The sequence below is a fragment of the Hydra vulgaris genome, chromosome 03 (assembly GCF_038396675.1).
Source record: "Hydra vulgaris chromosome 03, alternate assembly HydraT2T_AEP".
NCBI lineage: Eukaryota > Metazoa > Cnidaria > Hydrozoa > Anthoathecata > Hydridae > Hydra > Hydra vulgaris.
In genome coordinates this window covers 22,515,281-22,587,369 of record NC_088922.1, presented here as the reverse complement: position 1 = coordinate 22,587,369, position 72,089 = coordinate 22,515,281, and the positions used below count along the sequence as shown (strand labels likewise).

The 72,089-nt window shown below is 27.6% G+C and overlaps 2 protein-coding genes across 2 annotated transcripts; one reads left to right on the top strand and one right to left on the bottom strand.

The window, feature by feature from the left end:
- The first annotated feature begins 30,550 nt into the window (after positions 1-30,550).
- Positions 30,551-53,739, top strand: LOC100211162 (histone deacetylase complex subunit SAP18). Its single transcript, XM_065792660.1, has 4 exons — positions 30,551-30,777; positions 49,095-49,144; positions 49,246-49,302; positions 53,229-53,739. The coding sequence occupies exons 1-4, from the start codon at positions 30,601-30,603 to the stop codon at positions 53,494-53,496; spliced, it is 552 nt and encodes a 183-aa protein (XP_065648732.1). The 5' UTR covers positions 30,551-30,600; the 3' UTR covers positions 53,497-53,739.
- A 7,901-nt stretch (positions 53,740-61,640) lies between these two features.
- LOC136078564 (uncharacterized) lies at positions 61,641-62,750 on the bottom strand. The gene has a single exon (XM_065794341.1). The coding sequence runs from the start codon at positions 62,748-62,750 to the stop codon at positions 61,641-61,643; it is 1,110 nt and encodes a 369-aa protein (XP_065650413.1).
- Between the last annotated feature and the right edge of the window lie 9,339 nt (positions 62,751-72,089).

Genomic DNA, 72,089 nt, shown 5'->3' with positions numbered 1-72,089 from the left:
TTAACAATTTTTTTAGCACTATACATAACAAACTACTTAGCAAAGCCATACCCCCAAAACGCGTATTTAGTGACTTTCTTAACATTCCAAATGCTAAATCGTTTTTTATTAATCCTGTTACTGAAAATGAAATATCTGGTCTCATTACAAACAAGCTCAAAACTGAAAAAAGTCTTGGTCCTAATAGCGTACCTACATTCCTCCTTAAACTAGTCCCACACATTATTTCAAAGCCTCTCTGTACTGTTATAAATAACTCATTTAAAAGTGGTATTTTCCCAGATATTTTTAAAGTTGCCAAAGTTATTCCAATATTTAAAAAAGGCTCTTTACTAGATTTCACAAATTATCGACCCATCTCTTTGCTTTCTAATATAGGTAAACTATTTGAGAAGGCAATGCATATTAGGCTTTATGCTTTTCTTGAAAAATTTAAATGTTTTTACACCCATCAGTATGGATTTCGTGCCAATCACTCCACAACTCATGCTCTCATTGAAATGACTGAACTGATTAGAAAAGCAATCGATGACAAATATTTTGCATGCGGTGTATTTGTCGATTTACAGAAAGCGTTCGATACAGTAGATCATTCAATTTTGTTAAAAAAATTAGAATATTATGGGATCAGAGGCGTACCCCTTAAATGGTTTATTTCGTACTTAAACAATAGAACACAATTTGTTGCTATTAATGACTCAAAATCTACCCTTGTAAAATGTTCTAATGGTGTTCCACAGGGTTCAGTATTGGGACCACTGCTTTTCCTTCTTTATATTAATGATCTTCATACGTCCATTAAGTTTGCTACTGTTTACCACTTTGCTGATGACACTAACCTAATGCTAATTAATAAATCCTTAAAAAAAATTAACAAACACATTAACCATGATCTTGCCAATCTAGTTCAGTGGCTTCGCTCCAACAAACTTTTTCTAAACTCTAACAAAACTGAACTTATTATCTTTAAATCAAATAAAACAAAAATCTATAAACATATGAACTTTAGATTAAGTGGCAAAAAAATTGAACCTGTTAACTCAATTAAATATCTTGGTATAAAAATTAATTCAAATCTTTCCTTTTTATCCCACTGTGAAGACTTAGCAATGAAACTAAGTAGATCTAATGGTATGTTGGCCAAAGTTCGCCATTATGTTAATCTTGAAACACTTTTGAACATATACCATGCTATTTTCGGCTCACATCTTATATATGCATGCCAAATTTGGGGGCAGTCCCATCAACAAGCTCTTATTAGGTTATCCCACCTCCAAAACAAGGCTTTAAAAATTATTTATTTTCAGAATATTAAATTTAATTCTAATGTGCTCTATCTAACTTCTAAAGTATTAAAACTATGTGACTATATTCAATTTTCAAACTGCCAATTTGTCTGGAACCACCAACACAATAACCTACCTTTAACTTTCATCAATTTCTTTTCCAAAAGTGCCAACTCTCGTTATCACCTTCGTTCCAATAGTAATTTAAACCTGTCTGTCTCTAAACATTGCTCTCATAAATACGGACATAAATCTATAAAGTATCAAAGCATTAAAACTTGGAACAACCTTCCTTATGAACTAAAAGCTCTCAATTCATTCTCAACCTTTAAAACTAGATTATTCTACTTTTTATTAAAAAAATATAGTTAGTGTTTATAATTTCTATTATCAATTTTTGTTGTCTTTAGTATTTTTTTTTTTTTTCTTTTTTTTTTTTTTTTTTTTTTTTAATTTTTATTATATATTTTGTTGTCATTACTATTGCTTATTGTAATTTCTATAAATATTTACATTACTATTATTAACTACTTTTAACTATTACTACTAATATTAATATTGTTATCATTATTATTATTATTTTTGTTATTATTGTTATTATTATTAAATATATTACTATTATTATTATTGTTATTGTTGTTATTATTATTATTATTACTAAGATTAATTGTATATAAATAAACTATTTTTTAAGGTATTTACTTGAGATTAGTATTTCAATACTATTTGTAAATAGCCGTGAAAATTTATTTTCAGAATATATATGATTGATTGATTGATTGATTGAGAACAAATAAATGCTTATCCTAAAGATCTGAACAATAATTTATATACTGAACTACAACAGTTTCATTCATATATTCGACACAAGTTTCCAGCTGCATCAAAATCGGAAAACAACACGTTCAAACATGGAGAATTTCCCAAGTAATAGTTAGAGACAATATTAAGTGTGTGCCTTTCCAAATGTTGAAATCGCCTTCCGCATATTTTTAACATTAATGGTTACTAACTGTTCAACTGAACGTTCTTTTTCTCAGTTGAAACGTACAAAAAATCCAAATAGATCAACAATGAAACAAGAAAGGCTCGATTCCTTATCTCTGCTTATGATTGAGGCAGATATGTTGCGCAAAATTAACTTTGACGATATGCTCAAAGACTTAGGTACTTAACGCCGTTAATGTAAGTTCTTAAACTTTTTTGTCTTGTTTATTCTCGGTGATAACAAACATACTTTTTTTCCGGTCTGCAACATTTGTTTAGATATCGTTTAAAACTGAACATATCTTTAGCGATGTAGTAAATAAATGTTGTAAAGAAACGCAATGTTTTGTTGAATATATATATATTTTTTGTTAAACTTTACTTAATTATTAGAAGTAATATATTTTTTGTATCATGAATAAAAATTCATTTTTGATAACAATAATAAATCTTAATATAATATAATAATCCTAATATAATATAATATTATTAATGTTATTAAATAATGCTATATATTATATATACATATGTATATACTATAAATCATCACATATACATAATAATACTATATATATATATATATATATATATATATATATATATATATATATATATATATATATATATATATATATATATATACATATATATATATATATACATATATATATATATACATATATATATATATATACATATATATATATATATATATATATATATATATATATATATATATATATATATATATATATATATATATATATATATATATATATATATATATGTAGTTATAATTATATATGCACATAATCGTTATGTAGTGCATAACCATTGAATGTACAGTTAAGTACACAATCATTGAGACATAATTTTTGCAGTATGCATACCATATTTTGCATTATAACGTTGTTATATATATAATTATATATATATAAGTATATATATATATATATATATATATATATATATATATATATATATATATATATATTATATATATATATATATTTATATATATATATATATTATATATATATATATATATATATATATATATATATATATATATATATATATATATATATATATATATAATAACATTATTATACATAATATGGTATGCATACTGCTAAAATTATGGCACAATGATTGTGTACTTGACTGTACGTACAATGGTTATGTACTACATAATGATAATGTTGTAAACACATTACAAACATATTTTTTATAATATTTAAGTTCTTTTATAATAAAATAATAATAACATTAGATGTTGTCATTAAGAATAATTGTATTATTTATATAACTGTTTTTAATACTAATTTGAAAAACTTTGATATTATTAAATCAAAATTATATCTAGTGGTATAATACTATTTCTAGATATATTTTAAGTGTTAAAAACTTGAAAATATTGAAGTGTGTCTAAATAAAACACATTTGCATTAACTGTGATTTTATAAGCTGGAATTTTGTGTTTGTTTTCCAAACAATGTTTCCAGCATTTTTCTAAGTACTCTGACTGTTGTTGCATTGAGGAGGAACAAAAATGGGAAAATATTTTTTTTGAATTATTGGGGTAGTTTATATCAAAGAATACTACTCCATCTTCAACTTCTTTCCACCATACATTAATGCCTTCTACTAAATAGTCAGCTGATTTTTCTAAAAGTTTTTGATATTCATTGCTATTCTTTTCAATCCAAGTAAATGATATTTTTGTGTCATTAAATAGACTATGTAATGGTTGGTAGAATTTGTGAAGTATTGAAACGCCATCACATAACTTTCCTTCATTTAAATATTTTTTTGCTTGGTTGCGGATTATTGCATTAAAAATAACATCTGAATGATGATTAGAAGATGTTTTTGTAGACAGTTTCAAATTTTGAAACATTGCTTCTTCTTTTTCCACGTTAGATGTACGACCTGCAAACAATCCATACTGTAGTGGAGCATGGGATGTGATTGAGTGATAGTATGCACCAAAGAATTTTCGCTTGCTATTTTTTAAATTTGCTTCTAAATGTTCTTTTATAATTGTTGCATGTACAAATGTGGTATTTATTAAACAAAGAATACTGTGTGTTGATCTAGATTCTTCTGGCATATAAACGATGTTTTGTATTTCGCACAGAGTTAGTAAAAATTTAAAAACAAAGTGACCAACCTTGTAATGTTCTAGGAACCAGTTAGTAACTATTAATAAACTTTTTCGATAGTTGGCAGCATTTTTTGCTTCAATACCATTAAAAGAGCTTTTAATTATATTTTCTACAATTTTTTTATCTTTTTTTTCTACTAAATATGGCAATTCATCAAATATATTTTTAATATGGTTTGAAATATCATGCACTGGTTCATTATTTAAAATTTCATAGTGTAAAAGATTTAGTTGCGTTAAAGAAAAACCTGGTTTTTTAAAAAGAAGGGCAGGCAATCCTTGCACTCCATGCATTTCATTTGCCAATAGCTCCTTTAATTTTTTGACAGATGTATTCAATGGAAATTGAATATTTCTTTCATAAAGCTCTTGTTCAATCTGATCTTTTTTTAAAAATGAATATAATTTGGTTTTTCCTTGGTTTACTGCCAGCTGTGAGGTGTTACTTGCATTTATATGGTCTATACGATTTTGTAAGGAAGTGTATGGGAAGCTTAGTGATATAGATATATTATTAGAAAGATCTGCATGCATGTTGCATGCCCAACAAAAATAATTACCACCCTTCTGATGACCAGCTTCCAGTTGTGCTGCTGGATTGTCACCTTTGAATATTCGTGCAACATCTAAAATAGGTGTTCCCTTGAATTCTAAGGGATTGCTCAATTGCAAAATGTCATTAATCCTGTCATCGCTATACAAAAGTTGCTGGTCATTGGAAGGACATTTTCCAAGTATGTATAAATAAGGCTTTTCGACCTCTGATTAAACATTTATATCCTCTCCATACTTTTGTTTATATTCAAAGCTACTTAAAAATATGGCTGTATCATACATTACGCTAACAGTAACAAGAAAGTGAGTGTGATTAGATATATTGGAGCAATCATGCCAAAACATTAAATTCCTTGTTCTTTCATAAGTTTTAAGTATATTTATCAGCTCTTTTGTAGTTAAGGTGTCATATTCATCTTTATATTCCTTAATATTATCAAGAGCATCAACAACTTGCCTTTGAGAAAGTGCTCCTAGTTCATTATCGTTTTGAACTTTCATAAAAATCTCATGGTCTTTGAACATATTTAGTCTTATATCTTTCAAGGAAATTTTTCTGCCTTCAATATGAACCTCTTTTTTTGTAATTGTTTGATTTTCAGATGATATAAATACTTTTTCATATCTTTGGGGTACAATCTTTTCCCCTGAATTATATGTTCCATCGTCTATTTTTTTTTTTGAGTTGCTGCTTTATTTTTTTATTAGTTGGCTCACATGGCAAAGATATATCTCTGATGTATGGCATGTTTAACCTATAAATGAGTTTAAACATGAATGATTAATAAAATTTGAAAAGTTTAACTTATTAATGATAAGTGAAGGAAGATAATAAATACCTCCGTTTTTTTCTTCTATACTGTATATTATTAATATTAGTGCCATCAAAGTATGTATTATCTGACATTTTTCTTTTTAGATTTAGTCTTTTTAGATCACAGTTCATAGATTCTAAAAGTCTTTTCAGTACTTGGCCTCCGTTTGCAGGTGTAATACCTAAAAATTATTTTGTTTAAAATTCTTGTTTTTTATTGGTACTTATTACTGTTAAAATGGTAAAACTAATTTATTAGCATAATACATTTATTATTAGTTTATTATTTTTGTAAATATACTATATCGCAGACATTTAAAACTATTACCTTTTTTGTTTGTCACAGAAAATTTACGTGCTAGTTCAGAAAAGTTTATTTTAAAACCATTAGGGTAGGATGAAATTTCATCCAAACACTCAACTTGTTTCCAAGAATATTTCTCAATAGAACCGACAGGGTTTTTTGCTTTTTTCTCTCCCTAAATTAGTGGTAGAAAAAAAAACTTTGTATAAACCTCACTATATGCACCTTTCAATCCTTAATCCTTCTCTGTAGTATGCTAGAAGGTATATAACATAACTACATAAGGAATGGCTAGTACTTCTCTGTACTTAGAACACATTTGTCATATGGATTGTTAAACGAGCCCTGTGAGTGTTTCCACATCTCGTAGGTTCCTTCTAGATGTGAATAGAGTTTTAAAGTATGTGTGTATGAATATATATATATATAATATATATATATATATATATATATATATATATATATATATATATATATATATATATATATATATATATATATATATATATATTGAAATATACAACTTGAAATTATAATACCAAGGCTATCTGTTGCATTTAATTAGTGTATATTGTCCAAATTATAAAAAATGCATACATCATTTATAATTAATGATCATTTGAGCTGGTAAGAACTATAATGGTGTAAGTTAAATTTTCCTCTATTTGATATTTATTAGGTTTTATTAGATTCTTTATTTGGTTTATGTAGAAAAATCCCTACATACTACTTCACCCAGGAGTCACTGGATGAACTAATGACTTATGCCAGTCCTAAATTTAACATAATGACGCATTGTAATTATAAATATTGACTTAACTCAAATCTGTTTTGAAGATAAACTATTCTTATTTTAACCAACTCATTTGTTTGTACTTGACTTACATTTTTTATAGCTGATAGTTCTAATATTCTTCTTTTTTTCGCATTTTTTTGTGTTTCAAAACTATGGGTTAGGCGGAGCTTATCTCTATTGCTTAATGATACAGGAACACCAAATGCCCTAAAAAAGTTAATTTTAATATACTTTGTGTTATATACATATATTATATATGTAAAACAAAATGTGAGAGAGAGAGTACATTCTCTCTCTCTCTCTCTTTCTCTCTCTCTCTCTCTCTCTCTCTCTCTCTCTCTCTCTCTGGCGCAGCAAGCGCACACACACTTGTGTAGTGTATATACAGTATGTACAAACAGTAATTAGTATGTATAGATCTAAATACTCAGGTGTTTATGAATACTTATCTGCTGAGCTTTCGTATATAAATACCTATCTGTTGAGGTTTCTTTCCATTGATTTTCAATATCATTTTTTATTTTATTTGCATCATATCTGAGTTTCTTTTTTTTATTTTGTGGATTAGGTATATTGATTTTCATAGCCTTTGTGAATGTGGTGGAAAATGTTTTATTAAAATCCTGATCTAGTTCGTTTAGTGCTTTATGAGTTGCAATTGAAAGTTTTTTCTGCCTATACATTCCTCTTTTTTCAGCTTTATATTTGAACCTTTTACATTTGACAGGAAATTTTTCTAACACTAATTTTAATCTTTTGTTAGCTATGCATCCTTGACAGTTAAAAAGGCTATGAAGCATTTTTGAGCTTCCTAAATTATTAAATCTTTCTTTGGAAAAGGTAAGCAAAATATCTTTTAAAGACAATTTTGACCTGGTCTTCCCTAAGTTTTTTAAATGTTTAACAATAACCGGGCCTTTTTTTTTTATTTGTTCATAACTAAAGTGAAATGTAGGATTTTTTTCAATATAAATTTTGTATTGATGATTTAGCACTCTTGATCTAAAAACTTTATAATTTTCGTTTACTAAATGTTTGATTCTATGTTTTTCAGTTAAAGCTATATATACTGCAACTTTAGAGAAACCGCAAGTTAAAGGATCAGCAATAGACAGCTCTGACATAACAAACAATTGAGTTAATTTTATTATAAATCTGTTGTTTACTTGTATTCTAAATTAGGTTAAGTAAATTTATATTCTGCCCGCTATTTAACATGTTTACATTAATCTATGGTAATTTAAAGACCGGAATTTTAGTAAAATAGTTTTATGGCATTATAAAATAGGGGTGGTTCATATCACAGTAATGTTTAAATTTTGAGCTTAGACTTTTAAATAAACATTAAGAGGTTTAACTTCAAAAGTCTAACTGGTCGTATGTCAATTTGTGGGTTCTTCACACTCAAATTAATAAAAACTTTCATATAAAATGAAAATTTTATATGAAAGTTTTTAAACTTGAAGTAACTAATTTTTTTCGACCATTTTTTTGCAGACATATGGCTGGTTAGAAATTAAACATATAACTTAAAACTTGTTTGAAAAAGTTGTTTTCTAAATTTAATGTTTTATCTTCATTGAGAGCAGCACCATTTTATACCAAAATATGGTTCATCAACTATAAAGCAAAATTTTATATCTAAACTTTAGTAATTTAAAAAAAAGTTAACTTTGTTTGATTTTAGACAAATTAAAGCGCTCGGGGGAAAAAAAAAAATTAAAAATAATAAATTATTTGGGCTAAAAAAATGCAGTCAAACATAACCTTTTTATAAAAACGCAAAATTCGTGTATTTTCCAGAACATGCATTAACGGCGTTGAGTAGATGTAAATCTAGAAAAAAAACTTTAAAATGTAAATGACATTATCTTTTTGATTTTTTCATCTAATAAAAAATACAGTTTGTCTATTACTATTTCAAAATTTATTAACTATTAATTTTAATACAGAAATACTTTATTGTAGGTTTTATATGAGTGATAGTAGTACAAACTACAAACATATTTGTTAACAACTGTTTTCTTTGCATAATATTGAACATACCAGCGGTCGCAGTCAGCGAAAAATCAGGGGCCCCGGGCAGAAGGGGGAACCGATGTGGGTTTGTGCCTTGGGCACTAAAAAGGCTTAATCCGGCCCTGATTACGTAATTTATGAACGAGCCCTTATATACATACAAAAAATATCGGCTAAAAAACTTTTAAGAAAATTCTTTTTAACTAAAACCACAAGCAGAACAGTACATGCTTTATAAGGTAAAAAACGGATTACTAATCCTTTTTCTTCGACAGCTTGTTTCGCCGGTGTTATGATACACCAAACATTTTTGCATGAATTTCAAAGCTGAAATTCTTATTTTTTAACTAATCACAAATAATCGCCTTGTTTAATTACAAAAGAATCAAAGATTTTAAATTACTTTGGTAAGAAGGTTTCTCATACTAATTAGGGCTTTCACTATCAAGCAATCATTGCGGCTAGGTATGTCAAATTTACTTAGCTCTATTTGTTAACATGTTAATGTAACAATTTAATTGTCAACAAAGCAAATAAGCAACATTTACATACAATAAACAAAGTAATCAACAATAACTTTTTTACAAAAAAAAAATTTGTATACCGTAAAATCGCCTAAGTTCGGTCACCATGTAATTTCGGTCATTTAAGAAAAAATATTAAAAAAGCATGTATGATTTCTACATTGTAATAATAAACATTAAAATTGGTAAAAAAAAATTGTGGATGGGGGCCCTACAAAAAAATCTGCCTGGGGCCTTAAAATATGTCTGCACGGCGCTGTCAGGAGGTATAAAGTTCGATGAATGCTTGGAAAACTTATTGATTGTTAATTTAAAAAAATCCCAGTTTAAAATAAACATCGTTAAAAACATAGACCAGATAATCGGTTGAAATTTAACTTATCTCAATTCGGTTGAAAATGAAAATCTATAAAATAGGTCAAAAAATAAATTGGTCAAAAACAAAAACGCCATAAATCGGTTGAAAATAAAAAAGACTATAATCGGTTAAAAACAATTTAGGCATCAGTAGGTTATCTGAAAATTAATTCCACTTTTTAGTAGATGTTTTTTTTGTAGCACAACGTAGGTCGAGATTTTTGTAGGTCTAAATATCTGACACGCAAAAAGCTAGTCTCCTCTACTCGGTACCTTTGGTTGCAAATTTTATCAGATGTTTCTATAAAAGGGGTAAAAGTGCCATTTAGGGTGGAATGCAAAAAGCGAACTTGAGTCAAGTTAGTCATTGACTTTAGCTTGATTTGCACATTAGTAATATCATCTTTAAATTGAATTTTTCTTTAATTTTTTTTTTGTTTTTAATTTTTTTAGGTGCCCCAAGAAATATATATATATATATATATATATATATATATATATATATATATATATATATATATATATATATATATATATATATATATATATATATATATATGTATATATATATATATATACATATATATATACATCTATATATATATTTATATATATACATGTATGTATAAATATATATATATATATATATATATATATATATATATATATATATATATATATATATATATATATATATATTTATACATACATGTATATATATAAATATATATATAGATGTATATATATATGTATATACATATATATATATATATATATATATATATATATATATATATATATATATATATATATATATATATATATATATATATAAACATTACCATTTAGCGAATTCTTGGTACTGTTACTCGCAATACCGGGAATTAGCTAAATGCTAATGTTTATAATATAATTTAATATTGCAGCCCTGAGTTTCATGTGTTTCACCACAATCATCAGGCAAGAAGTAAAAGTTTAATTTTGCTACGATTTGTTTCGTGGACGATACGGTTTACATTTGTATTTTGGATCGTTACGGGACGGAAATTGATTAGTAGTGTGGTTAATAATATTAATAATTTTCAGAATATTGTTATAATAATAGGTCTGATAATGATAATATTTATATTATCATTATCAGACCTATATTTTCTTTAATCATATATACGATATTTTCTTTAATCATATATACACTTACGTATATATATATATATATATATATATATATATATATATATATATATATATATATTATTGCACGAAGAAATATTGCAGACTGTTTGAAGTTTGGACGATACTGAATGGATGGTGGAAAGCGTGCATCAAATCAAAATAAGAGTCTGGTGACCAAAGGCGATAAAGATACAAATGATTTTAATATAGATGACGAAGACAATGTTTTTATCAAAATCGATTTTAAAAAAATATATTATTTTTGTATAAGGTTTTGTTTTAAAATGGTTTAAATTGTTTTTTGGTTTTATTTGCTTTCATTTATAATTTAGTTATCTGCGTTAAAAAATGACAAAGTAGCAGTTCATTTGTAAAACTATAATATCAGATAATAGTATAATATCAAATCAACTATTATTAATTATAATAAGCGAAACTTGTGACAACTGAAAAACAGACGCGGAGTACAGTAACATAAGATATTGTATTATGAGAAGTGACATAGTTACATTTTTTGCGCTTGGAGCAAATAAAACTAGTGCGCCCCCTCTTTTCTCAATGTTAGCTGAAAAAAGTAAAAAAAATTGTGTTTAAATCGTAGAGTTTGTATACAACATGGAAAAGAAAAGCCTTAGATATTACTAATATTCAATTCAAAAATACCGAAATGGTTAGTTAGCCTTCCTGATGGTAATCATCCAGTCAGAAAATGAAGTAAAGGGTTAGGTTAGCAATTCTGATTCAAAATATCATTCAACGTTGCACGTCTTTCCTCGAGAAAAACCATGCGTTCAATAATCTGATTGGTGATTTCGTATATGTTTACACTTTTCTAATCTGGAAAAAACAATTGTTGTTTATTTCTCCATTTGTATATAAGCTCTTTGTTTTTAATCTAATTAATAACAATTTATTTAAAACCAAGTTGGTTCAAAAATTTATAATTTCTAGCACACAGTTTAAAATTGTTTTTTTTCTTTGCAAATCGGTCAATCTAAATCAAGTTAGCAAGCTGTCACTTTCTCAATCAGTATAGTTAGATAAACATGTTTTTATTAATTTCAGTTTTGAAAAACCTCATTCTGCTGCTGCTGTCGTCATCGGTAAAATTAAAAAAATGAGACATGCTGCAAAAACTATCGAGCAATTTAGTCTACTCAACGGTTTACGTTATTATAGAGAACTACTTGTTTGGTTACAATCATATATTATTAAATATGAAGAAGAGTTAATACAGTATATATATATAAAGTCATATCAACTAAAAAATAAGAGCATGGCGAAACATACAATGCATCGTGGGAAATAGTTCAAACTAATAGTTTAATCGCGTGAAGCCGAATAGGCTTTAACAAAAACTACTTAAGGCTGCGGCGTGAATTAAAAGTAGTTCAGTAATTTGGCAAATGAAGCAAATGTTTATGCGTCAAAATGTCTATTGTATCACTTCCGATTATTTTATTCAATTATTTTGTTATAATTATAAGTTAGTTTGACTCGTTTTTATTAACATTGCCCAACGCAACAGAACTGAAAAAAACGTAAATTTTGTGTAACTGTTCAGAAAGTTGCCTGATTTCATTGGTTACACTGTCGTTGATTACCAAACTCAGATTATGAGAATAGCAGTGCATAAATCTGGCAGCGGGGTTTCGTTATTTAATTTTTGCTTGTACCCTGATTAGCTACCACTTATATTTGTAGTCCCGTCGTAACCTTGACCACGTACTTTTGAAAAATCGATGAAACTTTCTATAACTTTTAAGACGGTTGTTTCTAATCCTTGTGGTCTTTGATCAGTAACCTGAAAAAATCCACAAAAAGTTTCCTTTATTTGGAACTCTATTGTTTTTTCATTTTCACCTTTTTTTAATATCAAAACATAACGGAATACGGTACTTACCTGATGAATTTTTGATAGATCTTGCTATGTTGTTTTTGTATCTGTTTTTATTGTTTTGAATGCGGCCATTTCTAATTCTCTTTTAATATGGACATTAATTTCACCAGCAATCAAATTAATTAGTTCGTTTTTTATGTCAGGACTCAAGTAATTGGTACTGCCTTTGGGTTTCATTAATTGGATCGGATAAAATAATGTTGTAGTTAGAAAGTAATTTTATTATTTGCACCACTTAGTTTTTTTGACATCTTTAAGCTAACATATAATAAAAACATATATTCTGTTAATTTTTGATAATTAATTCCTTATCTATTACTTATTAAAATAATTATTACTTATTAAAATAGAGTTAAAAAGCAAATTCTACTTTAAGCTATCAATTTAGTATTTATATATTAATTTATATTTATATATTAATTTATCAATTAGATACTATCAATTTATTATTGTATCAATTTAGAAATTGTTACAAACCGGTAAGGCTTATAAACATTGTTGAATAATTTTTCCTAACTTTTTTTATTTTGTTTGCAACGCTTTGATTGCTGACAACGTTTTTGAAATATCTCATTAGATAAAAAGTGGAGTGTGAATTTTTCGATTAAGAAAATTACGCGGTATTTCATTGAACACTATGTTTTCCTGCATAGTGGGTTTTTTCCTGCTGGTTGTCTTGCACGGTACTTATGCAGCTTAAATCCATAATTCAGAAATCTGATTGGGGCTGCGGCAGACTTTCTGACTGCGATCGTTGGAGAAACGACAAGATTCTTATAGATTTCCCCAAGGTAATCAAAAGAAAGTACAAAAAAATTTTGCGCCCTAATGTTGCTCCACAGTAGCTACGCCTATCGCCCTAATGTTGCTACGCCTCTGACTATGAGAGCTATTATAAGTTTATTAAGAATTATTGTTTCTTTATAATACTTTGCTCACAACAACATTATATTTCACTATAGCTGTAAGGTTCATAAACTTGTATATAAGTAACGGTAAGTCAACGTTAATATAACGTTGATTTTTGGGTTGTTTTCAACGTTGATCTAACGTTTGATTTCAACGTAGACTTGAGTTTTCATTTTAACAAAAAATCAACCATTTTTTAACCTGAAATTTCAACGTTGTTTTTATACAATGAAAAGAAAAATGAAAATATGAACTTTTGAATTTTATACTATATCAGGCAAGAATTACTTTAATTAAAGTAAAGATAACAGATGAGAAATAGAAATACGAAAGTGATACCGTAGAGGCGTTGAGAGGGGGGGGCGGCGGCTTGTCCCATGCTGAAGGTGTCCAAGAGGCGCCTGATGCCTAAGTAAAATAAAAATAACTTATTTTAGTCGTAAAATTAAAGTACATATATTACTCGTGTTTTTTTTATCATTATTTTTTATACGTCGAAAATTTTTAAAAACGAAACTTAAGATCTTTTATAGCGTCGCTTGAGATTTGCGCATTCATTAGACTAAAGTAAAATAAATGTAAATGTTGATAGTTAATAAGACAAACAAGAAAAAATAGTGAATAGAATTTAGAAAATAATAGCAATAATTTTTCTACTATTCATTATTATCGATATATTCATTTTTTTTTAAGTTTAGGATTTATTTATGGAACTCTATTGAAGTATTGATTTATGGCCTTTTGATTATTGATTGAGATTATTACTTGATGTCATTTTTCAAAGAATAGTTTAAGTAATGACATAATTTTCAATTAAATACCGCTTAAGCATCATAATTTAAAGTTAACCAATCACATTCTCCTTTTTTGAAAAAATTATCCAATGACATTGTTTTAAAACGTCATAAGCAAAGAAAGCTTTGCAAAAAATATAAAAACTTATTTGAAAAAACAAAAAAACATTCTAAAAAAATTTATTATGCAAAGTTGCTACAAAAAACCAACGGCGACACTAAAAAAACGTGGAATATAATTAAACAAGTAATTGGTAAAAATAAATGTGTAACAAATAATCTCCCCCAAAAGCTTTTAATTGACGGGGAAATGACTTACGATAAAAAAAAAATAGCTGAAAAACGTAACTCATTTTTTCTTGAAGTAGGGCCAAACTTGGCGAGTAAAATTCCACCAAGTACCATAGAGTTTGAATCTTATATCAAACCGTGTAATACTATTATGGAAGAATCTAATTTAAATCTAAGCGAGTTAAGAAATGCTTTTAATAGTCTTAAAAGTAATAAAAGTGCCGGCATTCACAAAGTTAGTGTAAATGTTGTTAAATCAGTTTACGATATCATTGAACCGTCATTATTTCATATTTTTAACCTTTCATTAAAACTAGATGTTGTGCCAAAAAAACTTAAAGTTGCCGTAATCACTCCAATTTTTAAATCTGGTGACGAAACTAATATTTCCAACTACATACCAATTTCCGTCTTACCTTGCTTCTCAAAATTATTGGAAAGAATTATGTATAACAGACATTATAACTATTTGATGTCAAACAGTTTGCTGTACAGTAAACAATTTGGGTTTAAAAAAGATAATTCAACTAACCAAGCGGTAATTGAACTGATTAATCATGTAACAAATGCATTCAATAATGACTATTTTACCTTAGGAGTTTTTATTGATCTGTCAAAAGCCTTTGACACTGTTAACCATAAGATACTTATAAAAAAACTGGAACTCTATGGAGTAAGAAATAAAAACTTACTTTGGTTTGAAGATTATCTAGCAAACAGGTCACAATGTATTATTTATAAAAAAACTGAAAAAGAAAAACACATAACTTGTGGTGTGCTCCAAGGTTCAATCTTAGGACCATTATTATTTTTATTGTATATAAATGATTTGTACTTAGCATCAAATCTTTTAAATGTTATATTGTTTGCAGACGACTGCAATCTTTTTTATTCCGACAAAAACATAAAAGTTCTCTTTAATATATTTAATAAAGAACTATTAAAAATAAACGAGTGGTTTACAAGTAATAGGCTTTCGTTAAATGTAGAAAAAACTAAATTTATCTTATTCTCCAAACCTAGTAAAGGTGATGATGTTCCTCTAAAATTACCTAATCTTATAATCAATAAAACATTTATTAAAAGGGAACCAATCGTTAATTTTTTAGGAGTAATACTAGATGAAAATTTGTCATGAAAACCACATATAAAATACATAGAAAATAAAATCTCAATAAATATTTCCATATTATATAAAACTAAACCATATCTTAACACTGCTTCCTTAAAAAAAATATACTTTTCATTTATTCATAGTTTTATCTCGTACTGTAATATTGTATGGGGTAGTACTAATTATAGTAAATTAAAAAAACTTTATAGTAAGCAAAAACACGCATGCAGGATTGTATTTGGTGCACACAGAACTTTTCATTGCGAACCTCTTTTAAGGAAGCTTGGTGCCCTAAGTATCTATAAACTTAATATACACCAGGTTCTTCAATTCATGTTTAAAATAAAACGTGGGCTTTCTCCTATTGTGTTTCAGTCTTACTTTAGTGAAATCTCGCACAAGTATCCTACTAATTTTTCAATTAACAACTTCATTGTACCAAAAACTAATTTAAAACTAGGTTCTTACCAAATTCAATATCGTGGACCGTTTCTGTGGAAACATTTTTTAAAATTTATTACAAAAAAAAATAATATTCAAAACATCTCTTTGGAACAATTCAGGAAAGAATCTAAGAGTCTCTTATTGCAAAATGACCTTGATTTAAAATATCTCTTTTAAAATAAATAATATAAATTATCTAAAAAATAGTTATTGACACTACTTCTCTTTTGTTGCTGTTTTATTTATATTTAACTTTTGTTAATTTTTGATATATTGCATTATATTTCAACACTTATATTTATATTGTAACTAACGTGTAAAATGCTTATTATGTACTTTGCTACTTTTCTTTTTTTATATATAAGCTGACGATTTTTTTTCAATGTAAATGGGGCTCGATCGATATATTAAAAAAAAAATAAATAAATAAAATAAAATAAAAGCTAAAAGTTTAGTAAAATTTATAAACAAAATTTCAAGTTAGTTTACCGCACTGTTGTAAAAAATGACCAAAAACTACTTTGAGCTGACCCGAGAAAACCGCTTTGACAGAGTGAAACTACAATGTTTCCTGACTCCAAAAATGTAAAATTTGAAATCTAACTATTTCGTCCAAGAAAATAATTTTGATTTTTAGTTTTTAGTACTTTGCACAATAGGGCAAAATGACAGCTTTTCAAATTTTGCATTTTTACAGCATTCAAAAACTCTCCAAAATTAGCATTTATTACTCTAAAACATAACAGTCTATATAGCAAGTATAATTTGTATTTATTTTAACTCAGAAGATAAAATTTTACCTACAATTTTATGGTTGAACTATATTATAAACATTTTGTTGCATCAAAATTGTAAATAAGCTAAAAATTCCTGGAATAGGCAATGAACATGTTTATTTTAAGTTTGCATCAAAATTGTAAACAAGCCGAAAATTCCGGGAATAGGCAGTGAACATGTTTGTTTTAAGTTTTGCATCAAAATTGTAAACAAGCTAAAAATTCAGGGAATTGGCAGTGAACATGTTTATTTTAAGTGCTTCAGTTGTGTGAGAAAAATTTCAAAATGCCAAATTTTTCAAAAACTCATGAAGATTGTCGGAAATCTGTCTGTGTCTTGTGTCTGAAGAAGTGCTCTCGAGAGTTGACACAGTTCCTTGTTGAAAAGATCCTCAAGCATTACCATACAGGTCTTGATTTGACTGATACCAGAGTGCCAAGAGGCATTTGTGACTCATGTCGAACAATTCTTCGGAGAAAAGATGAAGGAAAAGATGTTAACCTGCCACCTTTGTTTCCTTTCTTATCTATAAAAGTTAGACCACCAACAAGAGATCAAGGTTGCAACTGTCTTATTTGTCAAGTTGGACATTTGAAGTTGAATGAGAAGAGCCCAGTGGACTATTCTAAACCTGTGGAAGATTGTACCCCTCAAAGATGTGGTGATTGTTTGAGTCTGTTGGAAGAGGTCTGCCACATCAGTGCACTCCATTCAATTTTAGAGAGAATCTCAAGCAGCTAGCTACAGCTGATCCACTCGCTGCAGAGCAAATAGCTACTCAAGTCATCTCTACTAAACCTTCCACACCTGGTGGTACTGTCAAAATATTGCATCCTAAAGGCTGCCCACCACTTAGAGTTAAAACAGGTGATACTTTTATATATACATATAAAGATGGCAGGTTCAGAGGGAATACCTTTAATTTTAAAGCTTAAAATTACAAAAAGTGTTAATATAATTTCATTTTTAGGAAACTCAAGTGCAAGAGCTCTTTTTCCTGAACCCAGCATCAAAACTGAAGATCTTGTACAAGTTCAGCTAAACACAGGACTGTCCAACCTTGGCATGAAGAAATTGGCATCAACCATCAACAGAGTCAGTGACACCAAGGTTGTGGAGACTAGTTTTCTTGCTAAGTTTGAAGCCATTGGCAAACAGTTGTCTGAATTTTTTACTCAAACCAGCATCCAAGTTTTATCAGAGAGTAACTCCACTGACTTTGTGGTTGGGCATTGCAAGGATCTTGCCGAGCTTTTAAATGAAGTCCTGCTTTCTCGAAGAGTTTTCCAGAATCATATTGTCAAGTTGGGAATTGATGGAGGTGGAGGATTTCTGAAAGTTTCTCTTGGCATCATGGAGTTGGATTCTCACTGTGATTCAAGGTCACCACCACGGAAAAAACTTTTAACTCAGAGGACTGCCAAAGACAGTAGTGTAAAGCGTCAAATGCTTGTGGCTTTATCAGAAGGACTACCAGAAAACTTTGAAAAATTGAGGCAGATCTTGTCTTTAATCAAGTTAGACAAAGTCAACTTTGTTGTCTCGTGCGACATTAAACTTGCCAACATCCTTTGTGGCCTTCAGAGCCATGCAAGTACTCACCCTTGCTCTTGGTGCAACACAGAATCAAAGCATCTTTCTCAATCAGGATCTTTGAGGACACTAGGCTCACTTGTTGCCTGTTATCAAGAGTCTGACAAGTCTGGTGGTGATATCAAAAAGGCAAGATCTTTTGGCAATGTAGTGCATGAGCCTTTGCTATCTGGTTCTGAAAACAAACTCATCTTGGAGCTCATACCACCAATGGAACTCCATCTTCTCCTTGGTGTGGTCAATCACATGTACAAAGCCATGACAGAAGTTTGGCCCAATGTTGTCAAGTGGCCCTCAGCTCTCCACACTCAACAAGAACCATACCATGGTGGGCAGTTTGCAGGGAATGCCTGTCACAAGCTTCTTAGCAATCTTGACCTCCTTCAAAGAATTGCAGAGACTGAGTCTGCTTTTCAAGTCTTTGGAATCATTGATGCCCTTCGAAAGTTTAAGCCTGTGGTGACAGCATGTTTTGGTATGGTTCTGGAGGATGACTTTTCTGAAAAAATTGATCGCTTCAGAGACTCATATTTGGCAATCATGAACATCAGTGTGACTCCAAAAGTTCATGCTGTTTTCTTTCATGTGAAGCAATTCATTGAGATCAAAAGGGCTCCCTTGGGGATCTTTAGTGAGCAGGCAACAGAATCAATGCATCATAATTTCAGCTCACATTGGCAGAGATACAAAAGAGACCGCAATCATCCTGAGTATGCAAAGAGGCTTCTCTCATGTGTTGTGGACTACAACAGCAAGCATTTGTGAAGAATCAAATATTGAGAAGAATTTATTTTATGTACCATTTGCTCTTTATGTGTTTAGAATCAAGAGGTTGTTTTTGTGTTTTGGCTTAGAATAACTAAAAGAATTATTTAAGAAAGTGTTTATTATTTCCATCTTGTTAATGAAAAACTATATCAGTTGTGTCAGAATAAACTATTATTCAAGTGAATTTTAGACAGTTATGTTTTGGAGTAATAAATGCTAATTTTGAAGAGTTTTTGAATGCTGTAAAAATGCAAAATTTGAAAAGCTGTCATTTCGCCCTATTGTGCAAAGTACTAAAAACTAAAAATCAAAATTATTTTCTCGGACGAAATAGTTAGATTTCAAATTTTACATTTTTGGAGTCAGGAAACATTGTAGTTTCACCCTGTCAAAGCGGTTTTCTCGGGTCAGCTCAAAGTAGTTTTTGGTCATTTTTTACAACAGTGACCGTTGTTTTTTAATGTTGTGTTTTTCGAGCAAGTAATAATAACTTTCTATATTAGAATTTAACTAATAAATATCTTATTTGTATAAGAGTTGATAAGAATTGGTAGTACTTTGCTAGTCTATTACCTACTTGCTCATTTAATTTGCAACGTTTTGGCAAAAGTGAATCTAGATTTACAATCTGGAGTGAGACATACTTTTATTTTGTTCTCACTCCAGCTGTATGGCTCTTTGCTTCACAAGCTCTCGGATAGATGGTTAGCCCGCATTTTAGCTCTAGAACTTTAGTAATAAGACCAAAAGAAATAATTGCTGCTCTAGAACGAGCCGTTAATCACTTGACCTAACTCTAGACATGTTGAATCAAGCGAAATCGCTGGTCAAATATTTTAAGTCGTTTTAATTAGTAGTTTTTCTCTACCTTTTGGTATAAAACGTTGCTGAATATCGATGATGTTCGTCTCTGTCTCCAGTCGGAGTCAATCACCATTGAAAAAAAGTCATCTTCATTCAACAACTTCTATATGTCATTCGCTAGTCGTGGAATAATATTTTGGCTCAAGCAAAGCTAGAGGCTGGAATTCCTTGCAAAACTTACAAGAAGAGTAAAAAGATTTTTCAAAGTTGTGAAATAGGTTGCTTCTCAGTATTTTTTTATCTGGCTTCTATCTGAAGACCCTTCTTCACAAGATAACAAAGCTCGCCAACTTGCAAAATTCTATTTAAACGATATGAAAGAAGACAAACTTGCTGAAAAATTTTGCAACTTTGACCGGGTAAAAACATCCTTGTTCAGTAATGGCAACTCTTTCAATTTTTTTTTAACTAAATATATTCTAATGTCAAGTAAACACAGATTGGTTCAGAATTGGTCAATATTTAGTCGAAGTTGGTCGAAAAATGGATAAAACGTTTAGTGACCTATTATTGACTAAAAATCGATGCTTGATTTGAAATGTATATTTTAAACTTTTTTATATATACGTTTACTAAACGTCGATCTAAAGTTTAGAATATCGACTTACATTAGTCAATATTGTAAACCTTTAATCAACTTTAATTAAACGTAAACATTTATAGATTTAAAATCTACGCTTTAAATCTTTTAATTTATACATTTATTTAACGTCGATCAAACGTTTACAATATTGACTCATATAAGTTGTTATTCTAAACGTTTGATCGACATTTAATAAATGTTTAATATATTACAATATAGCAATATAGAAGACTCACATAACAGCTTAAGTCACGCGATTTTGTTAGGCATAATTAAAACGAAATAAAAAACTCTTTGAAAAATTATTTTATATTGGCTAAATAATTTAATTAGACTTAAATGCGTTTTCAAGATTCACTTCCTTACAACAACTGAAAGCAAAACGACTGATAAATAAATAATAAACGAGTGTCGGGTGCGCCATTTTAATTCATGGAAGTTAAAAAGCTCTTATCGCGACAATCTACCTTCCTAAATGCCAACAAATCAATGAATGTTTTAGAAATTATTGATGACGACATTGACTCAGTTAAAAATATAAGTTGCTGGTCTCTCATTATGAAAGTCCTGCTGCATGAACTTTTTTCGTAAGTTTTAAAAACAGTTTAAATTCATTTTGTAAACGCTATTATGATTGTGTAACAGTAGGTATTCATCTTTGCAATAATCAAGACGTTAAATAACTAAACATTTATTTTTTTATTTTAGATGCATATTAGCTGAATTTAGTTACATTTGCTAAAGAAATTTGGTGGAACAGAGCTGGTAAAAACCGCTCCATATATTATGTTGCAACGTTACTAATTTTTTAATGTCAAAAACAACCATGGATGGTACAGGGATTTCGTAAACTTCTTTTCAGAAAATCCTCTATATGTAAAGTTGTTCTGCGTACTTCCAATTTTGATATATAAATTTATATTTAAAATAATAACTATTTTACCCAAGTTTTTTTGCGGTTACAAATCAGGTTACGATCAGGATACGAATGTAGAAGAGGATGCTGCACAAACAGGTGCATGATAAACAAGCGGTTGACGGTATTCTAGGAAGATTTTTGATAATGCATAAACCAGAGAAAACAGTGATCCAAAATATTTGTATATGAGTTTATTAATTTTATTAGTAATCTTTGACTTAATCTTAATGTAAACTTTTATTTTCTGCTGAGATTAAATTTAAAAAATATTTGATAGAAATTGTTACTATAAAAATTCCATTGCAAAAAGTTTGATTATTTAATTTTTTTTTAATTATCGAAACGTAAACAAGTATAGTGCACAAACATTTTTTCTCTAAATCCCCACTATATGAAAACGTTTTATATAAGTTTATAACTTTATATGTAATTTATAAAATAAAAGTATAGTATAAGTAGTATAGTATAAAAGTTTATAAACATATTAAAATAGTTATAAAAAATATAAAAAAAAGACCAGGTCTTTTATAACTATATTTTATTTATAAATTTCATTACTTTTATAACTATATCTTATTTATAAATTTCATTACTTTTATAACTATATCTTATTTATAAATTTCAAGACTCATATAGCTCTTATTACTTATATAAAGTTAAAAAGTTATAAAGTAATTTTAATTTATACTAGTTTCAAAACTTAAATAAATTGAAATTACATTAACTAAATCAAAGAAACTATTAGACAAGATCTAAAAGTTTAATATAAATTTACTTAGACTAAACCAAAACGCTTTATATACCTTAATTAGACTCGATTCAAACGTAAATTAGACAAAATCTAAACGCTTTTTATACGTATAATAATCCTGTAATAGACGTCTAAAATACGTTTGAATATAAACGTTTTTTGGACGTTTGTTTTAAACTTTAACCTGGATTTCATTCTAAACGAATAATCGACCATATCTAAACGTTTTGTCGAAACGTTGTTTTGACGTTTAATAGAGTTTGTGTGTTTACTGGGTGGCCTACAACCATTTTCAGCGTCAATTTTACTTTTAGGCATCTTCCATGCAATGCCAGTATCCGTTGCAAAAGGTGAATAATCTTTTAGTAAACTAAGATTATAAAAACCACTTCAGATCCACCACGGCGACTTTTGTTCTGAAAATAGCTTGAAAATTTTATTTAAATTAGGAATTATGTCGGATAAAGTTAGCTGTTCAAAAAATCGACGAAATCAAGTTAAAGTAACTATGTAGCTAGTGAGAACTTTGCTTGAGTGCATAAACACCAATCATCAAGAATTAATTTGAAAATACACAGACAGACATAGTAAATTTTTTTCTTGTAAAACAAGTAAACGTTTAATTGAAAAAATAAACTTTTTTCATTTTTAGATTAAAAGGTCATTTTTTCTGCAATAAACTATAAAATAACAATTTTTTTTTTTAAATAATTGTTATTTTTGAAATTTTTATAAAATTTTGCTTCTTTTGAGACCCAACATGACATACTTTTGAAAAACTTTTTTTTACATAATATTAGGGACCCATTAAAATTTTAAAGGTCTTGAGGAACCTCAAGATAATTTCCTTGAGCATTGATATTTTTCCAAAGTATTTCTGAAATGAATAGACAACTTTTGCACACCCAGGCTAAACGAATTGTAAAAAAAACTAAAATTCACTCCACCCTATTGAATACTCCCTTGAGAAAAAATTCCAATTATTAATTAGTACACACATTTTTAAGTGTTGAATTATCAGCGTTTAAGTGTCACTTAAAGATAAACAAATTTTTGTAAAAACATTAGCTGCAATTTTGCTATGTAAAAATAACGTATTACTAATTTATTGTGAATAATAATTAACTCTACTGTGATGAGTTTTACTTTAGAGAGTATGTACTTTGTATTTTATTGTGAATAATAATTAACTCTACTGTGATGAGTTTTACTTTAGAGAGTATGTACTTTGTATTTTATTGTGAATAATAATTAACTCTACTGTGATGAGTTTTACTTTAGAGAGTATGTACTTTGTATTTTATTGTGAATAATAATTAACTCTACTGTGATAAGTTTTACTTTAGAGAGTATGTACTTTGTATTTTATTGTGAATAATAATTAACTCTACTGTGATGAGTTTTACTTTAGAGAGTATGTACTTTGTATTTTATTGTGAATAATAATTAACTCTACTGTGATGAGTTTTACTTTAGAGAGTATGTACTTTGTATTTTATTGAAAATTTAATTCAAATAATAGGCATAAGTGATATTGTGTAGATCTAAAAAAAACAATGTACAAAATACAATTTCTTTTTTGTTTTTTTATTTTCAAAACTTGTAACTAATTTTATCCACATACATCCAGGCTAATTTTTTTATATAGTATAACCACAATAATAAGGTCTCTAAATCTAAAAAATTTGGCGGCCCGCGTCTGCCCGTTTCATTTTTGTTTAATGTTTTTAAGAAGCGATGAGACTCTAGCTTATTATGTAGGTACCAGTCACTCTTATAAACAAACAAGAAAGTGATCACTGAAAGCAGCACATGAAGTATATCCATCTTACTATAATTTATGTAAATTTAAAAGGTTGTGTAACCCTCCAGAAAAATTTATTTATGTCTCAGAAACACGAGCCGAAATTAAACTTTAAGCCATATTAAATAAAACAAGTAAACGTTTAATTGAAAAAATAAACTTTTTTCATTTTTAGATTAAAAGGTCATTTTTTCTGCAATAAACTATAAAATAACAATTTTTTTTTTTAATAATTGTTATTTTTGAAATTTTTAGTCAATTTTCCAAAAATGCATCCTCTAATTTGTCGTTTACATTAATAAGCATATGGGGATGTGACGGAAATTCTGGCCACAGTACTAGACCATCCAATTTGAGTATTCGAATACTTGATATTCGAATATATTTGCGTGTTTTTTTACTATTTGATATTCGAATATTTTCTCCAATATTCGAATAATTTCAAAAATGTAAAGACAGAGTAAGCTTTTAAAAAAGTACTGTTAATTTCTCTTTTTGCAAACGAAAAAAATATTTCTCTTTTTGCAAACGGAAAAAAATTCTTAGAATTTTTATATAACCTTGAAGTGGAAAACTTAAATTGCATTTTTGTATGGTTTTTATTTTGTGTGACATTATTTTTGTTTGCTTTTAGAAAACAGTCGTTTATTTAGATTGCTTAAAAATATAAATACATATTTGTTCCATAAAAAAAAAAAATCCTAATAGTAATCTTAATAATAATAATTTTTAATATTTTGTGAATAAATAAATATAATATACAATTAAATAAATATAATATACAATTTGTGGTTGCATAATTTGAAGTGGTAAGTTAAAATTTTTTTAGATTTTCTTAGATAATTCATCTCTGGATTTTTTAGCCATGTCAAAAAAATCCAAGGTATGGGAGTTTTTTAAGAAAGACGAAAAAAATATTGGTGAAGCCAAATGTGGTAGGTGCAACACGACCATAGGATGGAGAAGTTCAACTACTGCTATGATTAATCATTTGAAGCTACGACACAACATATTGATATCTAAATCGGTATCAAATGACAATGATGGAGAAAATAATATTCCTAAGAAAAAACAAAATACTGAAATAAGTAGTATTTGGCCATTTGTAAAAAAAGAATCTTTAAATGAAATATTGTCAAAAGTCGCAGCTTTTGATGGAATGGCTATCACAGCAATGAGTAAATCCCAAGCTATAGCTGGTTACGTGCAACAAAAAGGTTATAAAATGCCGAAAAGTCCGACAACTATTTCAAAATGCATCAATAGCTTTTATAAAGAAAAATGTGTTGAGCTGCGGGAAAAATTTGAAAAATTAAAAACAGCAAATCGTAAATTTGCTATTACAGTGGATAAACGGACAAATTGAACTATTTTACGTTATGTAAACGTAACAGCTCATGTGATTGGAATAGACTCAAATACAATTGAATGCTATGTTCTGGGTTTAACAGAAATAATTAAGCAGGCAAATGCAGAAACAATTAAACATTTGGTTGAAGCTAAGTTAGCAGACTTTGGGATTTTCTTAAAAAATGATGTTATTGCATTTACTAACGATGCAGCAGCCGTAATGAAAAAATATGGCAATATATTAGGTGCTTTAAATCAACTTTGCCATAATCACGCGCTTCATTTAGCCGTGATGGATTGTTTTTATATACCAAAAAATTCTATTCGCAATGAAGTGTTTGACGATACCGAAGATTTCGTTGATGAAGATGTAGAAGAAGATTCCACAGAAGATCAGTGCTCTGATTACAATTTGGTGTTTATTGAGGAAGATGAATATGATATGACGTTAGATTTTGATCAAATTATTAACAGGTTAAAAGGTGTTATAAGAATGTTTAAAAAATCGGCTACAAAGCATTCTATTTTGCAACAAAATATAGCTCAAAAAATGGGGAAAAAACTCAAGTTTTTTTTTTTATTTACACTTTTGCCGATAAAAAAAAATTTACAGTCGTAACTTATAAAAAAATAATTACATGACCGGGGCTAGAAGAAGACAAATTTAGTCTTATCATTAAGCCCCAAAAAATGCGTCATTACTAGACAAAATATAGTTTGACAATAAAATATAGTTTCAATGTATATATCTCTGATATATATTATAAAAGAAAATTTAAATATATCGCATATCGTTTAAAATTTATAGTTTTTCAAAAAATAAGATATAACAATTTCTTTGTAAATGTTAAAATTAGACATAAAAACACGATGGAATTCTTTGAGTGTAATGATTCGACGATTTTTAATTCTATCAGAATGTGTTAACAAATCCTTAGTCGAATTGAATATTGATCCAATTCCAAAAAATGATAATTTTGCGCTACAAAACTTTGTTGATGTTCTGGCACCAGTTGAAACTGCTATTACTGAATTAGGTAAAAATGATGCAAATCTCATAACTGCTGAAGGAGTTTACAAATTTTTGTTTGAAAAGTTGCAACCAATGCAAACTAATATAGCAAAAAAACTGATACATGCGATCAAAATAAGGGTGGATGAAGGAAGAGATCCAGTTTTAATGACATTGATCATTTATCTGCAGAGTGGAAATATACCAAGTTCTAACGCTCATTTTAAATATTCATCAAAAAATGCAGCAATATTATTCGCTGTTAAAGTTATGGAACAAATATATCCACAAATGTTTGAAGAAGAGCAAATTAATAATGATTCTACCTCATCTGATGCAGATGATTTAATAGAATTAACATCACCAGTTGCAGTCGGATTGCAAAAAGAACTCCAAAATGCAATAAGTTCTATTACAGAACCAAAAAACTGTCATGTTAGCAATCGCAGCGAAATTGATAAATATATTGAATTGAAGAAAAAATTTCGTCAATTGGATTCTTTTAAAAAACGGTCGACAACGCTGGACGTTTTATATAACGCTTTAATAACAATACGCCCTACCTCAACAGCTTCTGAAAGAGTATTCTCAACAGCAGGTGCAATTAAAACGAAAAGAAGAACAAGTCTAAATTTCGAAACATTCAATTCTCTTTTATTTTTAAAATATATGTTTTTAGAAAAAAAATAATACATATATAAAATAATAAAATCGTTCAAAATAAAATATAAAACACTTTTTTAATTAGATTGTTATTATTTTTTATTTTTTTAATGTCTTTTGACTTTTTGATACTTTATTCGAGTATTCGATTACTCGAATATTTTCAGATTTTTCTATTTGATATTCAAATAGTTGAAAAGCTCGAATAGTTGGATGGTCTACACAGTACCTATAAGCAAAGATTTGAGAACTCCGATACTAATGATGAGCTTCTGTTTGTGTTTGCGTTTGCCCCATTGAAATTGAGTGATGACTGTAATATTTTTATTTGGCAAAATCTTCGGTCATGGTCAATACTTTATCGCCGACCAAATAAGTTTATATTTTCAAAAGAAACACAAGAATTTATTGTAATAAAAACGAACAAAGTTTTGAAAAAAATATCTGAGCTTCTTTCAACATTGTGTACTTTTGGTGAATTTAAATTTATTGTGAAACACAATCTGTTACTTACGATGACAGATGGAAAAGCATGCAATGCTTTAACCGATACGCGCTCTACACAAAAATGTTATATATGTGGTCCGACTCCAAAAATGATGAATGGTGAATTAATAGGTATGGTTGATAAAGAATAAAATTTCAACTTTGGTTTGTCTACCTTGCATGCTTGGATACGTACTTTTGAATGCTTGCTACACATTAGCTACCATTTTGACATAAAAAAGTGGAAAGTTAGAAGCAGTGAGGATAAGTGTCGTATCAGACAACGTTCTGAAGAGATTAGACAACAGTTTAAAAAACAAATGGAACTTATTGTGGACACACCGAATCCTTGTTATGGCAATACAAATGAGGGCAACATAGCCCGCAAGTTTCTTCTAAATCCAGATAATAGCGGAGAGGTTACAGGATTAGACGTAAAATCAATTTAAAAAATTTAGTGTTTTATTAAGAACGCTATCTTGTCAAACTTGACACTTTGATTTTGTCAAATTTGAAAGACTTAGTTTCTGAAATTAGAGTTTTGTATTTATATTTATATTCGTGGTATTATATGCCTGTTGCAGTGCACAAAATTTTAATGCATAGTACGGAAGTTATAAGGTTGTGTAATTCCAACTAACCAGCTCTTGAAAGAATCATAATAAATAAATCGAAATAAAGATAAAGGAGACGAAATAAGCATTTGCTGAATATGCTCTTAGTAACATCTGACCTTGTTATCAATTCGCTTAGAGAACCGCCTGCAAAAAGAAAAAAAAATTGCCAGTAGAGGTTTTGAATTTGATTGTTCTGACTCCAAGAATTGAAAATTGTAATTTGTCCAAAGAATCATTTAATGCTTCAAATGATGAGTCTCAAGTGATGTGTGTTCGGAGGATACAAATGACGAGTTTTCTGAGAACTAAAAATAGAATTTATTATATGATATTATATATCCTTGCTTCTTAAATATGTTTTTTTATTTTGTACTTCATTTTTACATTATAAGAGTGATTGCTGCAATGAGGGAGGATGGGGATGGGGGTGTAGCTGAAAGGTTTGCCCCTATCCTAAGTTATTAAACCTAAGGTATTTATTTAATAAAACAATAAAATATTATTTATTTGAACCTTTTATAACTAGAACAATTAAAATAATGAAGAAAATATTTTTGTCCAGCTAGATTGTGGAGACTATTCACTGTGCGGCGTGACGGCTCTCGGAGCCCCTGACGACACCAATAACTATTTAAATTAAAATAAAAATACCAGATGATAAATTAAATGATAAATTTTATGTCATAGGCTACCACACAATTATTGAGAACTTTTATTATACTAAATGAGTCAATTATATACATAGGGGAACATGGGGTAAGATGACGAATGGGGCAAGATGACAGCCTACAGTTATCTCTTAAGCAAAACTAAATATAACAGTTGACTTTAGCTGAAAGGGAAGTAGATTAGTTTTACTAGATTTATCAATGGTTTCTTTTTAAATATTATTTTTGTAACGAAAGTTAAGTATTAAAAAGTTTTTCCGACATTGAGAAAAAAACTTTTTATCCTCGTTTTACTTGATTTATTACATCGCTACATCACCAGCTAAAGGTAAGCGAGAAATTTTTATTTAATTTGATGAAACTGGAAGCCATACAAGAAGTATTAGGCTATGATAATTTGATTATGTACTGATTCTGATTCACTTTAAAGATTGTATTAGCTTGGGGCAAGATGACCGGGGCAAGATGGCTTGTCCGTAATCTATATTAAACGGAAGTTTACTTGTACTGTTTGCTATTCTTGTATTGTTCAGTAATTATTTTATTACGAAATACAATATTTGTTTGACAATAGTTTTATTTTGTTGCGTTAGAGTTTGCTACAAACTGATTACTAGGTTGTTACTGTTTTTTTTTTGCATTGACCGATAAAAATGTATAATTTATTAGTTTTAAAAGTTACACCTTTATTTGTATTACTTTTTTAATAAAAAGGAATTTGTGATGAGGCGTTTATAGCTTCATAGAGTTTTCTTTTCTTAAAGTTTTAAACTTTGTTAACTCAAATCGTCATCTTGCCCCGTATGCGGGGCAAGATGACGATTTGAGTTAACATCGTTTAATGAGTTTTTCCTTAGCTATTTTCTACTTTTAGAGTGGTTTTTTGATACATCAGTGACGCGGAATGATTTTTTATCACTTTTAAATCAAGTTTTAATTTTTGGGACAGATAAAGACTAAGATACAGGCGTTTTTCGAAACGTTCGTCATCTTGCCCCATGTTCCTCTATCAGTTAGAGTATAACTCATAAAAAAAAATTTTGAGTTTGATTATGTTGGTTTAATTATAGGTCCAACTATTTTTTAAAAAAATAATTGGACCTATAATTAAACTAACTATAGAAATTTTTTTAAATAATAAATATAAACAAAAAAAAGTTTACATCCATAAAGTTTCTATAAAGTTTACGTTAAACATTACTATAAAGTCGTTTTTAACTAAGTAAATTTAAAAACGAAATTTTTACTCACCCGTTAACCGCACTTGCACATTTCTCAATTTTGTGCTTTTTTACTATTTAATTAATAAAAATGAGCGACCGTCATCGTTCTCGAAGTAGGTCACCCAGGAGAGTTTCTGAAAGAACAAATGATGGAATACAAGAAAGATTAAAAAAATTGAGTGGTATGGAAAATGGTTCAACTAATGATAAGGAGCCGAGAAAGAAAGAAGTTGTTGAAGACGTTTTGAAAATTGATAGAGAAAAGGTCAATGTTTGATTTTTGTTATTATATTACATTGTAAATAGGCAGATATTAGATGCTGCTAAAAGGAAAAGAATACTACATCTGTCCAACAAGAGTAGTCTAAGATCATCTGTGCAATTTTGGCCCATCTGTCCAATATTATCTGGAAGTTCAATAACTCATGACAACGTTTTTAGGAAGATGTAACTACATCTGGGAATTTTTATCCAAGTCCAATAAGATCTAGAAGAATTTCGTCCAGATGTAGTATCTGAATAAAATCCTATATGTTACTACATCTAGTTAAATTAGTGCATTATTAGTTAATATTTTTTCAGATGTAATTACATCTGAAAAAATTCCTATAATATAGGAATATACAAGAAATTTTATCTACAAGAAATATTTTATATACAAGAAATTTTATCAAACTAAAAAATAATATGACATCAATAATTAAAAATAATATGACATCAATAATTGATGTCATATTATTTTTACTATATATACTATATTAACAAATAATCCATAATTTTAGCCAGATGTACATACATATAGGCTATATGTATGTACATCTGGCTAAAATTATGGATTATTTGTTAATATTTTTTCCAAATGTAATTAAGTCTGATAAAATTTCTTGTTAATTCAAGCTAATTTAATGATTTTTAGCTTTTTTTTACAAATGTAATTACATCTGTAAAATTTTTTAAAATAAGCATAGATCCAAGAGTAAATAAGTGCATAAGTCCAATTAATTTTGTTGCTTTTAGTTTATTATTTTTATAAATGTTTGGCAAAAAGATATTTTTCCATTTTCAATGTTGTCTAGTGAACTAAACATTTTTATTTTATTTCATCATAAAACACTAGTTATTAAACTCTTCATGAGATTATTGACTGTTTATGGATATTGTTTTTGTTTTTTTTATAATTGAAAAGATGTACTACATCTGTAGATTTCATAAATGTAGTTGTACAAATATAGTTATTCTTAGATAACTGAAAAGGCATAAGTAAAAGTGCCAAATCTCCAGATATAGTTGTACAGAAGTTGTTACATCTGTAATATTCATATGTTTGTAGCTACATCTGTAATCATTTATTTTTTGAACAGATTTTATTAGACAGCAAGTAATTTTAAGTAATCGTAGCTTAACTCGGAGCCTTAAACCATGGATTACTTCAGCAATTTTATCCTCGATAAAAAAATGAAACAATATAATTAAGAAGTTCCTTAAAACAAAAAATCTTCTTGACAAACTAATACTGGAAAAAACTTACTAAACCTATAGAAATTTACTTGTAACACTTATTTGAAGAAGAAAAAAAAAAACACTTTTCTAACTACTTTACTACCAATAGCAATAGTTTGAGAGCTACATGGAAGGGTATTAGAACTCTTTTGTATATACGTTTGAATGAATCTCATATCCATCTTGTATATCTTCAAACAACACCATTATAAATGATCCAGTTAAAATCTCGGAAATTTTCAACTTCTTTTTTATTTCAATCCCTGAAGAACTGCAAAAAAATATTCATTCATCTCATACTGACTTCCATAATTATTTAAAAATATCAAACCCTATTCTTTCTCTAAATGATAGCAAGGCTTCTGGTCCAAACAGCATTCCAACCTTTATTCTAAAACTTCTTGCTCGTGATATTTCTTCAGTACTTTCTAAACTATTTAATCTCTCATTCGCTACTGGTATATTCCCTAATATTTTAAAAACTGCATCTGTTAAACCAATCCATAAAAAGGACTCAAAACTTGACTGCAATAACTATAGACCAATATCATTATTATCAAATGTCAGTAAAATTCTTTAAAAAAAAATGTATTCTCGTATCTCCCACTTTCTTGATAATTCTAAGTGTCTCTACGGCCGCCAGTTTGTATTTCGTTTAAAACACTCTACTTCCCATGCACTTATTAGCATTACTGAAATGATTCGTGGTGCGATTGATAGTGGTTCTTTTGCTTGTGGCATCTTTATTGATCTCCAAAAAGCATTTGATACAGTTGACCATAAGATTTTAATTGAAAAATTGTATCACTATGGTAAACTGGGTATCGCTAATGATTGGTTTTCATCCTATATTAACAATCATACTCAGTTTATCTTAATTAATGGGTTTCAATCCACAAGTAAAGTTATTAAGTATGGTGTCCCACAGGGTTCTGTTCTAGGGCCTTTACTGTTTTTAATATATATTAATAACAGTAAAGGCCCTAATATAATATATATAATATATAGTATATATAATTTAATATATATTAAAAACAGTAAAGGCCCTAATATAATATATATATAATATATAGTATATATAATTTAATATATATTAAAAACAGTAAAGGCCCTCACTCTATAAATAATTTGATTGTTCATCATTTCGCTGACGACACTAATTTTCTATGCATAAATAAATCACTCTCGCAGCTTTGTAAAAAAGTTAATTCAAATCTCCATCATTTGTGTCATTGGTTAAATAGTAACCATCTTTCCCTAAATATCAATAAAACTGAATTTATTATTTTTCACGCTCCAAAAAAAAAATTGACAGTAATAATGTGAAAATTAGAATTAATGGTATAATACTTTTCCCATGTAAATATATAAAATACCTCAGGCTATTTCTTGACAAAAACCATCATGGTACTATCAACTAATTCAATTAAATAAAGAACTCACGTGCCAATAGTATGTTGTCATTAATATGACACTGTATTCCCCAACATATTCTAATATCAATTTAATATTCCTTGTTCTCCTCACATCTAAGTTATTGGTTGCAATGTTTGGGTTCAAAAAGGTAGTTTTCTATTACATCGTATAAACAGTTTACAATGCACTTCCTTAAGATTATGACATTTTCTCCTTTACGATCTAATATTGAAAATAAATTTTCTGAATTAAAAATTCTAAAATTTCAATTTCTTGTAAAGTTTTATAATTGTCTCTTTGTGTTTGATTTTCTTCAAAATAAACTACCAAATTCATTTAATAATTTTTTTATTAAAACAATTTTTATTAAAAAATTTTTATTAAAAAATTTTATTAAAATAATTTTTTTATTAAAACAAATATTACACTCGAAATACTGTAAATCTTAACTTGCACACTTCCTTTTTCAACACTGTCAAATATGGCAAGCTCTCTATAAAATATCAATGTATTTCTCACTGGAACCAAATAATACCATTTATAAAAAAAAAGATTTTAACTAAATACGCTTTTATTACCAACATTCTTCTTATCAATTGAAACCAAATTAAGAAATTTTTATTTGAGTATATTCATTGAATATTTAATATATTTAATAAATATTAATTTTATCTTTTATTATTATTGCTTTTTTTATATTACTGTATTTATAAAGCTATTATTACTTATATTTTATACTGTTTTTTTTAACTCTACTAATATTACTATTATCATTAATTTACCTTTTTTTTTATTAATCTTATTGATATTATTTATAATGATAGTGATTCAATTGCAGTAATAGTTTTATGGTTATTGTACTTATTTTTTTTGCAATTGTAATGTTTATTTTAATAATTTCTGTCATAGTTATAAACTTTACTATAATTATTTTTACCATAGTTTTTATCATTAGTTATAATTTTTAGTAAAGTTATAGTTACTATTTGTAATGTTTTTTTATTCACATTATTATTAAAATTATTATTGTTTTTATTATATTATTATTGCAATTATTAATATTATCTTTATTTATTAGTGCTTTATTTTCCTTTCTTTCTTTTTTATTATTATTTATTATTTTTTCCTCTTTATTTGAAATTCTTTCTGTTTTATTTAGTTTTTTTGTATATTTTTTTGTTTTTTTAGGTGTCACTCCATTGACTAGTTTTTAACTATATGAGTGACACCTAACCTTATTTATGTAAGTTTATAAAATATTATTGTAAATTTTTACATGTTATGGTTAAATAAATGGATTTAAAAAAAATAGAAAAAACTACTTTTTAATCCATTTTATTGTCCTGAAGAAAAAAGAGCTTGCTAAAATAAACAAAAAATTAGTTATTTGCTACTGTATTTAAAACTGAAACTTTTTTCTTAATTTTAATAAAAAAAATAACAGGTAATATACATATTTTGGACCCCATACTGCTCCAGCAGTACAAAAACAGTATATATATATATATATATATATATATATATATATATATATATATATATATATATATATATATATATATATATATATATATATATATATATATATATATATATATATATATATATATATATATAAATTAGCAGAAAATCACTTAACTAAAATTTTTTTCATTTTACACGGTATTTCATCAATAAAGACTCATCAGAAATGAATGATCAAATTAATAAAGTTTCAATTTATACCAAAAATTAAATTACAGGAAGTTGCAAACGTTTTTACTACTGTAAGTTTTCACACATTTGTGGAATTTGCTGACACTATTATAATAAGAATTCTTTAGAAATGATTACTTATCCTTTTTTTTTTAATATTTTTTAAAAGGGGGATTTAATGTAACTATTATTTGAGCTCATTTATTTTTATAGTTTTTTAGAAAAAACTTATTTTCGTGCCTGCATTTAGAAATGAATTCTGATTTTTTGTTTTATAAGCATTCTTGGTTTGCGTGTGTAATTGTTTCAAATTTTTCTTGTATGAATAGTATGCATTTTTTGGAAATATTGTTATATGCAGGTGCTGTTTTAAGGATGGACCAACTCAATATAAAATCATCAATATTTTTACCTTTTAATTCCCATATATATCTTGACAGCATGGTGTCTTTTGAATACTTTTTATTTTTAAAAGATTGCTTATGATTGGCAAAACGTTTTTTTCATTCACCCTCTGTTATGCCAATATACTGTTTATCAGGTACATTTTTAGAGGAAACAACATATTTATATACTACATTTTTTGATAAAAAACTTCCACTCATTGGACAATTGTTTTTTTGTTTACAATTACAATTTTCTGTAGTTTTTTCATTTAGGATTTCTTTTTTGTTTAACAAAGCATTATTGTGATCTTTTATAATTCTTTCCATATTTTTTTGTGCAACTGTAGCTAAATTTAATTGTATTTCGATTAAAAAATTTATGTAATTTATTAGAGGGTGAAGAATGCTTATCAACCAATTTTATAAACACTTTTCCTATGTTAGTGGAAACATTTTTGCTACATGTGGGGTTGAACCAAATTACATTTCTAGTTCTATTTCGCTTTTTTGTATTCTTTTTTTCAGGGTCAAGTTTTAGTTCAAAATTTTCAAAACCACTTTTTTTAAGGGCATCTTCAAATATTTATTTAGAGGAATTGAATACATTTTCATTGATGAAACAATCCGTATAATAAAACATTGTAGAAAAACCTTACTTTATTTTAATAAGGAAACTTGTAAAAAGAAAAACATACATGACTGCTTTGATGTAACAATGGGCAGTTATGACAGAGCAGAAATTTGTGAATTTGTTGAACTATATATTTTAGATTTATTAAGTAAAATAATAGATATAAAAGATTTAGGTATTTATCGTGACGATGGTTTAATAGTAATGCGTAAAAAATAAAATAAATGTAAAAATGTTTCATTTAAATTTATATAAAATAATTAAAGATAAAACTGCAAAAAAAAATAAAAATTAAAAAATTGTTTTATATAAGATATTAAACAAAATAGTTAAAATAAAAACTAGAGATGGACCGATTCCGAAAAATACCGATTCCGATTCTCTGTTGCGATTCCGATTCTATACTGATTCCGATTCTTTTGCGATTCTTATTATTTTAATTAAAACTGGTAGTTAAATTAATAATTTAACCGTTATATCATGTTAATTTAATACTTATGCAGATTTTTAAAGTGAAAACACCAAAATTAGTTATATTGGTACAGGTGAAACAGGACCAAAGACACCAAGGCCCAGGGGCATGCCCCTCTTTAAAAAAATTGACCTATAAATAGACTTTTTTTTTCGAAATAAGAGAGTGTTCCCCTCCATTTTGAAAACCATGTCGTCGGCCCTGTGAAATAATAGCAACTAAACAAGTAACATAATATTAAACAATATATATGTTTGTATGGAACTTATTATTATTAAGAAACAAATAATATAGTTATAAGTAATAGTAAAAGTGATCAGATACACTGAATGTTGTCTTTTCAATCAGCTTTTACATATGATATTAGTACCGTTAATACTGATAGTTAAGAAATGGGAGGTTCTTGTTCAAAAACACAAGCATTTGCACTCGTTCTGGAGTTAACCGGCTTCTTTTCTGGTCGCAGATAAGACCCGCAGTACTAAATAACCGCTCCGAAAACACTGTACATAGAGACGTCCATAAATATATCTGTGCTAGTTTTTTCATGTTAAGAAATTTGGATTTCCTCCAGTATTCAAAGACGTCCTCGTGACTTGCAAGTAGAGGTTCTTTCAAGTACACTGCTACTTCATCTAACATTGTGCAATGCGCAGTATAAATCTAAAACATTAAAACAATTTATAGGCTTGCAATATTTAAAGTACAATACTAATATAGAAGCACAATACTTACTACAGAATTTTTGTTGATTAATTGGTTATATAATGACCAGACAGCACCTGGAGCAGGTGTGGTAGATTCTTGATTTTCAGCAGCTTTAATTTCATGACCCTCTCTATGTCCAATGCATTTAACTTGCCAATTAATAAAGTAACAGCTTTCTCAGCCATCGTCCTGCTCCTAAAAATCTTGTTTTTAAATCTGGGATCTAGTATTGTTGCAAAAGCATATATAGGTTCGTTCTCACAGTCTCCGTAACGTCGATGCAAAGATTGACACAGAGATTCTTTAAAATTTTCGTAGTCCTTGATGCGATCAATTGACATGTTAACTGCATTTATTATTGGGATAACTTCTGATGTCGTCACTTTCGATGAACTTGCAGTAAGCGTGACCTCTTCAAACACTTTTAAAGCAGCAACAAGAAGGCACCAAACTATCCCATTCTCCGGTTGATAACTCCTTGTTTTGTCGAGTAGCTTTTGTGAAATGTGGCATTACCAACAGAATCACATCTTTTTGTTCAATTAAACGGTTCAGGATGTGGAAGGTGCTATTCCATCTAGTTGGTTCATCTTGAATAATGCTGTGTTTAGGCAGTCCCAGAATCTCCTGAGATTGTCTCAAAAGTTTGTATGACTTAACCGAATGTTTAAAGTGTCCTACTATTCTTCTACAGGTAGCAGTTAGTAAAGATATGCGCTCATTGTCGAGGCAGCCGTCTTTCACAAACAACTGAAGTGTATGGGCAAGACAATGAATATTTGTAAACTTCCCAACTTCCATAGCAGAAACAATATTTCTGGCATTATCTCTTACTACTACATTGAGTTTTTCAAGTAGTCCCTAACGCTCAAGTGATTCATTCATAAAGTTAACAAGATTGGTTGCGGTGTGGGACTCATAAGGAAAAGGTACCACGTCAAGACAAATGTGAATTTGTTTCATATCTTCTGTGAGGAAATGTGCTTTTAGGCTCATGTAATCAACATTGGCTGTTGAGCTCCACATGTCGGTAGTTATACTAACATGATTAGTTTTTTTTGCCAAAAACTAAATTTTACTTGATACCTTCTGATAAATGCTAGGAATTTCAATAGTCGAGAAGTATTTTCTGCTTGGTATCGTATACCTTGGCTCCAAAAACTGTAGTAACCTCTTGAAACCAGGATTTTCTACTATTCTAACAAGTTGGTTATCTGTGCATATCATTTCAGAAAAAAGCCTTGTAATTTTTATTGCCTTCAGATGTGAGAGGCCTGGTCTTTGCAAACACTTGTTGTATTGTTGGTTGTTTAGTAGATGAAGATCTAGGCTTCATTATATAGAACTAATTGTGGAAGAAGAGCTTCTAGTATTGATCTCCGCATCCTCAGACTTAAGGTTGAGACTTGTGAATGCGGATGCGAGTGTAGTAGATCGAGGTTCCCTTGGCATAGGAGTTTCAAAAGCAGGGTTAGGACTGGATTTACAAGATGTTCCTGCGGTAGAGCTCTCCTCGCATATATTAAAATCGATAACGCTAGCTTTATTATGTTTTTGATTTTTGATTTCAGATTTATGAAATGCTTTTTAAATGCTTTAGCATGTTTGATGTTGTGTATGACTGACAAACTCTGCCACCACCCCTGGATATAACAGTTTTGCAAAAGTTGCGTATTGCAGAGTTAGTGTCATTTGAATTAATCACAAAATAGTCCCATACCTCGCTTTTTTTATGTTTCGGCATGATAATGATACTATATATATATATATATATATATATATATATATATATATATATATATATATATATATATATATATATATATATATATATATATATATATATATATGTTTATATTCTGAAATTAAAACAGCATTTATAATAATACAAAATAATAATACTAATAATAATAATTATTATAATAAAACAAGCAAATAAGATTTTTATGATAATACTTACCGTAGGTAAATTGATTAAAATTGAAAAAAATAAATCAATTGAAATTTAGAGTATAAACTTTTACTTTTATTTTCAACGTTTACTGTTATTAAGGTTTTCCTTCACAGTTACTTAACTTCAACGATGATATTAAATGTGAAAGTGAAGATTTAACGTAAATTAAACAAAAAAAAATCTCAACGGCAAAGAGTGTATATATTAACTTAAATTATCAAGGGAGTAATAATAAAAGAAGTGAAGTCGTTAAAAAGTCTTTTAAAAAAAAATCGGAATCGTTAAAAAAAGTTGAGAATCGCGATTCTTAAGATTCCTTGAGAATCGGCCCATCTCTAATAAAAACAGAAAAGCAATCATTTTACTTAAATTCTAAATGAAATAAATAAAAAATCCCCGGCAAAAGGATTATTTAATTAGATAAAGTAATTTTAATAAAAGGGCAAAATAAAAAATAAAAATAAATGTTTTATATAAGTATTAAACAAAATATTAATTATAAAAGCAGAAAAAAACTTGTTTTATTTAAATTCTAAATGAAATAATAAAAAAAAAACCCGTCAAAGCGAATAATTTATTTAAATTCCAGGTAAAATAATTAAATAAAAACGGCAAACAAAATTTATTATTAAACAAAATAATTACATTAAGAAGACAAAACGAATGTTTTATTTAAATTCTAAATAAAATAATTCATGCATAATTGCGTTTTCACATGTTTTTTTTAAAAAAGTATTTGATCTTTTATTTATTTTTATTTATTTTTTTCGTTATGATTTCTTTTTTTTTTAAATCAAGAGTTTTTTTAAGTTTTTTTAGGCTTAGTCTAGATAAAAGTTTTCAGCCCATTTTTGAAATGTTCAAATTTTCAAAACATGTCATCAGTCGTGTTATTAAATTTGTTTAGACAAAACATGTCATCAGTTGTGTTAAATTTATTTGTTTAGACATAATGGCATGCAGTCACACGCCTTTCTGACCAAGAGTGATAGTTATATATATACTCTTAAAAATTTAGTTAAATTACCTGCAAAAGTTTAAAAAGTTGTTCTTTTTATTATTTGATAGACAGCCTGCCCAAACCAAACTCTCAGTCGATGTAGAAAAAAAAAAATTTAATTAGTTTCCTTAATTGAATTAACGTGTTTTGATATAATCTGCACTTATTTTTTTCTTGCTAGATGTCATAGAGTATTTAAGTGCCCTTTTTTTACCACAAATGGAATGTTTAGATGTCAAACTATAAGAATATATATATATATATATATATATATATATATATATATATATATATATATATATATATATATATATGTGTGTGTGTGTGTGTATATATATATATATATATATATATATATATATATATATATATATATATATATATTTATATATTTATATATATATTCTTATAGTTTGACATCTAAACATTCTACTTGTGATGAAATAGGGCACTTAAATACTCTATGACATCTTGCATTTAGATAGCATCTATCTAAAGTTAATTTTTTTTTTCTTTCAGTAGCCAAATATATTTTGATAGCATAGTCTCTTAAGTATTTTTTATGTTTAAAAGATTGTTTGTGGTTGGTATAACGTTTTTTCCATTTGCCCTCGGTTAAGCCAATATATTGTTTATCAGGGTTGTTTTGTGAGGAAACAATGCATTTGTAAATAATATTTTTTGATAAGCAATTGCCATTTGTAGTATTTTTACAATTTTTTACAATTTTCAGTATTTTTTTCTTTGAGAAATTCATTTTTATTAATCAATGCAAAATTATGGCCTTTTATAATTCTTTCAATATTTTGTGTACAGCAATAGCTTACCTTACCTTAATAGTGTTTCTGTTAAAAATTTAGTGCAATTTATTAGAGGGAGAAAACTAAAAATCAGATAAATGTTTTTACTAATTTATATATAAATATATACATACATACATACATACATACATACATACATACATACATGCATGCATGCATGCATGCATGCATGCATGCATACATACATGCATGCATACATACATACAGTGGTGATATTCAAAATATTCAATAAATGGTATGCTCAAAAAAAATTGTAGATACATACAAAAATTATTATTTTTAAAGATTATTAAATTGTTATTGTAAAAAACCATAAACCAACAATAAAACAAATTGCAAAGTTGTTTTGACAATAAAAAGAGCTTGTAAAACAACTTTGTGACACTGTTTTATAAAGTTTATAACACTTATAACTTAAAACGGGTTTAAATTAAAACAAAGTGAATAAATACACTTGTTCTATTTAATAAATTAAAACATTATTTTCATAAAATTTTAAACTTCATGTTTGTGCAAACACAAGCCTATAGATGATACTAGTCTATAATCTATAGACCAAACGAGTAAGATCAATGCAAAAAAACATTAGATAACACGATTTTATAATTGTTTCTTGATCTAGCATACTATTAAAAATTCAAATATAATTAATTTTTCCATTCAAATGGTTTTTAAGTTATTTTACTTCTGTTCAAAGAAAGTTTAAAAAAAAAATTTCTTTGAACAGAAGTAAAATAATTTGTTTTTTTAAATTTAAATTTTTCATAATATAAATTTTGGTTTAATGTTTGCAATAGAATGTTTCTACTTTTAAAACTGTTTTTAAAAAACAAAAAATTAACTATTCAAAATGTACGATTTAAATAAAACTTTCTTCCTCATTTACACTATGTTCTAAATCTGATATTGTACTGTAGTTAGATATACGCTTAAATGAAAATATAATAAAATGGTATCGCCTTTTTTATATTCTATTCAAGATTTCTTGTTAAAATAATTTTTAGTTAGAAGCTTATATTATGTGTTAGCAACAATAAGATATAAATGGAAACATTTGTATGGCTAACTTTTGCGAGTCCTTTAGTATATTAAGTAAATTTAATGGTTGACTAACTGTAGTAAATTAACTGGTTGTTTTGATTTAGTTTATAGGTAAATTTACTATGTTGTACTTTATCCATTCAATAAATCAAACTAAATATAACTTGAAAATATTACTGGCTTCCATGCAGAGATTCAAATTCAGAAGGGTTTTATGTTGAATAAAAATCTCTGCGCAAGAGAGCAAATGATCATGCTATTCAAAAGACAATCTTAGCGAGACGTACTTTATGATCCCTAATAAAAAACTTCGACAAAAGCATTATATTCAAGAATATATATGTGTGTGTGTATATATATATATATATATATATATATATATATATATATATATATATATATATATATATATATATATATATATACATAGATTGTTGCATTTAAGAGTACGGAAGGAAAAAAATGATTCTTATGCCAACAAATACGTCACTTTTAATTACTTTTGACTTTCGTCTAACATTTGCGTGTTGTCAGAAAGTAAAAACCATTAATTTAATTACAAATTAATTGTTTTTTAAAAAAACCGCAAAAAGGCAAATTTAATTGACCAGAATGTTTTTAAAAACACTCTGAATGTTTTTAAAAACACTCTGAATGTTTTTAAAAACACTCTGAATGTTTTTAAAAACACTCTGAATGTTTTTAAAAACACTCTGAATGTTTTTAAAAACACTCTGAATGTTTTTAAAAACACTCTGAATGTTTTTAAAAACACTCTGAATGTTTTTAAAAACACTCTGAATGTTTTTAAAAACACTCTGAATGTTTTTAAAAACACTCTGAATGTTTTTAAAATATTTTGAATGTTTTTAAAACATTCTGAATGTTTTTAAAACATTCTGAATGTTTTTAAAACATTCTGAATGTTTTTAAAACATTCTGAATGTTTTTAATAATATAAACTATGTTTTATTTTTATTTTTTTTAATAAAATGTTTTTATTTTTATTTTTTTTACTGTAAATCTTGCACGGAGTGTTGCTACATCGACTATCTTATAGCCTGGCTTGCAAAGGAGTGCTGCTACATCGACTGACAAATAGCCAGACTCACAGCGGAGTGTTGCTACATCGACTAACTTATAGCCTGGACTCGCAAGGGAGTGCTGCTACATCGACTGAGGGTTTGGTTGGGGCAGGTAGTCTATCAAGTAATAAAAAAAAATATTCTGGTCTTGCATTTTAATTTTCACTTTTTGTCAACAAAACTTCTGACAACCAGTTAGGAGTTAAATATATATATATATATATATATATATATATATATATATATATATATATATATATATATATATATATGTATGTATGTATGTATGTATGTATGTATGTATATATGTATCTATGTATCTGTATGTATATATATCAGTCTTTTTGATTTAGTCAGTGCTTTTGCTCTCGCCCACACCCCACAAAAACTTTGGTGAGCGCATAAAAAAGCACTTGCCAAAAAACTAAAAGCGTTTTGTTTTAAATTGTAAGAAAACTTTTTTGTTCATTTGTGCAACTTTTATGAAAAATGGCTTTTTTTACCAGTTTTTATTTTAAATTATTTTTTCTAGTATTTATTCAAAGCATCCTTTTCGCTATTTTGATTTTGATTTAAATAGCAGAAAAAAATGAATTTTTTAAATCGCACAGGCGAACTTAAAAATGAACATGTTGCCAGCACTTTTTTGCGCGCTGGCATTAAATTTCAAACGAAGAAGACTGCCTTGCCAACCTTAAACTGTCAGAGGTGGACATCAGGTCAGTAAGCACAAAGGTCTTACCATAAAACATAGGAACGAGGTCGGCAATTTTTTGCAGACCTTAAACACTTTTAGCTTGGCAGTTAGGTCAACATTGCCGAATGCGAACTCTAATTCCGAGGGCTGTAAATATATATATATATATTATTTAGATGAATAAAAATAACTGATAAGCGTGACTTAAAGTTTCATGCCCTGAAGGTAATCATCACCCATTAATACAAACAAAAAGCATAAACTAACCATTACAAAAATGTAAAAATTACTCTTGAATGATGTGATAAACAAATTTAAGTTAAAAACAAAACAAAAAACAAAAAGACATTATAGTTTACTAATCTCCTGTGTCAAATAAAGATAATAAGAAATTTTTTGAATGCAGATACTGAGATACAATTTCATTTTTTTTATTCAGCAGGTTTTCACCATTATGTGATAAGATAACATATTTGTAGGCAGTTTATTCATTAAATATGTATAAACTGTCCAAAGAGGATTACAATAATCTGTTAACAAATGCTATTACCACCACCTACAAAAATGCAAATCCAAATTGAAAAACCATACAAACAAAGAAGGAAAGCAAATTTTAACCAACCATGAAGTATATAAAAAAACTGAAATAAATGGATCTTCTAGCTGTTTTTTCACTTTATAAGACCACAATGAAAACTAGTTTAACAACCCATCTGTGCGCCTTTTGAACCCTTCAAAAAACTAGGTTGGACAAATTACTTAAGTAATTTTAACAAAAATCAATTGTGACCTTAAAAATAAACTTTTTTTGAATCAATGGCAAAGTGCGCAAAATGTTGTAGACTGGTTTTAAAAAATAGCTAATAAGCACTTATACAAATTTCTAGTCTTAAAACTAGATGTTAATGATTTATACCCTTCCATAAATGAAAACACCATCGACAATGCTATGAACTATTGTGATCATCATAGCGTTATCAAAAGTGAAGATAATGCATTGATTAAGCATGCAAGAAAATCTCTTATCTTCAACAACGACAAAGCATGGATTAAAAAAAGAGGCAGATTATTCGATGTTACCATGGGGGCATTTGATGGTACAGAAGTTAGCGAATTAATAGGTATTTTCATACTGTATCAAATTTCACAGCATTATCAAAAAGAAGGTTTTGGCTTATATCATGATGACGGTCTTGCTGTACTTATGAAAAACGGTCAGCAAATGGACAAAATCAAAATGCATATAACACATTTTTAAAATAAATGATCTTCAAATCACTATTCAATCTACTATAAAAATTATTAACTACCTCAATTTTACGTTAAACCTAAATAACAATACGTTCCAACCATATTGTAAACCTGATAATCAAATAAGGTACATTCACCCTAATTCTAACCACCCTCCAAACATAATAAAAGCAATCCTTCACAATATTGAATAAAAGATTATCTTCCATGTCAACTAATGAAACTGTCTTAAAAAAAACACAGTTCCAGTCATAATAAAAAAGATCATAGTAAAAAAGATCAGATCATAATAAAAAAGTATATTTTGGTATTTGTCATACACTATTTAAATACGCATTTAATTATTTAAGGTATGCAAACCATCTCAAATCATTTGCATCAGTTAATTATAGAAATGACAGAACTCTCTAAGGAAATATGGAGCTTAAAAGACCAAAACATAAAGCTTATTATAAATTGGATGTAATATGCCACCTTTGTATCTGGAAATATGTTATCTTATCACATAATGGTAAAAACCTAAATAAGAAATACGAAATTGTATTTCAGTATCGACGTACAAAAAAATTCTTATCATCTTTATTTGACACAGGAGACTAGTAAATTATAACAGCTTTATGTTTTGTTTTTAACTTAGATTTGTTTATCATGTCAGAATTCATTCTACAGTAATTTTTACGTTTTTGCAATGATTAGTTTATGTTTTTTGTTTGTATTAACAGTTGATGATTGCCTTTGGGCATAAAACTAAGTCTCGCTAATCAGTTATTTTTATTTATCCAAATAAAATATATGTATGGCTCTATTATTTAATAATATTGAGCACCGTAGCAGGTACTAGAGCCTTCGTATTATTACATCAAAATACTTTGCCTCAAATATATTTTATATATTTATATCTATACTTTTAGAAAGTCATGCTAAATCAATTAAAATATATAAATTTAAAATTTTTTTAACAAATTTTAAAACTTTAACAAATGTCATCAGGATGACTTTTGTTATAAAATAAGTTATAATCACATATAAGCATATACTTTGATGTGTTTTCTAAATAAATGTAGAATAGCGGTCCTGTAATATTGTAATTCTTACAATAATTGCAATTTTAAATTTTTGTAACTCTTGAGTCTTATTAAAAAGTGCTAATTGTTTTTTTATCACCACAGCCTAATAAAAGGGTAAAAACATATCTAATTGTGTAAGCCGTCAATCTTCTAAGTGGAATTATAACGGTGAAACAACACCTTTTTTTTTCTAAACATAATTTTTTTTTTTTTAAAGTTCATTTTATTTTAAACTTGTTTTCTAATGTTTATTTTGAAATAAGCTTGACTTATTTTGGCAATATATCATTAGAAATCATAGTTTAGTTTCCATGGAGCTCTAAAGCAATGGATAGGTAGCATTTTTATCTTTAAAACCTTAATTGTTCATGATGAGCTAGAGAGAACTTTTTTTTAAATGTTAGATCCAGTTATACGTGTGTGTCTATGTGTTTGTACGCCTATGTGTGTATGAAAAAATTATAAGTTAAGAAATATTTTTTTAAATTTCTTGCCTTGTTAAGAAGCGTTATGCAGCTCGTGACAATAAAATAGACAGTGCCAAATAAGACATGACTAACACATTAGTGGCATTTAGTTTTGAAAACGAAAAAGAGGACCATTGACAATTGTGATGAAAATCAGTTATTAAAGTTATAATTGTTTTGAAAAAGATTTTTTTTTTAAATAAGTTTTTAATATTATAGATTGTAATAGTTTTGGAAATTAAGATTAATATATTAAGATTATAATAGTTTTGGAAAATTAAATTAAATTTTTTAATGATAAAAGAAAAAATGAATTGAACTTTATATCGCATTTTTACATCGCAGTGCATTCCTGAGGATGGAGATCGCCATTATCCACTACTTCTGATATTTTATCATGGCACCAACATTTTTTTACCTCTTGCACCCACGTATTAAGCGCTTTGTGAGCTTTATATTATAAATTTGTTACATTAACAGCATTTATATACTTTATTATCACACAGGTGATTATCAGTTTTCAATTTATTATCTAGAGTTTAGACCATAAATAGTACCACATTTATTAGTCTATTTTTTCTTTTTATATTGCCCAAACTATTATTTTTTATCATTTTACTTAATTTTTTGTTACCTACTTATTTTATTTATTGTTTTTGTATAATGCAATAATTTTAGCCATGGTTGCCATTAATAAACCAGCGGATCTATAATGACCTGTTTACTCATAGACCATTGTTTTATCATTTGTTTAGGATGACTAGAATGTGAGTTATTGTTCACCCTATCCCTGAGTCCTAATATTTTATTCCTCCTACAAAATAGTCTTTACATTCGTTTATGATTCTCACCCAATGACATCATCTACAATCTACTTCTATTTTCACATCTCCCAAGTCTACGTAACTGGACGGCTCCGTTGGTCACATTTTGTGACCATTGTGTCGCATAAACAAACAAAATTATAATAGTTTTGGAAAATTAAATTTTTTAATGATAAAAGAAAAAATGAATTAAACTCGAAATTATTTTTAAAAAATAAGTAAAAAGTTCAAAAGTTGTTATTATTATAAATGTTCATTTCTTTTCTTCTTTGTAAATAAAAATGTCATCGAATAATAAAATTACACATACAAATCACACTATAATAACAAGTGGAAAAGTAACAAATCATTTAAAAAGACTTTTGTAGTTAAATCTTGATTAAATGAGTTATTTGTAAAGTTAAAATAACAGTTTTTCCAAGTTACACTGCATTTTTTTTTACTCTTAAGTGAACTTTATTCTTTACTCTTGAATGAGCTTTATTCAATTGTATTTTCGATTTCGTTTTATTATATGTAGTAAATTTTTTTTTTTTAGCACATGCTAGAAATAATTTTTTTCATTTTTTAATTTAAAAAAGAAGTAGTTTTAAACTTATCATTCATGTTTAAATTAAATTATGTGAAAAGTTTTTAAAGAATGACTAAATAAAAAACATCAATATATTTAACATTTTTTTAACCAAAAGTTTATATTTTGCACGGGCTTTATTTAGCCTGTGTAAACTGACTTAAACAAGTTCGGAGGTGGGCACGGACACTTTAGCCCACTTTTTCTGCAGAAGCTTATATATATATATATATATATATATATATATATATATATATATATATATATATATATATATATATATATATATATATATATATATATATATATATATATATATTGTGACGAATAAAAGTTGTGTATAGCAAAAAAGTCTTGTGACAAATTAAAATTGCTTAAGTATTTGTTTAATGGAGTTTTTGACATCAGACTGATGATCAGGTTCATGGTATTTGTTAGTAAATGTGATCATGTCAAAATTGGTATTTGATCGTGACTTTTAATAGGCTATCAAAAAAATAGCTTGGTGGCCGTTTTACAAACAAAACTAAGTCTCGTTTTTAAAATTCGGACTATTAGTTTTTATTTTATAGCTTTTTAAATCGATGATGACATTTTATTTACAATCATTTTACTGTGTTTTTTTTTTCTGGGACTGAAAAGGTTAGTCACATTGGTTAACTGGTAGACTTGCTTTTTCTTGTCAATATTATTAGTAAACTAGAGCCAGATTTTAAAACAGTCTTATATCCAATTTTTTTGTAACAATTAAAAGGTGTTTAAGAGAGCTAGAATTTCTTATTTGATGCTATTCATTACCCCTATAATAAATAGCAGTTTGAAAGACAGATCAATAAGCATTATTGATCTGTCTTTCAATTGCATAATTAGCAATTTGAATAAAATAAGTTTTAAACTCCAATTAAATAATAAAATTAAAATAAGTTTTATTACTTTTATTTAAGTTATTTTAGTATGTTTGATTATGTTTTCAATTTTTTTTATTAATATTTTTAGACATGCCCACTTCTGTTAAGAGTTTTTTGCAATATTGGCGGACATCACAAGTAAATTATTGTTAAAATAAGTATTAGTGTTCAAAATAAATATATTTAAAATAAAAAGTTTGATTTGAGTTTCTTGCTAATTTCACACTTTTCTTTTTCAGGATAGAAGACTTTGCTAGTGGAAAAACTCCATCAAATGAATTACAAATTTATACTTGGTAAGTTTTATTTAACTTTTAAGTTCATAATCTATAATATCCTTTATATAGTATAATATTTATAAAATATTCAGTATATAATATAGAATAATAAATATAGTAATTCCACTTGTTTCACTTTTAATATACCGTACACTATAATCTATATACCTTATAATCTATATACCTTATAATCTATATACCTTATAATCTATATACCTTAAATGTTACTAAACTTTAAAATTTTGTTGTTAAAAAAGGTATTTATAACTTTTGATAAAAGTATTAGGTATAAAGATCTAAAGACAACTTTAAAAAAGTTTTTTCTTTGTAAAATACAAAAGCTATGTTTTTATTATGAATTGTGAGTGAGATGTTTTTTAGTTTAAAAATATTGACTAGAATGATTTAATTAATTAAATCATTCTAATTAATTCAAAACGTTTACTTATTACTAATTAGTTTGTAGAGAAGAATAGCTTGTCTAACTCATGTGTTGCAATAGTCAATGTCAACTTGATAAATAATTCATAGTCAACTTGATAAAGAAAATTTTATGGTTTGGCATGGGTGCACTATCTATGATTGATTCAAGATCTTTAATAACTTAAAACATAACTAAAGTACTGTAAAGATATAAAACATAAAACTTACCACCTAATTGTTTCAATCTATCTTTTACGAATATTCGTGGTATCTGAAGTCACTTTTTGTCTGTTGAATCTTACCTCCGGCAAAATTAACCAGACTTGCTTGCTCTTTGTGAGACTAATTGTATTGATGGCTGTTATTCTTTGATTTGCAAAAACTCTAATAGTCACATGCTTGGCCTGGGCATATACTTACATATCAATTCACTTAATTGTCGTGAAATCTGACTATACTTATATCGTCAGTAAGCAAGGGAAATGCACAAGTCCAAAAACATCATTTTGAGATAATGAACAAATAAGTTTTTGCGTAGTAGTTAAAATAATAAGTTTTTGTGTAATAGTTGAAATAAAAAATTTTAATAATGCATTAATTATTGATTTATTAAATTTGTGTGGTATATCAATTGATAGAGAATTTAAAATACTAAATAGTGGTATAAATAACTCCATACTGCCAAAAATGGACTTAGTGCATTTCCTTTGTATATCAACGATATGTGCTTTAGTTATGCACTTCTTCACTCAATCATCTTCCTCTATGTTATTTATTGTTCTTCTTCTCAAGACTGCGCTCTTTTTGATGTTTTTTCTCAACAAATTAACCAAGCCCTTTTTCTTTAACTGGTAACTTTAATGCTCATTATGTTGAATGGCTTGGTTTAAGTACCGCTGATCCTGCTGGCAGTAAAGCTGAAAACTTCTGTTTTTCTTAATCTATTACTCATATAATTGATTTTGTGACTTGTTTTCCAGACAACCCTAATCACCTTCATTCTTTTATTTGTGTTTTGTCTTCAGACTTGCCCTATCATAGCACTGCCTACTTCTATCTCAAAGCTGATTGGGATTCTATTCATGGTTTTTTCACTTGTCTTCAGTCTCTCTGCTGATAATTGAGTCTTCTACATAATCTTTGGATTCATGTTGGCATGAAAGCTTTTATTCCCTTTAATTGGTTTCAAGTCAAACCTCATTGTACCCAATGGTTTTCATTTGTGCAGTTGCTATTTCTAATCATAACCATTTCTTTCATCTTGTTTATCCAGACAGCATTCTTGTCATTGTCTTACAAAAGTGTTCTCCAGAACTCTCTTAAACTATTTAATTAGTGCTTAACTGAACCAATGTTTGTGTTTTGGGATTTTTGGTTGAGGGAGTCTGAAAATATGTTAAATAAAAAAAAAAAAGTAGCTACCTCGACCGTAGTCTATAACCTTGAAGAGGTGAATTTGATTATAAATTATTTTCTTATAATGGAATTGTTTTACATAGTTATTCATTTTTATATGCGTGTTTATTCATTCTTATATGCGTGTTTATTCATTCTTATATGCGCGTTTATATGCCAGTCATCTACCAATAAAATCTCTAATATAATTTTATATAAACAACAAATAGGCTTTTACGTGTTTATATAGATTTATTTAAAATATAAATTAGGTTGTTGCCACTGCTATTTATTTAAAAAATTGTATTGTTTCATTACTACAAATGAAAGTACAAAATGATTGCAGATTCATTTTGTACTTTCATTTGTAGTAATGAAACAATACAATTTTTTTTTCATTTCAACAGCACACTAACAGCACTAAATGTGCACACTAACAGCACATATGGTTATTCGCTTAGAGGTGCACTTGCAATTTTACAGTCGCCTGCAAATTGTGGCAAGAATGTTAGTTTGATTTGTGCTGTTTCAATAATGGGAGTGCTGCCTTATGAAATAAAAATAGGAGGCTAGAATGCAGATTCATTTTGTACTTTCATTACTACACTGTTGGCACCAGCGATTAGGAATGCAAATGTGGAAGCGCCGGTGTTTGTTATGGACAATTGTAAATTCCACTGGAGTCTTTCTGTTAGGCAAACACTAGCCTCTCATGGCATAGCTATTAAGTATCTGCCAGTATACACGCCACAGCTTAATCAAATAGAAGAATTTTTTCTTCTTCTTTAAAGCATACTTACAAACAGGGAAAAAGGCCTCAAAATACGAATGGGGTAATCAGGAAACTTAAAAATATTATGGATACTACAGAGTTTAACTTAATTCTATTTTACAACCATATGTGTAGTTACATAAGTTCAGCACTGGCTCGGCAACCATTTTTTAAATAAATAACAGTGGCAACAACCTAATTTATATTTTAAATAAATCTATATAAAAACATAAAAGCTTATGTAAGAGTTATATAAATTATTATATATTATATAAAATTATTATATACTTTTTAAAAGCATAAACGCTTATATAAAAATTTATATAAATTATATCAGAGATTTTATCGGTGGTTGACTCGCCTATAAACAAATAACCCTGTAACACCTCAAAAAATACTTCATGGTCTTATGCTGTTTTGCAATTCAGAACTGAGTATTTTTATTGTAAAACTACATCTAGGAGGATACCTGTTTAAAATTTTGGCCTGTTCAAAGTTTACAATCCTGCCCACTAATAAATTAAAGGTTTTATATCATTTTTCTTTTTTTTTATGTAAGATGCCTTCACAACGGCTAAAGAATTGTCTGTCCATGTTATCAATAATATATATTTAGTTATTAACAGTTTTCAATAACACAGTAATTATTCAAATTTTTTCCTTTCTGACATTTTTAAAAACCACAACTTTTTAAAATTGAAATTTTCATCTGATTGTTGTTAACAGTTTCATTTTTTTTTTTTTAAAAACTGCTTGATTATATTTTGTTCAATTTTTCTTTGTTACTAATATATTGAATTTGCTTAGGTTTGCATAAATCTTTTATTTCACTTATTTGATCCTTACATACTGTTTTGTTCAACTCAAAGAAAGAATATCATTGAAAAGCTGATGAAATTATCATGAGTTTAAATTTAAAATCAAAATTTACAGAGTATTTAGAGAAAAAGATTTACGTCCCTAACGACATAAGATTTTAGACAAAATTCAATTTAATTTTGAAATTGCAAGGCAAATAACTATTACAGTAGATTTCCGGTTATTCGAACCTCCACAGGGAACAAGAGTTGATTTCGAATAACCGAAGTTACGAAAATCCATTTTTCAGGCGCTGTATTTCTAATAGCCATAACTTTTTTAAAGAACTGGAGTATAAAAAATAAATAGTAATTTGGAACAAGATGTCAACTCCTATTGACTTAGAGTTTTAACATGACATATATATTACGATATAACAATTTAATATGACATATATTACGAGAACTAATTGTTTATATATCTAGAATGTTGAAAATATCATGAGAATTAAATTTAGTTAAAAGGGTATTTGTGAGTACTACTCTAATGTTTTTAGGAAAGACGCCACACTAAAGGAGCTTATGAATCTTGTTAAAGAGGTTAACCCGGAAGCTCGGCGTGATGGAACATATTTTGATTTTGCTATTGTCTATCCGAACTTTTCGCGTGGGGGATACAACTTAAAAGATATTGGCACTACTTGCTCAGGCCAAAGTTGTCCAGATGATAATGCCACTCTGCACTCAAAAAAATTTCGAATCGGGGATTTCTTAGATATCGCAATTTTATTACGGCCGAGAAGAGAACGAAGGGATAGTATGTAACTTATCGTGTGCTGCCTGCTTCTGCTGAAGCGTAAACACTTGTGAAATATCACAAAAAAACTTTTTGAACTAGTTTTTAATATGTTCAGAAGAAACAATAAAGATGTTATTATACAGACAAGAAACTGGGACCAAATTATTTTAATTTACTCGTTTAATTATAACAAGAAATATTATTGCATTGCGTTATTTTTTCTCTTTTAATTTTTAATTACAAAAAAGTTTTGTTTTATTGCTTGTTAATTGCTTCGTTTTTTAATGGCGTTAAGAATTAATTCTAAACACTGTTGTAATATGGAATCTAGGGTTGTCTAGAATAATAGGTGAGGTATTAAAACTGTTAATTTCTTTCCTATTATACTATCAGTGATATTAAAAAAATTAAAAAACAAAAAAAACAATTTATATTATAAGAAAATATAACCAACATTTAACAATAAAATAACCAGGTGATTTTATTTCACCATATATCTCAAAATTGCTTGATATTTGGAATTCTAAGAGAACTTGCAACTAAATGAATTTCTTTATCATCCAGCTTCAAAAATTATTGCTTACTGAAATCATTACTAATCTATTAGCAAAAGGTGGTAACTGTAACGTTGAGATCGAGGAACTTATTGAAACTGTATAAATTACGATATTGAAAAACATACTAATTTCTATTTCAACAAATAAAATACATTTTTACCCGATTTTTTTTATTGAGAAATTAAAAGTCAACATGAAAAATAACTACTTTTTAGTGCTTAACTTTTTTATAAAGATATCTAATTGCATATTTAAGTGTAGACGAAACTCTTTTCCAATAAGTGCTAGCGTAAAGGTTGTCCATTAGTCCCAGTTCTAGAAGTTTTTCTATCCGAGACGGTCTTTAATTCGCCGCTTTTTTAATGATCTCTCAATTAAATTAAGCTAGTTCACTTTCTCAATCAAAACAAGATTTCTCAAATCAAATCAAGCTCTTACTTAAAGATTTTTATAAGTTTAGAAACAAATATAAATATTTGTAAGTGTAAACTAGGTAATTAAAGGTCTTTGAAAAAATATTTAATAAGTTCTATTTGGTCGTCATATTATATATTAGTTATATATAATACAACTATTATTTATAAAAGCACTCGTTATTCTAAGGATGAATATTCCTGGTGCAAGTGGCAACGAGACATGCTGAAAGGTACACACACTAACAAAATAAACTTATCTGACTTTAATCATAAGACTTTTTTTAAAATTTATTTGGGGATGATTTTCTAAAAAAAAGTTTAAATGGTAAACTTTTTTTTAGCAAACATACGCAGACACGAAGTTCAATTTTATGGACTAGTTGTTCTAAAAATAACTAAAAAAAAAATTCAAATGTTCTTCTACTTATATTTAAAGAACATTGGAAATTTGTATAATTTCTGCAGTAATTCAATATAATGACGTTGAAGGTTAAATAAAATCCGTTTTAAATAAAATCATTTTTACCTTCAAAAACGCTTCAAATATTTTTAAAAAACTAAGTTTTTTATTAACTCAACAAAAATATAAAATATACATAGAATTTTAAAACGTACTCATACCTAGAATATGCATCCAATGAACTTAAAAATTTCAAAGTATATTTATGTTGTCAACACAAAGAGACTTGCAGAATCTTTTTATAAAGATATTTCTACCAAAAAAAGCTAATAAAAGCAAATGAAGCATTAAAAAAATTTTTTTTTTTAAAGAAAATCATTTAAAGCTTAAAAACGAGTTTTATGTAAATCTGCTACAGTCTCTCAAATAATTCTGGAGATGACTAAATAAGCGCGAATTTCATAAGTGCGAAGCACTTGTGAAATTCGCGCCTATTTAGTCATCCCCAGAATTATTGTCATTAAGAATTATTATATATCCCCAGAATTACTGTCATCCCCAGAATTATGTGTCAAGAAGCTATACTGTGCGTATGTGTGACCACATCTAGAATTTGCTGTTCAGGTATGGAATTCGTTCTTAAAGAATGACATTGATATACTTGAAAATGTGCAAAGACGTGCAACTAAGATGATACCTGAAATTAAACACCTTTTATACGAAGAAAGGTTAATCAAATTGAATTTAACAACACTAACCGAAAGAAAAAAACGCGGTGATTTAATTCAATTCTATAAATTTTTCCATCATGTTAAAGATATCTCATGGCACAATACCCCTAAATTTTGTGAATCGTTATTGTTGTCTGGACCAGCTGCTAATACAAGGTGTACTCAGTTTAAACACAGTTTATACACTCAACATGTCAAAAGTCAAATTCGAAAACATTTCTTCACAAACCGAATTGTAAAGACATGAAAATTTTTTGCCACAGTCAACCATTGAAGCATTAACGGTGAACAATTTCAAGACCAAAATAGATAACTTGTCTAGTATTATGTCGACTACTAACTAAACTTCTAGAAACAACATAAATAACTATTATTTGTTGTTTACATTGTTAATTATAAAATTATTATCGTTAAAGGCTGTCACAGATTTATCATGGCGTTAAGTGTCAACACCAATAATTATTATTATATACATTTTTTTTTCACTTTAGTTACAAATTAAACTAGAAATTTCAGGTCATATAATTACGTGAAATTTAAAAAAAAGAGAGAGAAAATGACATTCATAAATAAAATGTGGAGATGTTTTTATCTATTTTTTATTAATTTAATAAAACAACAGCTGGACAATTGAGTAGTCACTTTGAAATTATTTTTACCTGAATAAGATGCTGTTTTAGACTTTCTTTTTTTGTTTGCATACACTTAGTATACACAACTTTTTTTGTTACTGTGGGTTTTGAATTCTTTGTCAACTCAGTTGCTATGCGTTTGTTCATTCTTTCAACTTTTGCTCGTTCCTGGTCTTTCTTTTTTACTTCCGCAAGAATAGATACAACTTGATCTGACGTCACAACAGATGCTAATTGAAGCTCTTGCGCAACAGTGCGAACTTTAGCTAAGAACATTTTATAACTGTACGATTAAGAAAACATATTTTTTTGACCATACATATCACTAAGTTCAAAATAACATAAGATCAATGTTAAAATAAAATTAAAAAATGCCCATGACTAACCTAGAGCTCTTTTGGGCAAAGGAAACCACCTATGGTTGATCATGACAGGGCTAATACTGGACCTCTTTTGTTTGAAAGTTACCACAGGCAAAGGTGATATCATTTTTGTTGTTGAATTATCAGAAGGATAATAATGGTAACTAATTCGTCTAGTAGAGGGTTGGCTCTTGGGAGAACTTGGATTTGTAGATGTGCTGGTTTGTGTCTCCAATCGCCTGTTTCGTTCAAACACAAAATCAAACCAGTTTTTTAGTTTGCTTGTTTTAAATATGTCAAATCTGGGACAATCCAATACAAAGTCATCACAACTTTTTAAAATTCTGTATAAATATTTTAAATAGTTTTAGCAGAGGCTTTAGATGTTACAAAATGTTACACCAATTAATTGAAGAACATAGAAGATTGTTTAAAATTTAACTAAGTATATAATTTGTCCCAATCTTATATTGTGTTTACAAAAGTTATTTTGTAAACACAATATAGCTGCCTGTGCTTCAGTGAAACGTATTTGAAGAAGTTTCTCACTTGACTTAGTCTGAGTACTTACATTAAAATGTAATATTGGTTATATTTGGGTTGAAACTTCAACATAGCCACCTTGATTGACACCCTCAAAAAGACGCTCATCCAGCATGTTCCTCTTGTAAGGTTAACTTTGTATAATCAATAGCATCAGGATTAAATGGCTGTAATCCACATTTCTTGAAAGTATTTTCAATCATCACCTCATTGATTTTGAATACATCGGAAGAAATAGACTAGCGAACGTTTCTTTTGTAACATAAGAGTTGCGCTTTGTTTTATGACCCTCTGCAAACTTTAACCATGCTTCATGTTTAAGTACTTTATGAGAGTCTATCTGGTTACAAAATTTTATTTGTAATTTATAATAAATCAAAAGCTTAATAGATTTACAGCATACACATCTCGTTACAAATTCTATTAATTATTTATATAGTAAAACCATTTGACCCGTTATCAACTAAATTACAATCCTTACTATAAATTATATAAACACGTTGACAATTACACATTAAACCGTATAAACAAATTAACAATATTTATTGATTAAAAACCAATTACCCTAAACTACTTGACGTCATAGACGTCAAGTAGTTTAGGGTAATATCTACCTTAATAGATTCACAGCATACGAAAAAAAGGTGGAAAAATAATTCCTGGGTAGAAAACCTAATAACTGTTTCTATAAGCTGAAAACTTACGTCATATTTAATGATATAACTGGAAAAAGTATTTAAATTAAAATATATGATCATTCATATATGTTCTGAAAAAGTCAAAAAGGCGAGGAACGTATGCTTCTCCTTCAACCTCAAAAAACAGAAAAGAGTTTTAAAGTTAGATTTAAAGAAACATTAAAAATGCTGTAATTGAAAATTATAAAAATCAACATAAAAAACATACTCCACCACCTTTTAAGACGCATCAGAGCCTATATTTCTTCTGTTAAAGTGGTGTTTTTACCCCTTCTAACCTTTAAGACATTATTTTGAAATTAATTATAACTAATTTGAGTCTTGGGTTTTCGTGAATGACTAAAATTGTAAATATAATATAAACAATAGCCATTTTTAACTATTGAATGTAAGAGAACGTAAGTCAGAGCCGTCAAACAAAAAAATTCCAAGTCACACAACATACGGTTTAGGCATTCTATGCCAAACCAGCCATCCCATGTCCCTCTATGTTTTCAATTGTGTATATTTTTCACTATTTTAATTCTTTTTTTAGTTAAAAGTAAAGTAAATGTCTTATAAACCTAAATAAGTAATGCAGTAATAGTGTGTTGTTTGCTCCGTTAGCAAAAAAATACCGAGTTCAACACCCACCACGTTCCTTATTTAATACACAAACTCTTTGCCTATATCTATTTTAACTTTCTTTTTGTATAATTTTCCTCATTGTAAAGCACTTTTCCGATTGAATCAAACAATACGATTATAAAGGTAATACCGGCCAAATAATGTGTGTTTATTTTTTGTGCCTAACTGTTAGGACATTAGACAATATAATGCAATAAACTATCATTCTTGTTTGTGATGTGTAAGACTTGCTATCTTCAAATGTAACTGAAATTTCTCTCCTCCGTGTGGGTCATATCATTTTCTAAACTAGCTAATGCTATTTTATTTTCTCTAAATATTATTAAGTTTGAGGTGTTCCCTAGTTAAAAAGTCCTATAGGATCCTATAGGAATTTGGAACAAAAAAATTTATATTTGAACACTATTAAATAAAAACTTTTTTTGTTTGTTTCAAATTACTATAGGTCCTATAGAACTTATTGGCTAGGATTAATTTGTCTTTTTGTGGTTTTTTAATTTTATAGCCTTTCTTATTCCTTTTTTATTTTTTATAAATACAAAAAGAATACGTCCTATTCTACACTGATTGTTTGCTTTAGAAGAAAATGGGAAGCGAAAGTTTTAAGGCTTTTATTTTTTATTTGATGCAATTGTAAACATATAAATGTTTGGAGTTTGCTCCATGTCTGGAAGTTACTAATTTCAAACACCTAAAAATCCTTACTGTGCCACTGATGGTGATGGTACAATAAAACACCCTTGCATTAAAAATGTTTTGTTCTTATAAATAAGTGATATACATTACAAAAAAGCATGTCTTATATTAGTGCCTCTTCATGTAAAAATGTAATATACATTACAAAAAAGCATGTCTTATATTAGTGCCTCTTCTTGTAAAAATGTAATATACATTACAAAAAACCATGTCTTATGTTAGTGCCTTAATATTAAATGAAAAGAGTTTGACATATCTGGAGTTCTGTTTGTTGTGCTGATAAATGTGCATATGGATAATGAAATATATTAGATTCAATACTAAAAATCGAGTTTTTTTACAACGAAAAAACAATTAAAAACAAAAATTTAAGAAAAAAATTTCTATAAAGTGGTTTTTTTTCTTTGGTGGTAACTGGTTACTTCTCAATCTAGGCAGTAGTGGATGCAAAAGTACAGATTTTGAAAGACCTGGAGAAGCGAATAATAAAAAAAACACGATTAAATGGAAACTATTGGCTCAATCGTGTTTAAACAAAACGTATCAGATGTAAGTATAGAATATTCCATAGGCATTTCAAATGAAAAAAAATTCTTAAAAGAAGATTAACTATGTTACCAAACTTTATGTCTAAAACTATTATAAACTATTGAGGAAATCAGAAAAAAAAAAGAGTGATTTTAAGGTTCTTGTATGATTATGTTTATAAAAGTTCGATATTAGTAAAAGCATAATTCAATAAAACAACACAATAAAAAAGATTATAATTTAAAAACTAATAAAACTTCTTCATTTTGATCACACTTTTCTATTTTGTTAAAGAAATAACACCTTCATTCTTCCTTTATTTAAGTTCTTCGTAATATTTTTTAATTTTTTTACTTCAGATATCTAATGATATTTATTTACTATAAATAATTTTTCATTAAATTATTCAGGCTTATATAGAAATGGTAGGATAAATAGCTTTAGGCGTTATTTGTCCTTCTGGGTCAAAAAAACAATCTGTTAAAAATTCAATAATAAGAAACACGCATCAAGACGCGCAATTTCACATAATTTGCAAATTTTACAACGTCATTTCCATCAAAATCATATTGAAACTTATAATTAAATTCCTTTCCCATTTTAGAACAGTACTTAGTTTAAGATGGTCATTTATAGTTTTAGAAAAAAATAAAGATGCCAATATTTTTAATACTAGATTAAATTAGTAAACTAAGTTTATTGTACTTTAAACTCCTATTTACGTTAATAGCTCAACAATGACTGGTTGTTAATAATTCAATATTTTTTAGTTCAACTGCACAAACATTTGTTTACGTTTGATGACATTGAATTTACATCATCAATTTGACGTCATCTTTGCATTGTCTTTTTTATGTTTATTAATGTTTTGTTTTGTAACTGTTTTAATCTTAGTATTAATTTAAGACTGATGACGATTTGACCCATTAAAGTCAAATTAAAGCACACTGCTGTTATTTATGTTTTACCTAATTGAACCAATCATTTTGAAAATGACATAAATCTATTAATAAAAACTTTTCAGGATCAATCAAAACATATTTTTTATAAAAAAAAAACGTTTATTGTTCTAAAGAAACAAAACATTGGAGTAGGGTCATGGCACCCCTTCCGCGACTTTAAGAAAACTTTTAACTTCAAAATTTCTTAACTCCATAACCATAACAGATTTTTATTTAGGGTTTTCGAATTAATATTTTATACTCAGTTATTAACTAAATGATATAATTCGAATTTGATTAAAGTTATTTTTTTAATGTTATTTTTAATTTTTTGTAAGATCTAGTACGTTTCTCCACCTACCGTGGATCGATTCTGCACCTACCGTGTATGAAAAAAATCGTATATTTTAAATGAATAGATTTAATGTGATTACAAAACAAAGAAGACATTGGTTCTAAAATTATCCACCAAAGCTTTTTTCTGAATTTAAACTTTTTTTCTTTTTAAGTTCTTTTTTTTAAAGTTTTTTTTTTTTTTTGTCTTTTATTTTTATTTTATTTTGTAACAGGTTGTTTTCTTTTAGGTTTTTCTTGTTTTTCTTTTTCTTTCAACTCTTTTTTTTCTGCAGCTTTATTTTACGTTCAATATTTTTGATATCTTCTTCTTTCTTCGCATTTTTTTAGTTATTTGAATCTCTAACTATTTGAATGAAGTTACAACGCTCGGTAATCGTTCAACTTGTTTCAGCTTTTTTTTCGTGATTAGTTGTTTTTGCTATAACAGAAAGTTGTGTAATGGAGATACATCTTTTAATATTTATTTATTTGAATCTGGTGGATCTGTTGCTGATTTACTTTCACCGGATTCATCCATTATTACGCTTTTTCTGAATTCGCTAACATTACAAGATACGTTTTCATTTTGGGTATTGCTAATATCTAAATACGATTCTTTATCGATTTCATTGTAAGATACATTATAATTGGCTTCTATTAAATTTATGGTTTGTTTGGAGCTATCGTTAAATTTAAATTTTTTCTAAAAATTAAATAATTCTCTGAAGTCAGTTTTTCCTCCCCAATCTTTCTTTCCAGTTTTTACAAACTGAAACATTACTTCTGGTGCAACGTTGTTTTTAAATATGTTTCCCGCGTTATTATGGCTTGAAAGATTCGTTTTATTATTATCAATTGTAGAATTCAATTTAACACGTTGAATTACTTTTTTATAATTTTTTATATTAAATGGGAATATTCCTATCGACCTAAATTCGTTAATAATATTTTTTTTAATATTTGGATTCATAACAAAATTATTCAACAACATTGGTATATTTTCTCTGCGAATTTCATTAAAATCGTTATCCAATTTAAATTGCCGACAAATGTTCTGCCATTTTTTTTTCATTGGTCTGAAAACTGACACATCTACTGGTTGTAAGATGTGTGTAGCATTAGGAAACAACGAAATCAAATGAATTCTTTCCGAGGAGCAATACATGCTGAGCTCTTTAGACAAATGCGAGTGATATCCATCCATGAACATATATATTGGTAATTGTGTATTAATAGATTTCCAATATGGTACTAACACATTTGTGAAGTACTCATAAAAGCATTCGGCGGTCATCCAGCCGCTGTCACTTTTACCGAGATCCCAACCTGGTGGTGCAGCAGCAGCAACAGTTTTTGGCATTCGAGCATACTTGTACAATGTTAATGATGGTGCAAATTCACCATTTGCATTTACGCAAAATAGAGCTGTAAGGTTTTTCTTATCGCTGTTGTTGCATTCTTCATAAACATTTCTTCCTCTAACGTTAATTACTTTTCCAGTTTTTGGTGCTAACTCAAAACTAGTTTCGTCTAAATTAAAAACGCGAGATGGGTTATTAAGGTATTGCGCATCATCGCCTAATAATTCATACACCTCATTAAACCATTTTCTTATCGATGCTTTAGTTATAAGACCCCAAGCTCTACTAATATGCTCTGCTCGTTTTTGCGATAATTCCTTATGATGGCGCATAAATTTATAAAACCAGTTTTTACTTGGGATATCATCTTTAAATGGTGTTTTTATACCTCGCTCTTTAACTATTTTTTGTACGGCCTTAATTAATATCTTTTTTGTTATCGCAAAACCCATGTTAGCGCACTGCATTAACCAAGCAACCAATTCATTCTTATTTCTTCTCCAAAATATGATTTAAAGCTAGAGTTTTGCCGTTAGGGTTGGCTTTTACCAGATAATTTGTCGCGTAAGGTACTTTCAGGAACATTAAACTTTTTACTGACTCATTAAATTTTTTTACCTTTATTTAAAGTTCTAAGTGCTGCATGCAGTTGTTCTTTGGAATACAATAGCTTTTTTCGAATGTTTTTTTTATTTTTTGAACCTTGCATCCTTTTTATCGAATTCATTTCACATAATAAATAAAGTATAAAAAACATATCAAATAAATACTCCCTAGGGTTAAATTACCTTTAATTGGTAATTTAGTTTAACTTAAATGGTTTTTTAGAGAGAAAACTTCACAAAATAAAAAACGTCCGATAAAATATTTTTATAAACGGTAAGTGCTAACTATTATAATTTTCGTAATTACCTACCGTATAAATAATTAAACAATGTTATACAAAAAATACTAATATTTTTTGATAAATTTAAAATAATCAATGTTTTTACAACTATTTTAAACTTTTATCGAAAAAATTATATAAATTTTAAGCCATAAAAAAAACTATACAAATTTTTTTTACTGTTAAAGATTTTCTTAAGAAAGCAATAAAAAATCATTTGCGGGTAAAAAAACATTTCAAATCTTTAAAAATATATCTTTTTAAAAAAATATTATTACTGCAATGAGTTAGTTTTGTATAAAATAATACTAAAAAATAAATAAAAATAAAAACATAAAAAATGTACTAATTTTTTCAAAAACCACGGTAGGTGCTTCTTCACGGTAAGGGGTGCCATGACCCTTGATGAATAAAAAATATTTAGTTTTTGTTTTATTTGTTATGAAAAAACACACAACAAAAACCATGTATTGTACAGATTTTAAATGAAATTTTAAAAGAATTTATTGATAAATAACTACATAACAAACTTCTTTTATGGGTTATATAATGCATAACAAATACTTAATAAAAAACAATTTAAAAATATTTTATTTTTATCATTGATTCCAGGTATTAGCTCGATTATTTTTAACTGTTTTTTATCTACTATATATTATACTACATATGTATATATATATTATATATAAAACAAGGGTGTCTATATTCCTTTGAAATAGTGAATAAAATGATTTACAAATAAAAATTAAAATCCATAATAGAAATGTTTTTATTTTTTTATGATTTACGAATAAAAATTTAAATCCATAATAGAAATGTTTTTATTTAGTTTTATATCATCCAGATACAATAACTTGATACAATAATAATTTTGTTATATTTATATAGATTCTGTGGGTTAATTACAAAAAATGTTAGAATAAACAAAAGGGAACCATAAGAACTTATTCTTTTTTGCATCAAAATGCCTTTAACTTTACGAATAATTACTCAAAATCGAAAAATGATAATTACAATAATAACCAGATACAATAATCTTTTAACATTCAAAAGTTATGATCATATAAAATTTGTATCCCCTCTTTTTGAGGAGGATTTAAACTTTATATGGTCATAAATTCTGAGCCTTGATAGATTATACTATGAAGTTTAAAATTTATCGATAAATATAATTTTAGTTAAGAATAGTAAAAAAAATATTTCATCAATTTGATGCTCTCACGTTTGGAGCAGTTGTGGCCATAATTTTAGGGGGTTTTTTTTGTTCCTAGGCTCCAATAATCGCATTTTTTTGCAAAGCATCTTTATTTTGACATAACTATAACCATATATATGTTTTGAGTTTGTTCCATGGCGGAAAGTTAGTTATCTAATATAAAATAGAGCAAAAAATGCAAAGCAACTGAAGCGAACGGATGCTTTATTTATAGATGTAGTCTAAATTAAGGTAAGAACTTGTAAAAGTTGTTGATCCTATACGCTGCCTTGATGTAGAAAAAGTATAATTATTGGAGGCGTTCAAAGACAGTGTATGGTAGCTGTGAAAAATAAAAACCAAAATTATTAAAAGCATTTTGAAATATTTACAAACAGGAAATAACTTTGAGACTTTAAAGTTAGCATTCAAAGTTTGAGACTGGATAGCTCGGTTGATTAGAGTGTTAAACGTACTCAGTTGATTAAAGTGTTAAACATTACTTTAAAACCTGGACTGTTGTAGGATGCAATGACATTTTGAGTATTGGTCAGTACTCAAAATATTTGTCAAAAACAATCGCTACTTTGGGTTAGTCTTTATAAAGACTAAACCAAAGTAGCGAAGACAACAAGCAGTCATATATGATTAATTGTTGCTGCTCCTATACTAAGCTAAAAATATTTTCAAATAAAAGAGAAGCAAATAGCAAAATATAGCATGATGTTCAAACTAAATAAAAATAAAATAAAACAAGACATGCACGCAAATGTTGAAGAACTTGAATTCGTGGATTGGGTTTTAAAACTTTTTGTACAGCCTGACACTAAATGGTATGTTATTGACTAACTCGACTGAAGCAAGATTGTACTGTTTTGATGCTAAGAAATTTGAATAAAACACAACTTCGCAATGGTAAATGGTTGCTAGAAATAAGGCAATGGTAAATGCTAGAAATAATGGACTGCTAGAAATATTAGATAATGCAAACTTTGCCGCTATAGTTGGAGAATCAAGATATAAAGAGATTTTATCACTCCACATACTTTATTGGAAATATCAGATTTCCGCCTTCCTTTTAAAAGACCAAAACCAAAATTTATCGAAATAATTCAGCTACAATTACATTTAGATAATTTGTAGCAAAGTTTTAAAGTCTTTTCTAAACTTAATGCAACAAAAGGTTAGTGAATTCCTTACTAAATTAACAAAATACACAATTAGCAAAATTTATTAAAAGTTACTAGAGTTAGCGAAAATTATTAACAATTTTTCTTATCCAACTGCTAATCTCTCATACATATTTTTTAATTAACAATAAGCATATATACAAACACTGATATATTTTTTGTAATTGTGTGTTGATGATAATAGTTTATTATTATTATTTATTTTTTTCATAACTTTTTTCAAGTGTGCATAAAACTACTTTTATTAGTTTTCATTGTTAATTTATTAAAGCACAACAGTGAGCATTTTTAAAAGTTAGTTTTTAATTTTTAAAAGTTAAATCTAATCTTTTTTTACTGTTTTTTTTTTTTTTTTTGTATTTTGGAATTAGTCAAAAATAGTTTCTTTTTTTTTAGCATCACAGACAAATAAATTGAACAATGATGTGACCCTAAAAAAAGTGTAAAAAGGTATTCAACTAAGCATTAATGCTGACTTATCTGAACAAGCAGAGATTGAAAATGAGTTAAATGCATTAAACAACTAATATGAAAAAGAGTGATTGACCAATAGTGTTATACAAAATCTAAATGGTCAACTAATTCTTCAACTGACTTTATGACTGTTGATAAACATGATCAAAAAATATAAAACAAAATAAATCATTATGAAAAATGAATAAGAGTAATCAAGAAATAATTACCAAAAATATGGAAATTATTCAATAAGGTGGTATTTATGGTCTGTGGGATTTTTTGTGTAGTAGTAATCTGTATTACGTAGTCATGGCGTTATTATCTGGCAAAAAGTCTCTTGAATTATTTTAAAATAATTAAATTTTATTGTTTATATTTGTTGTTAGCACATACCAATATTCCACTTTTACACGTATTAGAAACTGTATGTATAGCGTGTATCACGGCTGTTTCACTCAATATAAAAACGAGCCTGACGTCATGAGTTTATCAACAAAAAAAAAAGCATTTCCGCATTAAAAGTATAAAAATTCACTAAGTTTAAAATAAAAGTATTTTTTTCTATAAATACTATAATCTTCAAATAACAAAAATATAAAAGATCTATCTTTCCTTGTTAAATAAATAATTACATTAGACGGAATAAAAATAAATAATGTTAAAATATTGCCAATGATTTGAGATCAATTTTTTTACGATATTGATGAAAAACCTGTCTTTGGACAACTAAGATGGCATAACATAGCTACACGCTTGATATTTTAAATTTGGAATACTTATCAATAAATGTCTGTTCTATTTGATTTTTGGTGCCCTTTGCTAATTTTTTTTAAAAAAGTTAGTTTTTAATGCATTTCTATTTTTAATTTAATCACTATTAAATCAAAATCGTAATTTTTTTGCAAAGGACACCAAATCTTTAAAATTGCAATTCTTTATACATATAAAAATCAAAAAATTATTTTCTGTATCTCTTGCTATGTTATGCCAATAACATCGAACGAAGTTTTTAATCATTCATTTAATGTCAATTAATTTTATTAGTGTTTATACTCTTTTTACAGAACAAAATTATCTCTAATATTTTTAAAGTTTAAAAAGTTTTAGTAACACCTATTAAGACCTATTATGACCTATTTATAAAAAACCTATTTAAAAAAAAAACAAGAAGCCATAAAGCTCACTTTGAAACAGCCGTGGTATGTTCGTATTTTTTAAATTTAGCTTTATATACCGTAAAATCATCTAAGTTCGGTTACCATGTAAATTTGGTCATTTAAGAAAAAATATAAAAAAAGCATGCAAAACTAAAATTTTACAAACTTCTTTTTCTCGAATAATATTTATAATTCGTTCGTAAATATGAATCTATAAAAAAAAAATAATGCTTATATGCAACCTGCTGAAATAATTCTTTAGCAAAACAGCTATTTGAAAAAATGCATACTATTAAAACCTAAAATAAGCAAATTATTTTAATAAATGATCAAATTTAATCTTATTATTATTAAGAGCCGCTAAATTATATTTACAAAAAAAAAAAAATTAATAAATTTTGAAAATTAACTACTTTTTTTATAAAAATTAGTGAAACTTTGAAATACTCTAACTTCGATCATTCAAGAATAAACAACAAAGGAGGCAATTAGCAGTAATATTTGGCCATTAGCAAATATGATAATGGCCAAAGTAATAAAATAGTTGACTAATTACAATAAAAATTAAAAAAACTACTACTTATATTTAAAAAGACCTTTTTTTATGTGCTCCTTCTTGTTTTCTTTGGTTGCCCAAAAGATTTTTTCTTTGAACCCAGGGCGATACCCTCCTTAGTTACTGGTATTACCTAAATTTATATGATAATTTTACAATAAAAAAACATTTAAAAATTAGTTTTTATTGTTTGTGACGTTAAGTTGGTGAGTATTTATAAAGCGGCCGAATTATGAGATGGTATTGAAAGTTCGGTCAAAGTAAATGTTTTTATTTTAAATGAAATACTGAGTACTAGTTTTTTGTTTTCATTTTTTATTATTCTTACACTATTAATTATCAATATAATTTTCTGTATGTTTCAGGAAAAAAAATTGAATTTTTTTTCATTTATGCGTGATAAATAAATGTTCAAAACTTAAGTGACCAAACTTTTTATTATTTTACGGTACAGTTATTTTATCTCATGTTTGTATTAAGCTTATGTATATAATATATATGGCTTTTTGTTTGTTTCATTCGTATAAGACTTATATATATAGTGCACTACAAATAAAATAATTATATTTGAGTTTTCCCTCCAGTGCAACCCAACCCTCAACCAGACCTTAATGTTTAGCCCATTCCATATATTTAATTTTTGTATGAGTTTTCTTTTTATACAAACCAATGAGATTTGTGTTTACAAAGTTATATTGGGAGTGTGCAAACCTTAATTTTTTTAAAAGAAAATGACTTTTTAGAATCTTTCTTTAGAACCTTTTAGCAAAAGAAGTACCAAAAATTATGCGTGGTAATTTGCATGGTACTACTTTTTTGTAATTTTTAAAACAAATTGACTAAATATGTTTTCGTTACGTCCGTAACTAAATAACTTTTTAAAACCTTGTAAAACTTAGCAAGTGGGAGAAAAACTATCAAAAATAACCACCGTGCTAAGTAATTGCAAGGTTAAAGCAAAAGATGGCTTCTTCATCTTCTATTTTTAGTTACATGTTTAATGCTAACTCTCGTTCAAAAATGCGTTTTGCAAAAACATGAGAAATGACGTAAACAAAATAATTAATCAGGGTTCAATTTCAGACGGAAACGCCAATTTATTTGCTTATACAAAAAAATAGAAGCTTGATTTTTTTTCGGTTTTTAAGTAGTTACATAATATACATAACAATACTACCATCTTATTTTCTAGTTTTTTACATACTATATGCCTAGATTACGTACTATATGCCTAGATTACTAATATACTAGATTTCCTGAGTAAACGTACACAATCCATATATAACGGAAATAAAAAACTAACAAATTCATCTTTAATTTCTTGTGGAGTGCCCCAAGGATCTATTCTTGGGCCTCTACTTTTCCTAATATACGTGAATGATCTCTGGAGAGCGACAAATATATCAACAATAATGTTTGCTGACGACAGTAACTTTTTCATTTCAGGAAAAGATATACCTCAAATCTTTGTACAAATGAACAACGAGTTAGATAAAATTTCACTATGGTTCAATGCAAATAAACTTTCTATTAATTCAAGTAAATAAAGTTCTCATTATTCCACCCTTTAAAAATAAAAATAAAAATTCCTATTTCTTTTCCAAAACTAGTTATTGAAAACACAGAAGTTAGTCGCGAAAGAGTCACAAAATTTCTTGGTGTTCTCATTGACGAAAATATTACCTGGAATAAACATATTGCTATATTGGAAGCAAAATATCAAAAAGTATTGGCGTTCTATATCAGTCACGGGATTTACTTAATAAGCATCATCTAAAACAAATCTATTTCAGTTTTATACAAAGTTACTTGAATTACGCGAATATTGCGTGGTGTAGTACATCTAAAAGCAAGCTTGAAGCACTCTATCGAAAACAAAAACATGCCTTAAGAATAATAAATTTTAAAAATAAAAACGAACATGCAAAACCACTGTTCGAAATTATGAACATCTTTACGTTATACGAGATAAACGTTTATAAAATTTTATGTCTCACGTACAAAAGTAAATTTCAACAATGCCCCTCAATTTTTAATGATCTTTATGAAATAAAACCTAACATTAAGTATACTTTACGCACAACAGGCTTAATTGAACCATTGTGCAAAACTAAACAAGAACAATTTAAAATTACGTATCGTGCTCCGCATATCTGGAATAAAATCTTAGCAAAATATAGTAATTTACAAGATGTAAACAATATAAATTGCTTTCAAAAATTAATAAAAAAGAGTATTTCAAAGTATAAAAATCTTATTAATGATTTCTTTTAAACTAATTATTTTTTTAAAGTTTTTGTTTCTTTGACTGTTTGTTTTATTTGTTCTTGTCTTTTTACATTGAATGTTTTTGGTGTTAACACTATTTACCTTAGTTAATTAAGTTTTGCTTTTAACAATATTATAGGAACTTAATATTGTAAAAACATAACTAGTACAACGGTTCTTGATGATAAGACTTAATGGTCTTCTGCAAGTTTCCCGCGTTTTTAAATATTTTTGTATAACTATCTCTTATTATTTTGTCTTTGATTTTTTTTTTATATTTATAACTGGATTATTTTTGAAAGAATAAGAGTATCTTGTATTATATTACGGAATTTAATTGTAACAAAAACGGAAAATTTAAAAAAAAAAAAAAAATATGCCATTTGGTAAAATGTATTAAAGTCTATCAAAACTGCACAAACAAAGTAGAGCCGTGATACACATAGATGACTTTATCTAGAGATATTAGTCTTTTGAAAAACGATAGTTTTCAAATTTTTGTTGCATCGATTGCATCACAGAACTGCCATTAATCAACCAGAAAAAACAAGAAATAAGAATAATCTCAGCCAGAAAAATAGAAAAAAAAATTGGAAAGTACTTTTCGAACGAATGCGGAGCAACTTTTTTCGGAATTATGAATAAAGCAAGCAAAAGTTAACAAAATAAAATGATCATGAATGTTGCATCAAAACTTTATGCATTTTTAATCATTTATGTCAGATGATCATCATCGCACACTCTCTGATCATTTATGTCCATATTGCACACTATAATTTCTATTTGTACGAATAGGCTGCTAAAGAAAAAACAAAACAAAAAAAAAACAAAAGCAAAAAAAGCAGCACATCTTCAAAGATATAGAAAATAAAAAAAATAAATTGCAAACTTCAATATTGCAAATGCGACTATTAAATCTGTCCAATATGTGAGTTTACATCCTTCAAAAATTTTGAAAATGTAATAAAAGCTTTATGCAGAAGATAAATCCCTAAAACACCTACTTTTGCAACAATTTAAGCCAGTATTTTATTCAATTTATCTAAGTTCTGTTTCTCAAAAATGTATTACATTTGTACCAATAATTCATTATAAACTTAAAATCATAACAGAAAAATTGTTTTCATTTACTTTTTTTACTTTTTAACGAGGTGCTGAGTTTTCAAAAGAGTTTATGCATTTAAAAAGAGATGAAGGAAATTCAATTTCTTATTGATTAGCAAACTATGTAAGTTTTTAAACTAAGAAAGATAGAGTAATTATCAGCCCACCAAAAATTTTTGTGGTGGATTTGCAGTAGACCTATATGTGCGGCCGATGCGCAGTGGTTAGAGCGCTTGCTTTATAAGCAGGAGATGCAGATTCGAAACGAGCTCTGAAAAAATATTCGCGTCACGGTAAGGAAGGAGGCGTGAACTTCCTGGTTAAATGCACTTCCGCGGTGCTCTGTGACAAGACCGTTTGGACTTCTTGGGACACCTAAAATAAAAAATAAAATAAAAAATAAAAAAATATAAGCATTTTGAGCGGTTCACCGGAATTTTGCTCATCGGTTACTGGATAGACCATTAGCGGCATCTGCTATAAGTAGCCCGAGGAAAACTTTATAGTATGTAATATGACTAGTCATCGGCAAGCCACTTTTGGCAGCTGCCACAAATAGTCCACTGAGTAACCGATGAGCAAAACTACTGTGGACTTCTCAAAATGTCTATATAGGTCCACTGAAATTTCGCTATAGAATGTTTGCTGCAAAACTGGAATTGTGGAGATCATATAATACATTCTTTATCAAAATAAGTAAAATAAAAGTCTTAGATTGTAAATAAAGTTGGATAGGCTTTCTTGTCAAACCTCTATTCCGACGTTGAACGTCCTTCACATCCACTAACTCGGGTATATAGAGCAATAGGCGCAACGGAGTTAAATAGGGATAGACGCAGTTAGAGTAAATACATCAACTGAGAGTTCGGATTTGGGTAGGTAGTCGTGCAAAAAAAAAGAGGTAGTTTTTTATGTATGCAGACCTAACGGATATCGTAATAGCCTGTCTGATAGTTTAGCTCGGCAAATTTAGGACAAT

Coding starts and splice junctions, on each gene's coding strand:
- LOC100211162 (XM_065792660.1), top strand. CDS start 30,601: ATGAGCGACCGTCATCGTTCTCGAAGTAGGTCACCCAGGAGAGTTTCT. Junction 49,145..49,245: donor AATATTGGCGGACATCACAA/GTAAATTATTGT, acceptor TTTCTTTTTCAG/GATAGAAGACTTTGCTAGTG. Junction 49,303..53,228: donor GAATTACAAATTTATACTTG/GTAAGTTTTATT, acceptor TAATGTTTTTAG/GAAAGACGCCACACTAAAGG.
- LOC136078564 (XM_065794341.1), bottom strand. CDS start 62,750: ATGGGTTTTGCGATAACAAAAAAGATATTAATTAAGGCCGTACAAAAA.